This window comes from Astyanax mexicanus, chromosome 17, assembly GCF_023375975.1.
Source record: "Astyanax mexicanus isolate ESR-SI-001 chromosome 17, AstMex3_surface, whole genome shotgun sequence".
Classification (NCBI taxonomy): domain Eukaryota; kingdom Metazoa; phylum Chordata; class Actinopteri; order Characiformes; family Acestrorhamphidae; genus Astyanax; species Astyanax mexicanus.
In genome coordinates this window covers 26,613,352-26,673,425 of record NC_064424.1, presented here as the reverse complement: position 1 = coordinate 26,673,425, position 60,074 = coordinate 26,613,352, and the positions used below count along the sequence as shown (strand labels likewise).

General features: G+C 39.2%; 2 protein-coding genes across 8 annotated transcripts; both read right to left on the bottom strand.

Moving 5' to 3' along the window:
* Window positions 1-1,455: 1,455 nt before the first annotated feature.
* kcnt1a (potassium sodium-activated channel subfamily T member 1a) lies at window positions 1,456-47,516 on the bottom strand. 7 transcript variants are annotated; one of them, XM_049466583.1, is made up of 31 exons: window positions 47,258-47,516; window positions 45,068-45,214; window positions 35,085-35,164; window positions 34,081-34,183; window positions 33,649-33,690; window positions 33,456-33,504; window positions 32,396-32,455; window positions 32,232-32,306; window positions 32,068-32,151; window positions 31,861-31,955; window positions 28,673-28,856; window positions 27,072-27,236; window positions 24,811-24,947; window positions 19,393-19,456; window positions 18,247-18,355; window positions 18,040-18,172; window positions 17,649-17,798; window positions 16,964-17,199; window positions 15,915-16,122; window positions 15,690-15,795; window positions 13,206-13,378; window positions 9,419-9,490; window positions 8,524-8,658; window positions 8,018-8,129; window positions 7,203-7,304; window positions 7,016-7,099; window positions 6,772-6,900; window positions 5,553-5,841; window positions 5,057-5,119; window positions 4,799-4,883; window positions 1,456-4,168 (listed from the first exon to the last, which is right to left on the bottom strand). In XM_049466583.1, exons 1-31 carry the CDS (start codon window positions 47,329-47,331, stop codon window positions 4,063-4,065), a joined length of 3,651 nt encoding a protein of 1,216 aa, XP_049322540.1. In that variant the 5' UTR covers window positions 47,332-47,516; the 3' UTR covers window positions 1,456-4,062. The 7 variants fall into 7 exon arrangements, with proteins under 7 accessions (XP_049322540.1, XP_049322541.1, XP_049322538.1 ...); XM_049466584.1 differs by having other exon boundaries at window positions 18,040-18,148; XM_049466581.1 differs by having other exon boundaries at window positions 15,915-16,128; window positions 47,258-47,515.
* Window positions 47,517-48,516: 1,000 nt separating this feature from the next.
* On the bottom strand, window positions 48,517-57,789 carry si:ch73-29c22.1 (kelch-like protein diablo). The gene is made up of 8 exons (XM_022676407.2): window positions 57,611-57,789; window positions 54,921-54,994; window positions 54,436-54,619; window positions 53,546-53,689; window positions 51,505-51,638; window positions 51,174-51,385; window positions 49,578-49,684; window positions 48,517-48,729 (listed from the first exon to the last, which is right to left on the bottom strand). The coding sequence occupies exons 1-8, from the start codon at window positions 57,622-57,624 to the stop codon at window positions 48,666-48,668; spliced, it is 933 nt and encodes a 310-aa protein (XP_022532128.2). The 5' UTR covers window positions 57,625-57,789; the 3' UTR covers window positions 48,517-48,665.
* Between the last annotated feature and the right edge of the window lie 2,285 nt (window positions 57,790-60,074).

Below are 60,074 nucleotides of genomic sequence, written 5' to 3'. Positions count from 1 at the left end.
AACAATAATAAAACAAATAGAATCTGAAAAGAGCTACATGTAAGATTTGTGAGGCTGAATTTCATGGAATGGCCACTGTGAGATCTTTGAAAACCAATTACAAGTGCTGACTAAGCATTATTATTAACTCATTTCCAGTACAATGGCAGTAAAATAGTGTGTATAGTGTGTAACCTTACATGTAGCTCATTTAAATCATACATTAGCACAATTTCCTACATTAACTTAACAATGAACGTTGTTATTAGCACTATACTGCACAAATCAAAAACTACTCTGTGCGCTTATCAGCTAACATCGCTAACATATGACTAAAAGCCATGCAATAAAAAACCCATGAAGAAGTATTCATATAATGAACATACATTCAGATTAGGAAAATACATGAACATTTACCACGTGTCTGAAAAACATGTTCTACTTTTATCAATACGAGTAATATTCCACCCCTCAGTGTGTGGAACTGAATGTGCGTAGCTTTCCACTGGACTGGACTGGATGAGGACTAAGATCAGTCTCCAGCCTCAGCACACGGTAATGATAGTCACTATAAGTATACACTCACTGTCCACTTTATTACAAACCTAGCTGATACCTAATACAAAACAATGGACAAAATATAAGAGAACTAATGTATACTGGGCAGTTGGTTATGTTTCTTCTGCCTCAGGTAGTCTACAAGCTGGATTTACACTTCATGTCCAAACATTGGCGGACACTTCTTCTAATAAACAAGGTATCTTGACGGTTCACATTCAAAAATGTAAGTGAGCTGTATCTGTGTGTAATGTAAAGAAATCTGTCCCTGAAACATTTTACATGTGCACATTGATATGAGTATAAACTTAGTCTTTTTAGCAACAACAAGAAACTCATATTTGAGAGACGACTTGTAGCTTTATAAAGGGAAATGGATGAGTTAGCAGCTCATATGTGGAGCATCTCTTGCTGGAGTGAAAAATAAACAGCTGGTCTGAAGTACATGCTCAGGTCGCAGAGGTGAAAAAAGGACAGGCGGTTTGCTTTTGCTGTTTTTGCAGCTAAAGCTGCACAGCTGCACCAAGAGATGTGTGGGTACGAGAGAGAAGCATGATGTAGCTCATGCGTAAAAGCAAAAAGACGCATGAATTCCGTGGATTGAATTCATATCAGATTTAGGACCACATATCCTAAAAAGTGACTCATGGCACGTTCACACAGCCATGAAAAAAATAAGAAAATCAGATCTGAGTCACTTCAGCTTGGTAATGTGAACGTAGCCTAAGTTTATTTAAACAGTACCTGATCAAATAGAGCAAACTCTGTTAAGTGCTGGGAGCAGGACGCTGCAGTAAAGTGAGGTAATAAAGAGGGCTATAAAGACCCCAGAATTAGTCCGTAGAGCAGTGAAGAGCTGTGATCTCTGGAGTGATGAACTAATCACCCAACATCAGCACCTCAATAATAATCTCACTCTCAGGACTGAATGCAATTAAATCCTCCTCACACCAATGTTCCAAAATCACACTGCAGTGAAGGTGTTGGTGGTGAAGGGTCAGGCTATCTATTAATACCTCTGATTTCATAAAAAATACTGGATGAGAAAAGCTTGGGGACGTGTACAGTGGACATATGTGTCCAGAGGGTGAAAGTAGAAGGCAGCTGTTTCTATTAAAGTGGACAGTGAGTGTATATAAACATTATCAGATCTGAGATCAGCGAGAAAACAACAATATCTGTTAAGTGCTAGATGCAGGATGCTGCAGTAAAGTGAGGTAATAAAACTATTCTCTGTAATTAGTTCTTTACTGATTTCTAGGGGTTTCTAAAAGTGGCCAGTGGGTGGAACTATGAGTTAAGTGTTCAAAAGTGGCCAGTGTGTGGAGATAGAAGGAAGGGGTTTCTCATAAAGTGGCCGGTGAGTGGAAGTAGAAGGTATCCTAATAAAATGGCCAGTGTGTGGAAGTAGAAGGTAGGGGTTTCTAATAAAGTGGCCAGTGTGTGGAAGTAGAAGGAAGGGGTTTCTAATAAAATGGCCAGTGTGTGGAAGTATAAGGAAGGGGTTTTTAATAAAATAGTCAGTGTGTGGAAGTAGAAGGTAGGGGTTTCTAATAAAGTGGCCAGTGAGTGGAAGTAAAAAGTAGGTGTTTTTAATCAAATGGCCAGTGTGTGGAAGTAGAAGGTATGGGTTTCTAATAAAGTGGCCAGTGTGTGGAACTAGGAGGTAAGTGTTTCTAATAAAGTGACCATTGTGTGGAAGTGGAAGGAAGAGGTTTCTTATAAAGTGGCCAGTGAGTGGAAGTAGAAGGTAGGGGTTTCTAATAAAGTGGCCAGTGTGTGGAAGTAGAAGGCAGGGGTTTCTAAAAAAGTGGCAAGTGAGTGGAAGTAGAAAGTAGGGGTTTCTAATAAAGTGGCCAGTGTTTGAAAGGAGAAGGAAGGGAGTTCTAATGAAGTGGCAAGTGTGTGGAAGTATAAGGAATGGGTTTCTAATAAAATGGCCAGTGTGTGGAAGTGGAAGGAAGAGGTTTCTTATAAAGTGGCCAGTGAGTGGAAGTAGAAGGTATTCTAATAAAATGGCCAGTGAGTGGAAGTAGAAGGTAGGGGTTTCTAATAAAGTGGCCAGTGTGTGGAAGTAGAAGGCAGGGTTTCTAATAAAATGGCCAGTGAGTGGAAGTAGAAGGTAGGGGTTTCTAATAAAGTGGCCAGTGTGTGGAAGTAGAAGGCAGGGTTTCTAATAAAATGGCCAGTGAGTGGAAGTAGATGGTAGGGGTTTCTAATAAAGTGGCCAGTGAGTGGAAGTAGAAAGTAGGGGTTTCTAATAAAGTGGCCAGTGTTCGAAGTAGAAGGAAGCGTTTCTAATATAGTGGCCAGTGTGTGGAAGTAGAAGGAAGGGGTTTCTAATAAAGTGGCCAGTGAGTGGAAGTAGAAGGTATTCTAATAAAGTGGCCAGTGAGTGGAAGTAGAAGGAAGGGGTTTCTAATAAAATGGCCAGTGTGTGGAAGTATAAAGAAGGGGTTTCTAATAAAATGGCCAGTGTGTGGAAGTGGAAGGAAAAGGTTTCTTATAAAGTGGCCAGTGAGTGGAAGTAGAAGGTATTCTAATAAAATGGCCAGTGAGTGGAAGTAGAAGGTAGGGGTTTCTAATAAAGTGGCCAGTGTGTGGAAGTAGAAGGCAGGGGTTTCTAAAAAAGTGGCAAGTGAGTGGAAGTAGAAGGTATTCTAATAAAATGGCCAGTGAGTGGAAGTAGAAGGTAGGGGTTTCTAATAAAGTGGCCAGTGTGTGGAAGTAGAAGGCAGGGTTTCTAATAAAATGGCCAGTGAGTGGAAGTAGATGGTAGGGGTTTCTAATAAAGTGGCCAGTGAGTGGAAGTAGAAAGTAGGGGTTTCTAATAAAGTGGCCAGTGTTCGAAGTAGAAGGAAGCGTTTCTAATATAGTGGCCAGTGTGTGGAAGTAGAAGGAAGGGGTTTCTAATAAAGTGGCCAGTGAGTGGAAGGAGAAGGTATTCTAATAAAGTGGCCAGTGAGTGGAAGTAGAAGGAAGGAGTTTCTAATAAAGTGGCCAGTGTGTGGAAGTAGAAGGTATGTGTTTCTAATAAAGTTGCCTGTGTGTGGAAGTAGAAGGTTGGGGTTTTTAGTAAAGTGGCCATTAAATATTCCTCACACCAATGTTCCAACATCATACTGCAGTGGCTCTGGTGATGGAAGGAGCTCTATATATTTAAATAATATTGTTGACTTTAGAAGAAATGTAGGATGAGCAAATGTTTGGACATGTGTTCAGTAAGGGTCTAATAAAGTGGACAGTGATAGGATCAACCTAAATAGAGCAGTTTCTGGTGAGTAAAAGTGAGGTAAAGTAGTTGTGCTCTGATATCAAGTTCACTGGCGCCCCCTTCTGATTAAAAAGCAGCACCTGTAATTTTAAACTGTAGTTAAATAAACTCTGCCTCCACCTGCTGGTCATGATGCAGCACTGCAGAGTCAGGGGGATTGTGGACCAGCAGGTGTGGACTTTTCACATGATCATTAGAGGGCAGGGATTGATGTGCTGTGCTTTAGGTCGGTTCAGTCAAGTCTATGCTGATTAAACCCGGTTCAGCTCCGGTGTGTCTGGTCTGGACTCTTTGCACTGGCCACGTGTGGTGGGCTCTGCTGGAACATGAGCCAGAGGGTCCGGCCGGATCAGAAAGCTATAGAAAAAAAGACCAAAAAAATCATGTACAGCTCCCTCCGGAATTATTGGCACTCCTAGTTAAATGTGTTAAAAATGTGTTAAAACCTTAAAATAAATTTCGTTTTTATTGCAGAAGCATAATCTGAAAAAATAAATAAGACCTCAACTCAATAGAAAAGCTGTGGAGTGAGCTGAAGAGGAGAGTGCATAGGAGAAGATCCAGGACTCTAGAGGATTTAGAGAGGTTGTGTAAAAAATGAATGGTTGAAGATCCTTATTTCTGTATTATCTTGTGAAGAGTTTTTTTTGCATTGTTGTACTATATTATATTTAAAAGAAAAAGTTTTTTTGAAGCCAAAGAACACTTCTTAACCAGGAGTGCCAATGATTATGGAGGGTGCTGTATATATATATATATATATATATACACACAGCTCCACTTAAAACAATTTCTTTAAAACTACACAAAATCACTCCACAGTTATTCCTGTCAGACTGTACAAACCATGCACGCTGCAAATTCCTACTGGATTAAAAACAATCCACATTTTTTAAATGTCTCCCCTAAAGGAAGCTCTCTGCAATTTCTTTACACCTCATTAAGGGGATCTGCTCCACACTTTAAATAAATGCATGTTATACATACACTACATCATTGAGCTGGAGATGTGTATCCGGTGCTGGGTTGACGAGCACGTAGGAGAGAGAGTTCTGCTGGTCATTCAGCTCACCTGCAACACCAGCACGACATTACACAGAAATCACAGAAATCATTATTTCCTATTGAAAAACGTAAACACTATTAAGTTTTGGTTTTACCAAAACAGCAGCAGAGTATAATTTTAATAACTATAAAAACAATCACTGAGTTAAACCATGCATAAAGAACATTAAAGCATATTACCTTGCAAATAGCCTAAATTCACTCTGTTCATCACATCACTGGCCGTCAGATTAGTGACATCTTCTAGAAGAAAGAGTGAAGACAGTTATAGAGAAACTGGTCATGAAATGAGAGTCTGTCTGGAGCTTTGTCAGTCTGTTAAAAATGTAATTTTAAAAGTTTCAAGAAATGTACATTTAGATTTAGCATTTACCACTATTCTGCTTTCACAGTGTAAATTCATACTGGTTGTTAGAGTATAAGTAATCTAACTAGAGTTAGACCGAACAGGACAACTATTAATAAGACCTCAATCAACTACACAATTACAGCTGTTACTATTATAAACCCTGTAAACACTACACACCCCAGATTCATACTGGATTAAAATAATTCCATAGTTATTACTGTCAACCTTTAAAGACTACACACGCTGCAGATTAATACTGGACAAAACAAATGTAACTGTTAATAAAAGATAATAAATGATGTGTATTAATATTGTAGTAGTGATTACTGAATCCTGTGTGCAGGCCCAGGTGCTGCATGCGGTTTCTGACGAGTTCCGTTAGCTCCTCCCTCTCGGAGCGGCGCGAGGCGCTAAGTTTCGGCAGGGAGGAGAAAAAGGAGGAGTCACTCCTCTTCATGGCCCGCCTACTCAGACGCCTCGTCCAGTGCATGCTCTTCCTTCTCAGGAGCGGGTTCTCTGATTGGTCACTGCTCGAGGAGCTCCGGGTGAGAATTTTCGGCTCCTCCCCCTTTTCCTTGGTGTCTGACCACCCCTCTGAGCTGACTGAATACTGAGACTGTCAAATTCAGACACAAAACACATTTTAATTAGAACTTTACATTACTAGTATTAGCTTATTTGTTACTGATATAGTGATTTATTGTTTATTATATGCTAGTCATTACCCAATATCTTGCATTTAGTAATTAGTTTTCTAAAACTCATCACGTTTTGTTGTTTTGAGTCGGCTGCTGCCTCTGTAGATCTGTATCTGTCTCCCAGCGTCAGAATAAAGCTCTGACTCTGCTCTTCCTCCTGTGTTCTCTATATGAGTGTAGAGAAATGATGTACAGCTGAGGATGTTCACTAATGATTAATATCAGTCACTTGTCCGGGCTTTTTGTTGGTTGGGCTACAGTTTTCTTTGGTCGCGTGAGTTCACGTGATGTGTTTTCTGCCGCGGTAGTTTTATATATAGTGGTTGCACGACTAGTATTTTTTACTAGTCTATTAGCCTCAGGAGATCGCTAAATACATTTATTTATTTGATTTAGGCCAGATTAAAAATGTTTTAGTACAGGTCGATTTAGGATTTTGGAAAAAGAGATTAATTCAAGTATTAAAAAAAAAATCTAAAATTTTATTAAATGAAATGAATTCTTCTTCTTCTTCTTCTTCTTCTCATTATTATTATTAATATTAGCAATAGTATCAGTATTATTACTGTATTATTACTATTTGTAATAGTAATACTATTATTAATCTTACTGATTGATTGATTGTTTTATTCTGTTCATTTTGCATGGAAATCATTGTGTGATTAATATAATTTTCTAGACTGTTTATTAATTTGCAGGATTTTTGTACATGTATATGTGGTCCTGCTCCTGCATGTCTGGATTGATTAAACTCCACTCCTGTAATATATAACTGTTCTAATTTATATATATAACAAGAAAAAAAGACATGTTTAAAAAAACAAAAAAAGTGTCAGTATGTGTTTTACGTCAGATGGCAGGAACATGTGGGATTCGGTGCGGTAGATCCCGATTGGAATTTCTGAACTTGTGGAGCAGAGCTTCTGGAACAGCCTTCCATACGTCCGGATCCACAGATCACTTTCACACACTCGCATCTGAGTGAACACACACACACACACACACACGTCATTTGGACACCCGCAGCAAGCTCTTAATCTGATCACACCAACACGTTTTCTGAACACATACACACACTAAGAACCGACTTACTGCACACAGGTATCCTGATCCGGGAGTGGTGTCCAGCCCCAGCAGCAGCCTGGTGATCAGGATCATGTAGTCCTTCACGAAACTCTAACAAACAAACAAACAATCAACAAATCACATGCAGTATCTCTAATCCCCTTTCAGACTCTCTAAACACCAGAAACACACACACACACACACTCTGAACTACCTGGTAGAGGAGTGTATCCAGCATGCTGATGCTGAAAACTCGGCCAGCAGCGAACGGCAGGCGGAACATAAAGGCCAGGTTGGAACCTTTATCACGCTCCTTCTAAAGATAAAACACACATCAGCACACATTAGAGCTCAAATTGGGCCCAAGAGAATCCAGCCGACCACATACATATTCTGTCTGAGCCTTACCTTACCTAAGCCCCATAATCTGTCATTATGAACCCAAGCCCAATTAAACCTGATATTGTTTTTTGTAAGTACACCGATTACTGATCAGCCTGATTACTATCAGACCTGTTGAATCAAAGAATCATTTACAAGCTGCAGAACCTGTCTTACAACAGGAAGCAGAATAAAAGATCTTAAAAAACAGCAACACATTATGAAGAATCAGAGAAATTTCAAGAAGATATATGTTAGCAATGTTGGTTTGTTATTATCAGTACAGATAAACAAACATCAAAGTAGGAAAAACTTTAAAATTGAAGAGAACACAGTCACCTTCAAAAGGTGTAGATGACGGTGCACCTTACGGGTTTACCAGGTGGTCAATAGGGTCCATTAAAGTGTTTTTAAGATGTTTTAAGGTGTTATGCTGTGTCCAAGTGGTCACTATGGTATCGCAGGTGGACTATATGGGGTTGCTAGGCTGTTCCAAGTTGTTTCTGTGGCATTTTAGGTTGCTAGGGTGTTGCTGCTCTGTTGCAAGGATGCTGCTAGCCGAGGTGGTCTCATAAACACCCCACTTTCAACACCACCAGCACTGACATCAGCAGCCAGACCCTCTGCAGACCCTCTGAACTTTCTCACCTTCTCCAGTCGGGACAGAGCGAGAGAGTAGCTGTCCTTCGCTCTGAACTGCATGAAGCGCATATTAGAGGGATGAGTCAACTCTGTAATGATACTGAGACTGGGAAACAACCTGCACAGAGAGAGATGAGAGAGGAAAAGAAAGAGAAAGACAGAAAGAGAGAGGGAGAGAGGGAGGAAAAGAAGTATGTAGAGCAAAATAGGGAGGGAGAGAAAAAAAGAAAGAGAGAGGTAGACCAAAAGAGAAAAAATGGTGCAGGAAAAAAGGGAAGAGGGAGTAAAGAATAAGAAAGAAGGAAGGAGAGTGGGAGAGAATAGTGAAGAAAATGGGGGAGAAAGAGACGCAAAGCGAAAGAGTAGATGGTAATAAAGAGAGAAAGAGTGTGTTATATACAAAGAGAGGAAAAGAAAATAGAGCTGATTAAAATAGTAAATTAAAAAGGGAGAGAAAGAGAAGTATGAGATTGAGCACATTTACAGAATAGAAGATAGATATGTGTATAGACCTGAACATGGTCTGAACGTTTACAATGGTTTTAGCATCAGCCATGTAGTCCTCCTCAGCACTCATAGTGCTCTCCTTATCCACCACCACCAGATTATCTGCATACAGGACCCCGCACTGCAACAGACTGTCCAAACTGACACACACACACACACACACACACACACACACGTTCAGTCAGGATTTCCACAGATAATATCAACATAAAATGTGAATAAACTGAGGACTAAGGACCCCCTGAATGAAGAAAATTCAACAAAATAAATAATATAAATATAAAACCACTAATCTAATACTGTGTTGCCAAAACAGCCCTAAACATCTGAAGCATGGTCTTTAAATAACGTCTGAAGCTGTTCTGTGGAATCTTGCACCAAGATAGATCTTGCACCAGCATAATCATTAGTGCTATTTGTTTCACCTGGCAGTGGTTTTAATGTTATGGCTGTTTAGCATTGCATGTAGCCAAAACGACAACATCTAAGCTAAACTAAACATATATCTAAACAAATTAAAGTTATAAATTATTTTTTAAATATTTTTTATTTTATTTTATCCCGCTTTTCTCCCCAATTATAGCTATGTTGATTATCCATCCAAGTCAGCCACTGCCTCTTATTGAACTGCTGCTGATGTAGCATCACTGAGCATCCAGTTCTTAGAGAAAAGCACCGAGACTTAGTTCCAATACATCAGCTAACAGATGCCCTTTGCTGATCAACATCACCTCTACCCACCCAGAGAGAGCCAGGCCAATTGAGCTGTCTCAGACTCCGGCAGCTGTTGGCAAGCGGCATAACCACTATTTGAACCAGCGATCTCCTGATCATAGTTGGAGCACATTTTTCCACTACACCACTCTGAGCCCGTAGTTATATTTTATTATAATCTCTTACTTGTCGATGCTTCCGAGCATGTAGTAAACCATTGGGAAGCAGGAAATGGCTTCGAGGAAGTGTTCATCAGGGCTGCACAAAACAGAAAGAACACAGAATGCAGATGGTAACTAGCATTGCTTAAAGTATGTAATATGCAATAGTGGCCAATTAGTAAGCCAATGTTGACATGAAATTAATGTGAATTCCAATATTTTACACAGTTTAAACATTTAAAAAAAATTATTTATAGAAAAACAAAAAGTAATCTGAAAAAGAGGTATTTCACACCAAATAATACAGCTGTGATAGAGATCAAGCAGAATTATCATGTCTATATATGTAGCCAGATAAATGTTTGGTTATAATGATTTGAATCTTGTTTTGCTTAGTTTTGGTTTTGAGATGTAGCCTACAACACATTGTTCATTGTAACACTGCAAACAAACCTGCAAGTACATTGAACTGTAAGGCCCCACAGACTGTTTACATTCTTCTTTGGAATTATTTATATGGTAACATTTTTTATATAGTAAGAAACTGTAAATCTCAGCATTTGTGAGAAATCTTTTGTGAAAACACCAAAAATATGTGCTTCTTGATCTGCGCCCTGTTGATTATTACATCTCAAATGAAGACAAAGTAGTCTAGAATCTTCTGGAAATAACAATATCTGACATATGTGACTGTCTCCTATACATAACTTAAAGGTATTATATCTATTACAGATCACTTGAATCACTTTGCATCACTTATATCAAGCCAACCTTTTAAAAATAAGATATTGTAAATTTGATTCATCAAACCAATGACTGACCATAGACTAATCTAAAACTGGCATAGGCCTCTCTGCTGTTAAAAAAAGAAAAAAGAAAATCGAGAATCTAATCAAATCGAATTGTGACCCTAAAATCAGAAATAAAATCGAATCAAGGATTTAGAGAATCGTGACACCCCTAGTGAACTTCACTGTAAATGAATGCATTTACACACCCAACACCCAGGTTTACTTCGCTTGGGTTGTATCCGTCCTGTGGAATGTCTCTGTCTGTGATCACCTACACATTAAGGACCTCAATCATGCTCTTTTATGTGCATGAATAGAACAATAATTAATAAATAAATAAATTCTCATCAGGAAAAAAAGAGAAAAGCTTTGGAATCGCTGTTCTTTTTCTACACGCAATTATAAATGAGTCATGCAAGGAAATGGGTGCCATTTACATCCATGACTTTTGATGAGAAGCATTTAGCATGAAAATGTGTCGAAGGGTTTCCAAAGGTTAAAGCTATTAGTTCAAGTGTTTCCTTTACCAGGATATGAGGAATACTATTTCATAAATACTATTTACAATCATTAGTATAATTAGTACATTAGGCCCTTTCAACATCACATTTGCATCTAAATTATCACCAAATAAGTGTTATTTTTTATCAAACACTATTATTATAATTAATAATATTACTTTTAAGATTATATATGTCTATCCCTGAGTACATATGATATGTTTAATCTAAATAAAAAACTAATTTAATGTACAAATGTAACTATCTCTATGCATTTCTTTTACTTACCACCCTGTCACACTAATCTGTCTTGTGTATTAATAGAGCACTGTTGTTTTAAAAAATGCCATTACAAAGAGGAAATTACATCATTTGAGGCACAGGAGTAGCAAGGACTTATTTAAGGACTTATATAAAAATAATGTCATTTAGAGCATTTATTTGCAGAAAATTGGGCAATGGCTGAAATAACAAAAAAGATGCAGAGCTTTCAGACCTCAAATAATGCAAAGAAAACAAGTTCATATTCATGAAGATTTTTAAAATCAATATTTGGTGGAATAACCCTGGTTTTTAATCACAGTTTTCATGCATGTCATGTTCTCCTCCACCAGTTTTACACACTGCTTTTGGATGGATAACTTATGCCACTCCTGGTGCAAAAATTCAAGCAGTTCAGCTTGGTTTGATGGCTTGTGATCATCCATCTTCCTCTTGATTATATTCCAGAGGTTTTCATTTTGGTAAAATAAAATAAAATTTAAAGAAACTTATCCTTTTTAAGTGTTGTGGATTAAAAAAACATATTTGCTTTTGTTGAGAATTTTAAAGCTTGCCATGTGGAAATGGCACCTTTTCCATAGAATGTCTCAAATCCATTTAATCCAAAACATTAATAGGTGGATGCCTTTTGTGTTTTAGAAGCTTTGATCAACTGCTTATAACACTTATATAAAAACAAACACTACCCATTAAGAGCCCATCCTAAGTGCCTGTTTACACATTAAAAAATTCACTCTAAATCCCCCTCAACAATTCAAAGTAAAGGCTACTTTCTGTCTTTCTCTCTCCTGCTTTGTTAACTCTCTCAAGGTGCACCGTGGGTCATATTCCTGTTTCTATGCCAACCAATAGACCCGCAGATGGATGATGGCGTGTCTTTATTTGTTAATTTTAGATCAGATTTTCTGTAGAATAAAACTAAATGACTGAATAAGAGATGTTTGACTTGAAAACACACCATCACACACCAGCACATACACACACACACTCTGAAAGGGACATGTTCACGATGGTCAAGGCCATAGAAAGTTTCTGGAGGTGGTGTGAATCATTCTCTTTCGAGTAATACATCTGGATACACAGTTTATGATAAAATATTAAAATAATAAACAGTATTGGTTTTGCACTATAAGGTCCACTTCAAATCCTTTTGATTTTCCCAAAAATCCCAAAAAAAGCCTTATAATCTGGTGCATTTTATGTATGAATTTTATCAGTCAGGTTGTAAGGAGCAGTAAAGCCACTCGACTGAAGGGCAGCGTTATACAGGAGTTTCAGTTTAGTTCTGCAGCACTAAGATTAGAGCAGTAAAAGCATTTGCCGCTAACCGTGCTAAGCGCTAGCTCTTTTGCCGTTCTGAGGTGAGTATTATCAGCCTATAGCCTGCTGCTAGCACTGCTGGAGGAGCATTAGCATTGGCCACTTACCGCACTAAAGGCCATTCAGAGGTGACTACTATCAGACTAGCTTACTAGAACACTCAGGGTTCCTCAGTGTAGCGCTGTCAGGTGGTATTAGCATGTTCCCTAGGCTTGCGCTAGCTGCTAATGTTAGCTGCTAATGCTAATATTGCTCCACCCAGCCTTACTGGAAACCTGGAAATCTAAGCTTACTGTAAATAAATGGAAGCGCTTTACTCACCCAAATAAAAGGATTTTAGGAGAGAAATCTGTGTAGATTAATATCCAGCACTCGTATGACTTAAAAATAACTGTTTTTTAAGAATCAAAGTTTTGTTTTACTTAACTTAGCTTTACAGGTTTCTCAAGACGCGGTGAGACCTGGGTTTCTTTGGTCATTTGCTCTGCCATCAAGCCCTATCCCTTCCCCCTACCCCTCCAGCCTAACAAGAATTGGGACACCACTACCCCTTGGCGTGCACGCGCAAAACAGAGGGGTAGGGCTAAGTGGTAGGGCCAAGGGGTGAAATGGGATTGGGCTTCAGTCTTAAGGAAGAAAAAGTGTGATTAATAGTGATTAATCACAGAATTCTATTATAATTAATTTGATACTATTTGATTTTTTAATTGATTGACACCACTAGAATAAACACATGGTATCGAATTCAAAATGAGACAGTGTCTAAAAAGAAGTGGTGGGTTTGAATCAGAGTCTGTGTGTGTGTGTGTGTGTGTGTGTGTGTGTGTGTGTGTGTGTGTGTGTGTGTGTGTGTGTGTGTGTGTGTGTATGTGTGTGTGTGTGTGTGTATGTGTGTGTGTGTGTGTGTGTGTGTACTCACAGGTTGTCCAGCAGCAGCACTACAGGGTTGAGTTCTCTCCTGGGTCTGTAATATGCTCTCAGAGGAACTATGAAGTTGTAGAGGCCATTTCCCGCTGTCTCCGCTGAGACGATGATGAGCTTGTTTTTGAAGCCGTAAGCTTTAGCATCCTCGTGGCTGACGTGCTCACAACCCTGCAGCAGGCAAAGGAGAGGTATTAGTATAAACAATACTACAGGAAATACAACATTTATACACCAATAAACACAACAGTTCTAAGTTTTTCTTTGTATTTGAAAAACTGTTTAACCACATGATGTTCATTGTAAAAACCTTCTAGTTGTCTTTCCAAATTTTTAACTCTGAAATATAAAATCTCTACATTTCTAGAAAGACTGCTAGTTAAAAATGTAGCACACAGGAAGTGATAAGAACTGTAATTGTTTTGCAAAATTGGGTCTGCTAACACTGAGCCCAGATCAGCCCAGTGGACATTTAAGCAATAATATACTCAAGGTTTGTGCTATAACATGTAATATTTGCACTGCGATCATTGCAATTATACCACAGTTCCATTATCGCTGAGTTAAAGAGGACGAGAAAATATTAATCATTTGGTTTTAAATACTCCGCAAGTTAAAATAGTTCCATTGCTGCTCTGTTTGTAGCTGCGCTGTTTGTTTGTAAGCGCTGCATTGTTGCTAAATTACCTGTATATGATGGAGTAATACATGAAGAGCTTCGGTTACAGTGCATAACCGGCTGATAATTGCAGGGTCGGAACTAACTGTGGTATAATTTGACAATATTTTTTTGCCACATAATCCATCATGTATGCAACCCAAGCATAAAATACATTATTTATTAAACAAAAATGCAAGGGCTTCGAGTGGTCCAGGGGTCTAAAGCGCTGCCACTATGATCGGGAGATTGCTGGTTCAAATCCCGTGCTTGCCATCAGCTGCCGGAGCCCTGAGAGAGCACAACAAGGCTTGCCCTCTCTGGGTGGGTAGATAGAGCTCTCTCCCACACTGTAATGCTACTCGGCAATGATGCTTTAGCAGCAGTTAGAAAAGAGGCAGTGGCTGACTTCACATGTATCAGAGGAGGCATGTGCTAGTCTTTACCCTGCTTGTGTTGGGGCATTACCCATAACGGGGTAAATGCAGCTGACTGGGTGGGACAATTGGCCTAGCTTAATTGGGAGAAAATGGGAAAAAATAAGAAATAAATGTATAAAAAAATGCAAGTGATATAATAAGTGGTCACTTCAGAAATTACCTTTTGATCTTGCACCTGAAAAAATAACTAAATCTGGTTTGGTTTAATAATTTAATGTTTCCATATCAGTAAATCTGACATATTGGAAGAGATTCTCTGTGCATGCCTCAAAGGGTTAACAAAGCAAATACCTCTTGAAGCATCCAATGGTTCTTTGAGTGGTAATTGGTTCTGTTCAGGAGAAGCAGTGTATGTGTTACAGACCTTTTTTCCCCAGAGTTATCCTTAGCTAATTTAAGTTCTTTATAAAAGCTGTAAGCATGTGTGTAATAGAGTTAAATCCAATGTGAGCAACTTAGCGCACGTTTAAATATTGCTTAATTACACGGGGTACCCACAATCCGACCAGGGGAGAGCTGCATGTGATGGGAAGCCAATGAAACAAGCAAGGTGCAAGCTGGGTGCCGGCTAAAGCGTTAATCTTTCTAGACCAGAAAACTTCTAGGAAGGAAAACACCCACTTGAGAAAGTTTTCTGGCTTGCTCAGACCCTGAAGAGTGCTCCAGAAAAAGTTCAAAATAATTGGGTTCATATGAAGTATTTGAGCAAAATCATAGTATAATCATTGTATAATCATACTGTAAATTCTTACTTCCTCAAAACAGAACAATATCAAATGTTTCAGCATGGCAGACATCTTTTTGAAAGTTTTTAAAGCTTTTTTAAGCCTTTAACCTCCTGAGACCTAGGCTTAGTGTGGATTTATGGTATGTCCTATCTATTTGAGATAAGTAGGACATAACAAGTGTAAAATCTAAACTTTGTAAACTTTTCACAATATATATGTATGAGTACAGTAATTTAATTTAACATTTAATTATTTTTTTTGCCATTTGTGATCAGCAGGACCCAATTAGTCTAAAAACAAAATTTTAGCTTTCTACAAGTAAATCAACTAGATTTAAACATAAAACTGAATTATTTTTACCCGGTCCATGTTTCTATCTGTACTGGCTTGACTGGGATTCCCAACATCTTGTTTTCAATCAATTGAATGTAATGTTGTCATGTGACCACTAGATGGTACAGGCAGTGTCTCCATATGAGGCCAAAGGGTCAACGTTAAAAAAAATAAAGTATCATGGTGTTTCTTCTCTTGATTAAACCATTCTTTATATACTAGCATAACCTGTTAAACCTTTTAAAAATGTGTTTCATTATTGTCCAAGAACTTTTATTCATGACAATACAGAAGCCTTTTTGCTTTGAGTTTTAGAGGCTAACCTGGTCGAGTCGCAGGCAGCAGAAGTGGGCTTTGTGTAGAAGAAGGTGGCAGAGTGTGGGTGAGCTACCGATGTAGGGTGAGTTGGGAGGATAACCCTTCATGCACCTGCAGAGATAAAAAAAACACTGTATTAGACTAATGTTCAGATTTACAGAGTTTAAACAGCTGCCTCTTTATCAAGGCCTGAAGGGGGCTGCTTACGGCTAAGAAAGTCTGAGACATACTCGGAGGCCGAGGGCACATCCTCATCAGAGTGAGCTGCTTCATCTTCAGACTGGTCGCTGAGCAGGTCACACGGCAGTAAGGAGGCGGAGTCTGCTATCTCCAGAACCGGGGCGATGCTGGGCCGGCGACTTCCTAACCCGTTCTGTGTGGGCGGGGCTAATGTTGCTGTGTCTCCAGTAGGGCTAGTGTTCTGGAAATCCATTGCAACTGTTCCTAGAGGAAACACGCCAGCATGTAAACACAAAACACCCACTTTTTATGTCTATTAAAATTATCATGGACACAAAATCCTATAGTGGCTATTAACAACATTTTACATAACAAGAAAATTTTATGTTTAAGATTTATTTAACTAAAAAAACTCGCTCTAAACACATTACTAATGATTTTCCTTAACTATATTGCATCATTGTATTTTATTATTAATGTCGGCATACATTCTCCCTCACGTTTACACTGTTGAATTGATGCTAAATTCTTTGCTTGCAATGGTAGCTACTGTATGTCCAACAGGTCAAAACTAGTCCAAAACTACTGTATTTTTCGCACTACAAGGTGCACTGGATTATAAGGTGCTATTTTCATACATAAACTGCATTATGCAACACTACTGAGGACACTAGGAGGGGTTTTGCCATGTTTTCCTTCTAATCCACTGGGTGGCAATTCCTGTAAAGCTAAGCAAGGTTAAGTAAAGAAAACAGTAATTCTTAAAAAAAACAGCACTGGTGTTCATCTACTCAGATTTCTCTCCGGAAAACTGTTTATTTGAGTGAGTTAAGCTAAAGCTGGAGCATTAGCTAGTGGTCAGTCGCTAATGCCGCCCGACAGCACTGTTAAAGAGTGTTCTTGTAAGCCAGCGTGATATTAGCTAGAAGTTGGTCCCACATAGTTTGTTTTAACACCTAAATGTGCAGACTACAGTCCGATGTTCTCACCTCTGAATGGCAAAAGAGCTAGCGCTTAGCGCAATTAGTGGGTAATGCTAATGCTGCTCCAGCAGTGCTACAGGATCTGTAAGGTTCCAAAACTCATTCTGCATTCTCACCCATGCTGGCGATGATACTGTGGACGGGTAATCCAGAGGGGCTGTTCAGGATGTCGCAGTGGCTGCGGTTCTTGCCCTGACGAGCCTCCTGTCGGACGGTGAAGGCGGAGTTCTCCTCCTTGGTGATGTTGATGTAGTAGCAGGTATCAGCAGCAGCCATGATGTGTCGAGGTCCGGGGTTCAGCAGAATGCTCTTATTTTCCTCTCTCTTTATCCCTATCAGACATACCCCATACCTACAAACACACACACTTTTACAGTCTTGGCCACTGTTGTCATTATTTACACTTTAAATTTAAATTTTGTTCCACTTGAAAAAACTAAATGTAAAATGTATGCCATGCTATGATAATGTAAATGACATTAGGGCTGTCAATCCTGGACATTCAAGACCATGCCTGGACAATTCTGTCTGATAGGTGAATTTTAGGGATATTTAAGGAGCATTTGATTTTATTTCTGCTTTGTGTTTTCTATTTATACTTTGCTAAGTACCTAAATATGCTAAGTTTAGTGATATACAAAAAGAATAAAATTTTAAAATGTGAAAAAGTAAAGCCCAAGCAGGGGCTTTATGGTGGACTAGAAAATAGAAATTTTACAAACAGGTGCTCTCCATTGCAATCATGTTATTTACATAATTTAAAGAATAAATTGTTTATGGGCTATAGCATAGCATACTTACTTCTTGTGTGCGTGGAACGCAGCGTAGGTAAAGCTCTTGTTCTCGTACTCCCTAAAGAACATGCTGTCACTCACACGGATGTGGTACACTTCATTTCCAGAACAGCGTCCATACATCCTCTGCCACTGCTCTGGAGACTGCTGACCCTCTCTGTGGCCATTAAAATGGTATTGTAAAATGGTAAAACGATGCACAGTATATAAATGATAAATGTTAAAGGATAGATAATGACCAAACATGGTATACTATATAAGAAAGGATATTTCAATCAATAAACAGTAATGAACAGTAACTGATCAGTATTAACATTAATAAAGAGAGAAATGGATTAGAAGAAGAGTGAAAGAATATGTGGGTGTATAATAGAGAAGGACATCCACAGGCTACTCACTGCCCACGGGACGTGTGGACCAGCAGAGTGACCAGCGTGGACGTGGCCGGACACAGGCAGTTCAGAGCCAACAAGGCATATTTAAACTCCTCCTCACACACCACGTGGTCTGCAGTGGGAAACGAGCCCACCACTTAGAGCCAACATGAGCCAAATTAACTAGAGTGAGAAAAAGTAGTGAAGACTGAGAGTTCAGTAAAAAGTCACCTGCAAATTTAACGTGGAACTTGTTTTCGGGTTTGAGGATCTGGACATAGAGAGGGCAGTTGGGGGCGAAATCCTTCACGGCCCACGCTCGCAGTATCGTCTGATGATCCTGCAGAGGATGATCGATACTGTTAATTACTACATACACTAAGAAATGATCACAGATACTAACTACTGGTAAAAGTCAAGATGATCAATAATATTAAACTTGACTTTAGGCTACTTTCACATTACAAGACACATTGCTCAAATCCGATTTTTTTGCTTTTTTGATTGGATTTGGCTATCTTGATGGTTCACATTTAAAACTGTAAGTGACCTGTATCTGTGTGTAATGTGAATTCATCTGTCTCTGAAACGCTTCACATGCACACATTGATACATGTATAAACGTCACCTTCTTCACCAAGAACAAAAAACTTCATATTTGAGAGACGACTCGTAGCTTTATAAAGGGAAATTGATGCGTTAGCAGCTCATGTGTGGAGCATCTTTTGCTGGAGTGGAGAGAAAACCGCTGGTCTGAAGTACATGCTCAGGTTGAGGTGAAGAAAAAAGGTCAGGTGGTTTGTTTTTGCTGTTTTTGAAGCTAGAGATGTGTGGGTATGAGAGAGAAGAATAATTCCGATTAGACCGTTTACATTCATGTCGCATGTCCATGGATCGGATACATATACATTTTAGGACCACATATAAAGTGACTCAAATCTATCTGAAAAAATCTGATTTGGCACATTCACACAGCCATGAAAAAAATCTGATCTGAGCCACATTAAGCAAAAAAAAAACAGATTTAAGTCACTTCAGCCTAGTAATGTGAACATAGCCTTAAAGTCATGAATCTTAGCCTAAAATTTACAATGATCATTTTTACCAAACACTTACTGATTATCTTGGTTAGCCAAACCAGTTATTGGTCAGTAAATGGGATTGACAACTGAACAAGTCAGTGGTCAGTCAAAATTATAAATAAATTATCAGATATCAAGATAATTAGAAGGTCAGTCAAAGTGTACAATATTTTTTTATCAAATTAAAAATATGTAACTAGTTAGGCTGAGTGGTAAGTCATCATTAAAAGTGACTAGTGTACTGTGTGACTTCTGATCAGTAAGATGATCACTCTGATCAGCAGTGATTACTTACTGCAGCCATTCGATCAGCCTCGTTTCTGCTGCTCAGAATGAAACAAGCCTCTGCGTCATCCATCCTACACCACAGAAACGACCAAAGACAAAATACCAAGAGGCATTAACACAGGATGTTATTTTCGTTGGCATGACTCAAGATCAGAATAAGAGAAATTAAATACTGAATAAAGAGCACAAATTTAATTTCATTTTGTCACATTTTCATCATTTAATACATTAAGTAGCCTAAATGTTCTGTATTTTCTCAAAGAAAAAGCAATTACTAAACTACCATATAATAATTGAACTCTTCAACTTTTTAACATCCCAACAGCAAACCAACACATACATTTACCTCAGCAGTGCAATTCTAATTATTATTTTTCTTCAGCAATGTTATCCTAAGTACAACTTTGTTACAACTATACAACTATTAAAACTATCTCAGTGCTGCTATTCTAATTACAAATGTACCTCAGAGGTGCTATTCTGAGGCCCAATTCCACTTTTTTTTGTACCCCTATCCATTTTTTTGAGTGTAAATCTCTTTGGGTCTCCATCTAACCATTAGATGACTATGTATGGGCAAAGCTAAAAGTTGGACTCATCCGAGAAGATGACCTTACTCCAGTCCTCTATGGTCAAATTCTTTGCAATCTTTAGCCTGACTCTCCTTTGCTTCTCACTGACGAAAGGCTTTTTTTCTAGCTTTACATGAGTCCTTGAGTCCTGCCTCTAGGAGCCTGTTATGAACTGTTCTTGCCATGCACTTCACCCCTCTGCCCGTCTGTAGCTTTGTTGTCCCCAATGTCTGCCGCTTGACCTTTTTGTAATTGAACTGCCATCTTGGAAATTTTAAGGATGGAAGCAACATGATGCTAACTGTATCCCTCTGTCAGTAAAGCTAGAATTTCTGTTCATTACTCAAGATTTTTTTTTGGTTATTTTTTTTTTATTCCAATAACGTTTGTGCTATTCCTAGATGATTGTGATGGCCACAGCAGTGTATTTTATACTTTTCCTCTAGGTGATCACCTATCAGAAGCACATTAAGTAGAATGAGGTGTACTTGGGTTGGGATTCATCTGACAATGGAATGGATGTCATACACGTAGAGATGCTGATTTTTAGAAAACTTTGCAGTGGTCTCTTACTCTTAATTTTTTACAAAGCTGTATATAACAATTTTAACAAGGAAAATTTCTGGGTTTGTTTGGTCACTTTTTTCCGCTATCTTTGTAGTGATTCTCATAGCCCTCTGTTTTGACTGTTGAGTGTTTCTCACTCTCCCCTCAAGCCTAACAAGAATCGTGACACCCTACCCCTAAGGGTGCACATGCAAAACAGAGGGATAGGGCTAAGTGGTAGGACCAAGGTTTGAAAGGAGATTGGGCCTTTACATACATTTACCTCAACAGTGTTCTTATAGCAGGGATGGGCAACTGGCGGCCCGGGGGCCGCACACGGCCCTCGTCATCACTCAGTGCGGCCCGCGAATAGATCAAAAATAATTTCATAATTAAAAAAAAAAAAAAAAAAAAAAAAAAACAAAAAAACGCAATTCTACTTTTGACCGCTAGAGGGCGCTGCCAAACAACCACGAAAATTGACATTGACATCCAGTCCATTGTGAGCCAGCAGGCCAAACCACAGCTCTCTCATAGCTTCAATAAATGTTGGGCCTCTGTGGTCTAGTTTTCTGCTATTATTGAATGAGCTATTTGCAATCAGTTTTTAAATCTTTTTTGTTCTTTGTTATAAATGAGTTCAAATGCCTTTTGCACTTTTATAAGCAAATGTTTTGTCCTTGTTGCTTATGAAGGACTTGTTATAATGAACTTATTTTACACAGAGGAACTACTGTATTTGCAATCAGTTTTTTAAGCAAACTTTTTGTTCTTTGATATGAAGGACTTCCTTTTTGCACTTTTTTTAAGCAAATGGTTTGTCTTTTGCCGTATTAAAATGCATTAATATGCAGAAAATAGTTGTTAATAAATGTTGGTGCTGTAAACATACAGATATAAATTCATATAAAATTTGTTCTTATTGAAAATCATTTGTAGCGTTTTTCATATTCAATTATTTGAAGTGCGAGGTCATGTGGCCCTCCAATGGTCATGCTGAAAAAAATGTGGCCCTCTCCATCATGGAAGTTGCCCATCCCTGTCTTATAGTTACATGTAGCTTGACATTTACACAGAGCTCAAAGCTTTTGCAAAACAAAGCAACTAAGTTACCTCAACTAACCTTACTATCCTAACCCTGTACAGCTAAGACAGTACTATACAGTATATTTCATATAGAAAACAGTGTGTGAAGAGGTAGTAAACTGATAATAATATGGATATAATAATGATAATTACAGGAAAAACTGCAATAAGACTCCAAATAAAAAAGTCTAAATTATTAAGTGCCACTAACTGAGTAAGCACTTTTTATGCCATTGAATCTTTAATAACAAGCTGTCCCATAGTATGCAAAACGTTTGGCACCCCAAATGACCACCATGTTTCTGTATAATCCACTATCCTCTATCCAAATTCCTCACTGATGCTGAATGAAAGCCTCACACGTCTGTTACATAACAAAAACATGATATAAACATTTTCTTCACACAATGAGATCCAGTCAGTGGGAGCCCACATTCTATTCATCCCATTATTACACCAGAACACGAGGCTGTTAGCATAACCACAATAGCAGTGACATTCAGTATACACTGATCAGCCAAAACATGTCACTCACAGATGATGGGAATGATGTTGATTATCTATAACCAGATTTTCTATAACAAGGACATGTGAAGGTCTGGGATCTATGTTAGACAAGACTGAACAGTTAGTTCTCAGATGGATGTGTTGGAGATAGAGAACTGGGCAGTGTGGAGACCTAAGTCACCTCAGCGCAGACATCTCAAGTTGTAAAAATTTATTTCAGGGAGGTGCCCCCGGACCTAGACCTTTTGCCATCATTTAGTCTCCTCAGGGGAATGCTGCTAAAATCACCATTACAAACTGTACAGCGGACAAGACATTCTTTTTTTTTTTTACTTTTACCAGACATGGATATACTTTAGAGTAGTCAGAGGAGAAATGAGTTTTGATGGGAGCCATGATGCTCCTGAACGCATCCCGTCCAGTAGCGGAAAAAAACACTGCCAACTGCCCACCGGAGGAGAAAGTTGAACCGGTATGCATTTCTCTTATACCACCATACCGCTAGAGGCGCTGCGGAGCACCATGCGAAACAGCACCACTGAAGAAGCACACGCAGGCGTGTGGAGGCAAACCTTAGTCTAGAGCTATCCTGACTGGAGAGAAATCAGGACACCTTCTGCTGCCGTTTCTACTGTATTAGTGTTTAAACCCGAGTAAAATATAAAGTACTTATAGCCATGTTTTTATATATTAAAATATTATATTAAGGATGATTTGAATGTATTTGTTAACTGGAAAAATAAGGGAATTGTGGCTGATTTTAATTCTGTAATGCCTCTATTGGCTTTAATAATAACATAATGTAATTTAATATTAAACTTGCATCTTACTTGTTAAAAAGAGCTTTTGAAAAATATCTCTTTGAATACTTACATTTTGAGTGTTTTAGGTCCATTTAGTGTTCATGGAACTATTTAAAATATTTAGTTTTGTAAAAGAAGATGTGTTAAAGTCTAAGTTTAAGGTCTATTGTTTACATTCTTCAGCTGTTTACCAATTGTTTTGCTGTGTCTTATCAATTCTTCAACTGTTTATTCTGCTAATGAAGTCGGATTAATTTAAAGCCTTAGTATTATTATATTATATGTACTCCTAACAGTACAGTAACTCACAAACCTATATTAAAGCCCAGTCATGCAAAAAATAAAATCTAATAAATAATAATTAAAAATACTCTGATGTACCGTGAAACCGTCAGAATCTTAAAAAATACAGTGATATGTACTTTTGGCCATACAGCCCAGGACTACTGCCCACCCACACTAAAAATGATTGGCTGACTCACAGACTCTTTGTAGAGAACAGGCCAATCAGAAGCCTCTATGTTTTGCATGCGCTTAATGAATATGCACATGAAAGGAGCGCTTATCTCTCCCTCTCCTTCCCACACACATTTGGGAAAAAATATCGGTGTCGCCAGTGTGCAAGTTTGTGTTTACTCTTGAGCCACTCGTTCTAGATTAGTTATCGAAGTCAAAATTCTGATATCGTGATAACCCTAGCATGTACTAGTCTTGACACTTCTATTGCTGGGAGCTTTGCTAGTGATAGGGGAGCCTAATGAGAGGTAAAATATGTGATGTTAAAGCCACCAAAGAAAATTAAGAAATCACATTCTGGAACTGGTCAGGAATGCACTGCTTATAAGAGGAAGGCAGAGGTAATTATGATTTTGTTAGCGGGAGAAGTGAGAGAGATTCACAGCCCCCATGACATAGGTCCTGCTTTCAAATGCATACCTTACATACCCAGACGCTACAGAGTCCATGCGAGCTGAGAAAAAGCGGACCCAATCAGAATGCAGCCCCCCAGTCTGGCCCAGTGACTCAGCGCCAAACTTTGACTTTGATTGAAATGGCAAACACACTCCCACACAAAGCACATGCACACACATACACACACCGAGCATTCTATTATATAGAGAGCCCTCAGATGCTAAAAATGCCTCCCTGTTATTAGCCTTTTATGCTTCTGAGAGCTCAACACCATGGCAACAGATGAAAGAGAGAGAGAGAGAGACCGTAGGAATGTGGAGAGAGAGGAAGGAAAGAAAGGGGAAAAGAAAGAGTGGAGAACATGTGATTTCTTCAGGATACAGTTTCATGGTGAAAACTGAAGAGAAAAAAAAACATCACATAAGTTTTATGTGATGCTGTGATTGGCTGATCTTACCGTAACTGATCATATGTAATGGTAACTGATGCTCTCACATGATTGGCTGATCTTGCTGTAACTGATTAATGCTGTGATGCTGTGATAAGAACTGTGATATTTAAATGTCTGTTCTAGCTGTAACTGATTAATTTGATGCTGTGATCGGCTGATCTAACTATAACTGATTATATGTGATGGTAACTGATGCTGTAATTTGATTGGTTGATCTTGCTATAACTGATTGAATGTGATGCTGTGATGGAAACTGTGACACTTGATTGGCTGTTCTACCTGTAACAGCTTGTATGTGATACTGTGACTGGCTATGGATAGTCTATCATGATGTAATTGGCTGGTTTAGCTATAAGAGTTTATTTAATGCTGTGAGTGACTGATCCAGCTGTATGTGACTGAATGCGATGCTGTGATTGGCTCATCTAACAGTTCCTGATTTTATGTGATGGTGTGACTGGCTGATCTAGCTGTAACTGACTGTATATGATGCTGTGATTGGTTGATCTAGGTGTAACCGAACGTATGTGATGAAACTTGTCACTCACTTTGCTCTAAGAAGGTCCTGGTTTTTGAGGACGGAGCCCTGCAGGTAGATGACTCGCTGTGACCACAGTGGAATCTGTAGAACTCTCCTCACCTGACTGTCAGCTTCACATGGACACAAGATCACCACATAATAATCCTGCAGAGAGAAACACAAATTTAACTGTAACAATTACAGTATTTAAAACTCTTATAGTCATTTAAAATATTTACTTACCAATTATAAAGGGTTAAAGTTGGGTTAATAAGAAATCATTGATCAATGTTTTAGTGTTCCTGTTATTGTGTTACTGTATGTAATGTGACAAAGCATATAATAGCAGATAATAGCAGAAAGAGAGAATCAGACCTAAGATTGTGTGTTTAAAAAAAGTACTAAAATAACTGCTGGATTAACTTTATTGAACACTGTATTTGTACAGGTTTGTACCATTTTTACAGTTTTAAAATTAACTTAAAGGTGTTGTATGCGATTCTGGAGAATGACTGGTGTTATTTTAATAATAATAATAAAAAAACACTCCCTTCACTATTACTTCAGAAGCTGCACCCCTTTAAATTCATGCATACACACTGAGAAGGTAGCAACACTGGGCTTGCAGACCAAAAGAAATATGGCATGAGCTAAGATGCAGACTAGCCGTCTGTTGCTTTGAATACTGCTGCTAAACAAACAAGTTGTGATGGTATGTTGCAAACATTTAAAAAAAAGGTCAAAGCAATATTGATCATTTATTTCTGTAAAACAGCAGGTAAAAAAACACTGCCCGTCCACACTAAAAACTGATTGGCTGACTCACAGACTCTTTGCAGAGAACAATCCAACACTCTTTTTTTTGCATGTGCTTCATAAATATTAGGGGTGGGAATCGTTTACTATCTCACGATTCGATTCGATTCCGATTTTGGGGGCCACGATTCGATTCAAAATCGATTTTTGATTCAAAACGATTTGAATTATAAAAATTTCTGCTTCTGGCTTATGAATCTTATTGAAAAAAAACCATTATATACACTGGTCCTGGAGCAGGTAATGTGTTACAAAAACAATAAAATGTGCAGGAATGTGGGTCCTCAGTGACAGAGGAATCACTGGGATATCACAATGACGTTAATGAACAATAAATAAATAATAAATAACACTGCTTTATTACCAGGCTACTAGCGGTGGTGTGTAGGTGACGCTGCTGGGCTGATGTGATGATAGCAGTGGAGCGCTAAAGTTCAGGAGCAGCTGCTGATTAACTAGTTAATTTAAGGTCGTTGTATTTCTTCAGAAAGGGGGCAGGAGGTGGAGAAATTAATTCATATGGTCCATTCCTTAATTCCTCTGTGATGAGGAGCTGAAATTAGCTCTGATTAGCTTATTGTATTTTTCCGTTCCGCCTTAAATGCTGCAGCCCGCTGCCACCTGTAGCGTTATTTAAGGTGGAACTGGAAAGTTAGCTAGTTAGCTAGCTAACAGTTACTGAAACTAACTACTAGCGATCTTTTTTATGCTTGTTATGAAGCATTCTGCAATAAAACATTGAAACTACACGTTAATCTAATGTAATATAGTGCTTGTTCTGCCATCTTACCGGTGATTCTCAAACACCTACGCTCTGTGTGTGTCTGGAAGATCTCCGTTTGAAAGGACAAGCGCTATCCCCAGGGTTGCCAGGTCCAACAAAAATACCCAGCCCAAAATCAGTCTAAAACCCGCCCCTCAGAATCGATTTTGGGACATTTTAAATCGATTCTGAATCGTAGTAAATGAGAATCAAGATTCTTATGTGAATCGATTTTTTGGCACACCTCTAATAAATATGAACACAACGGGAGCGCCTTTATCTTCCTCTTCCCCTCTTTCCCTCACACGATTGGGGGATAAAAGTCTGTGTTGTCTGCGTGCAAATTTGCGTTCACTCTTGGGCCACTTGTTCTAGATTCTAGGCATCAGGGAGCCGTTATTGATATGCAGTAGACTCCCCCAACTCCCCCAAAGTCTGAGCTATCTTACCAGCATAAGGTATGTTTTTTCTGGGCAGCTTTTCAAACAGCTTGACTATCAAAGACCAGCTCAGACTACCTAAAACCAGCCACCAGCAAAAGCTAGTCTGATCTGGATTTTTCAGCAGGGAAAACATGTCTTGGCTGATTGACTACAAGTTATTTTCACTTTATTTTGTGAATAGTTTCAACCATAATAACCTCCCACAGCTAAAAATAACTAACTTTATAGCACACGCACACACACACAAGCACACACACACCGTCAGACCTGTGTGTGTGGGTGGGCGTAGAACTCGTTGAGGAAGTCCATGAGCAGGTCAATTTTAAGGGAGCTGACGCAGAGCACGGCGTGTTTCTCTGTCTGAGCTCGGTGACGGCTGTAGTTGCCCCCAGACTTCTGCCTCTCCATCCACAGATAGATCAACTCCTCAAACTACAGCACAAAGAGAGAGAGATTGAATAAAAAAGCAGTTAAATATGAATACAGTGACTAAACAGTGACAGATTAGTCACGCGGGGCTCAGTGGAGCAGAATAAAATGTTTAATTATTATTATATTAACATTAACACAGTTTTTTACAAATCCTGATTTCACATATAGATGTCTAGACTATAGTCCAAACCAAGCTTCATGCATTACTTCCATTTATATATATACATATAATCTAATTAGTTTTGATTTAAAGAATTTTACTACATCCTGTCATCATCACCTACTTGGCCTGAGTCTCCTTATACTATACACTGATCAGTTTGTTATCAGTTTGGCGAGTTTTCTTTCCAGGTGTTGTGCCGTTTATATCTTTTCATGTGAATGTGTGTCACAGAGCACAATGAATGTAACAGGTAATCATCAGACTCCTTTAAATTTTGTTCATAAATAAGGGGTTACAGTTACAGTAGGTACAGAACATTTACAGTAGATAGAGAAATCACAAACTAATCAGTTGTACCCATTCTGATAAATATATGCAGGGTGGGACAACACTGGTTCATTTTCTTCTTTTATTGTTTAATGAATGATAATAACCTGCTACAACTTCCTGTAAATTGTCCAAAAGTCCAAAGTCACACTGCAGATGAATAAAGACCATGGTTTATTTGAACCAAATTGAGAACAATTTTGTTTTACTGGTTCAGCACCATGGTTTGCAGCACCTATTAAGCTTAAGCTATTTTGGTTTGGACCAAACAAAGTAGGTATGGAAGCACCTATAGCCAAGTATGTTAGTTCTAAGATAACATTGGTGCATATTTACATTTTTGGACATTAAATATACATTTATTTTTTTTTAAAGTTGCTTTATGTGTTTTAATTTAAGTTAAAATATATAATATATAAAGTCTAAAAAATATTCACAGATACGTGAGCATGTGTGTATCAGTTTCAAAGTGTTTAAGTAAAAAGCCAGTGGTGCACCTGTGTTTTCCGTTGCTGAAATAGCAATTTTTACCTAAACTAAAATTACCTAAACACACCTAATTTCCAGATCACAAATGCTATTTAATTGATGCAGGCAGAAAGCATGAAAATAGACAGTTGGCAGGGTGCAAGAAATAAGCATCGTGAGATTCCTTGCGCAGGATGTGCGATAGAGTCCATAATGCTTCTCCTGTGATATGATTCAAAAATCAACTTGAATCACCTTTATTTTTAGGAGTTTACTGCTCACATTCACAGTTTATCATAAAAGTGGTCCCAGCTATTAGGAAATCAGAACCTGATAGGTTGATTTATGTCCATTGATTGATGTGTCCACACTGGCGTTAGTTTAGTGTACCACTGTTTACACACTATAAATATTGCTTAAAAGGCCACGAAGCACACAGACATATGTGTTTGTGAGTTGTGTAATTGAGTCCTCCCACCTGCAGAGGCAGCACCACCAGGGCCACACATATCATCACCACAACCAGCAGCTGTGAGGGCCAGATCTGTGGGGTGACGTCCCCGAAGCCCACGGTGGAGAAAGTGACAATGCAGAAATACAGAGAGTTAAAGAGAGAGAGGCTGTTTCTCCCTGCTCGCTCCAGATGCTGGATACCACACGTACTGAGAAAGAGAGAAAGAGAGAGAGAGAGAGAGAGAGTTGAAATTTGCAGGTATGCTTTCTTTGCTTTTTTTGTATCATACAATATTCTACTTGCTAAAAAGTAAAAGTCAGAACAAGCAGTCAATTAATATATTTAATTTAGTTTTTAGTTGTTTTGCTTCATTTAACTCCATTCACTCGCAATCTCAGTTCCTGATATAACATGGGGAATAAAAAGGTCAGGCTCATCATAAACAGCTCTGACCATGGAGAAGATGCAGTTATCTGTCTCTATTTGATCCTATTGAGTAGGTATAGCCATTGCTCTTGACTCCCAGTCGCTGACTGAGTCAGATATAAAGCATGATTTGTTGACAGTCTTATAGCAGTTCACACAACACGCCTGTAATTAAGTGATTTACTTCCAAGCAGTTACTACCAAGTTATTCTCAGTGATCAACAAAAAACAGTCAGTGACTGGCTTTGATGGTCAACATATGCTGCCTTCAAGATCATTGAAAGTGATGCCCATAATTTTATATATATAGTGTAACTTTACAATGTGGTAAATTCTTTACTGACCCAACTTTTTTTGGAATGTGTTGCAGATCTATAATGTCATATTTAATTCAATTTAATACTATGTAATATCTAAAGCATTATACATTTAGCAGACAAAAAAGTACATTACATTTTATTATCAATAAAATAAAGTGTTTTAACATCACACTTCTGAACATTGAATAAACTTGCTTCCTGTTCTTTCTACACTGTACCATCAACACGCAAAAAACATTTGCAGCTGAAAAGCTTCTTCAGACTAAAGAAAATAAATTGGTTGCAAGGTAAATGTAACATTTCCACACTAAAGGTTAGTCATGTGCCAGCTGGATTACCACCACTGTGAAGAGTCAGTCACTCAATCATCTTCCTCCTCACTCATTTTAAAGCAGCTCTGTCTGTGTGAATGTAACTCAGATGTAAATCTAATGCAGTGTGTCATCGTCATCATCTTAAAACCCCTTTACAGCGTCTGCAAGTCATTAATATTCACGTTCAGTTTTCAGTCACCCGCTAGCAGGCTTCTTAGCATTGTCTCGGGATTAGCCTTCCCTGACAGTGCAGAGAGAGAGAGGAATAAACGATGCTGTCAAACCGCAGAAGCTGCATCCGGAGAATCGCAGTGATGCTTTAATTGGAGCCTTTCAGACTGAATTACTATCACAATCACAAGAGCTTAGCTTTAACAGCTTAGAGCATACACCTATCAGCCACAACATTAAAACCAACTGCCCATACTAATATACTAAATCCCTCTCGAGGTATCAAACAACTGTGACTCCGCAAGACCTCTGAAGATGTACTGTGATGTCTGGCACCAACATTGACATTAGCATCAGCCAGTAATTTGTGAGGTGGGACGTTCCTGAGCATCAATGAGCCGCTTGGCCATTTCCTGCTTCAACACATACACTTCAAGAACTGTGCAACGCCACAGCAACCACCTGGTATAACGTAACAACTCCCTAACAACACCATAGTAACCATCTACAACACTACTAGCAATATCCTTGTCACTATCTAGAACAAACACGGTTACTAGGTATTGCTCTACATCAGAACTCCCTAGCAACTTTCCAATACACCATAGCAAAACTGTAGCAACTACCAGGTAATCGTTTAAATACTACAGCCAAATATTGGCTATAGCATATTATAACAACCACCTAGTATAACATAGTAGCTACCTAACAAACCCAAGTATCAACTCAATCACAGTCTCCCCAACAACACTTTATTAACCAACCATCAAATACACCAACATTCTGTCTTTTTTGTCATCTAAAACACCATATCAACCACCTACCAAATACCTAGCAACCTAATATCTAATAACTGCCCTGCGGTTCTCTATTAACCATTAAATACGCCACAGTAACTTACATCACCATAATAACCATATATAACATTACTAGCAATATCCTAGTCTCTAACTAGTAACCAACAAATACAACAATACAGCAACAATACAGCAACACCCTAGCAACTATCCTAAAAAACAATAGCAATCAGCTAGGAATTTCATAGCAACTACCAAGCAACTTTCTAAATACCATCGTCAAATATAACAACATTATATATACCTAGTATAACATAGTAGCTTCCTAACCCAGTATCAACTTAAACACAGTATCACCGGTCAGAAGTATCCTAGCAACAGAACAACCAACAAACAAACAAATAACATAAAAAATATACCATAGCAACCACCGAAAACCTGAATAAGCACCTAGCAATATCCTAGCAACCAACAAATACACCATATACCAACAACATAGCAACGATCTAAATGACTCATTGTAATACCTCAATAGCAACTATAGCAACTACCTTACAACCACCAAATAAATCACAGAAATAACATAGCAACAGGCTAGCAACCATCTTCAGCACTGTAGTAACCACATTTACAATATCCTAGCAACTACCTAACAAACACCAAATACACCATAGCAACAAGCAACCATCTAGAATACCATATTAACAACCTAGCAACCATCTAGCAATATATCAACTAACAACTACCCTAACAACTACCCCTCATTCCATCATCTTTTTCCTTCATTTTAAAATGTCTAGTTGTGGTCTCTAGTATGAATGGATGCTACGTGAGACACTTTTTGCGGAAAAAAAAGCTCAGGTGTAGGCCCTGCTTTATTTCACTGAATTAGGGGTCTCTGAAGAAAGACAGGATCTGGCTCTTGCTCACGAATATTTATACATGCAAATATATCACTTCAGACTGGCTAACAGCACTGCAGCAGAGAATGCGACCTGCCTACCCCCACAGTCAATTTTGCAGCTCTAAAACTCAAAGGACAAAGTGTTTTGGAGATACAGCCTTAGTTAAATATATAGCACTAGATAAAGTTAACTGGCAGTGGTTTTAATATTATGGCTGATTGGTGTATACATGTGATTATATATGAACAGTAAAGCAAAACCACAGAGAGACAGACTCACCCAGTGAAGACAAGGCAGAGCAGTGTGCAGATGAGAATCAGCACCTGGTTAAACATGGCGGAGTGTGTTCTCTGGATTGCTCTGTGCAGGTCGTTCTGAAACACACACACACAAGCTAACACTTGTAACACACACATGAACACAAACGCAACAAAAACAAGAAGGACCCCAGCCAGTCAGAAAGGTAAAAACATGCTCCAGACTCACGATCATGCTCTCCAGAGCGTGCTTGGCCAGCCAGCAGTTGAGGAAGACGGGGATGAAGAGGTTTCTCAGGGTTGGCCAAAAGATCTGGGACAGCAGGAGGGTCAGTAAAGGTCAGTGGGTTGTGGACAGAGCTGCACATGTAAGAGTGTTGTAAAGGTGTTTACCGTGATGATGAAGGGAACTGTGTTCAACATCTCCAGCAGAAACGATACCTGGAACATCTGCTCCCAGATATTGCCCTGAAAAACATACAAATTTATTTTATACTATGTAGACAAAGTTATTGGAAAACCTACTAATTCACACACATACAATCACACATGCCTACCTTGTAGCTAAGGTACATTAGCAGCATGGCCTCCAAGAAACTGATGGATGCAACTATGACCTAAAGCACACACACAGTGACACATATATTACATTACATTACATTACATTACATTACATTTGGCAGACGCTTTTGTCCAAAGCGACTTACAATAGTCAAGTACAATGTAAAATAAGTTTAAAGGTAAAACATCTTTGGATAGGGATAAAAGGAGGTCAAAGGGGAATAATAGGATAGAGGAGTGAAGGAGGGGAAGAAGGAAATGAGGTTAGAAGTAGTTAGTGTGTTAGAGGTGTTAGGAGAGTAAGTGCTCTTTGAAGAGCTCTGTCTTCAGGAGTTTCTTAAAGATAGCGAGAGATTCTCCTGATCTGGTAGTGGAAGGTAGTTTGTTCCACCATTGGGGAACTCTGTATGAGAACAGTCTGGATTGCTTTGTGTGAATGTTTGGCAAAGCGAGGCGACGTTCATTGGAGGAGCGCAGCGGCCGGGAGGTAGCGTAAGCCTTCAGGAGCGAGTGCAGGTAGGAAGGAGCCTGTTCTGTCATCACCTTGTAGGCGATTGTAAGAGCTTTGAATTTGATGCGAGCATCAACTGGTAGCCAATAGAGCTCAATGAGCAGCGGGGTGACATGTGCCGGTTTTGGTTGGTTGAAGACCAGACGTGCTGCTGCGTTCTGGATCATCTGGAGTGGTTTTACTACACAGGCCGGGAGGCCAGTTAGCAGGGCATTGCAGTAGTCGAGGCATGAGATGACGACCGCTTGCACCAGGAGTTGGGTGGCCTGTTGCGTCAAGAACGATCTAATTTTTCGGATGTTATAGAGCGCAAAGCGGTAGGACCGAGCAACTGAGGCCACATGGTGCGTGAAGGAGAGTTGGTCATCAACCAGAACACCCAGGTTCCTAGCAACACAGGTTCCTATATGACACAGTGTTTGTGCAGAAACCCACACAATGATCATCATAAACCATATCAAGCTTGAACAAGCATTTCAATTATAATTCTTCTTCTTATTATTATAATTATTAATATTATTATTAAATTACATTATCTGTCTCACCTGAATGGCCCACACAGGAGTCTTCCTATCCACCCAGAATATCAACTCCCTGAGAGAGAGAGAGCGAAAGAGAGAGAGAGAGAGAGATAGAGAGACAGCATGCGTGGAATAAACAGTATTAAACAGTATTACATTATAATTTATATTATCTGTATGAGTGGACGAGGTGAGGGGTGAAGCTGAGCTCTCTCACCAGTTAATTTCATTATTCTGAGTAGAGCTGTTGCACTTTATACTGCAGAGAGATATAATGAAAGAAAGACAGAGAGAGGAAGAGGGAGAGAGACTGAGAAGTATTCCTTTGTATGAGGCCTTTACAACACTTATGGGTGGATATCTGTTAGAACATTTAAGCAGTGTGGTGCAGTAAACCCTGTGAATTCTGGGAACAAGCATCTCCACAAAATGTGATTAGTACTGTTAATGAAACTCTACAACTCTCTGACTGAACCTGGTGATACATAACAGCTCACTTACAAGCTAATCTGCAAGCAGTTTGATTGGCTGTCTGAAGCAAATATAACTTTTTTAAAAACAAAACTGTATGAACAAAAATGAGATACACAGCTTATCTCAACAACTGCCGTCATAATCCAGTATAATTTCAGTAACACAATGTCCTGACCACGTGTTCCGGAGCTGAGTCGGGTTGTCAGTCATGACTCTTATGATGTAGAGCACGCATGTCAAAACCTTCAGACAGAAGTTAAAGATACGGATCCGCAAACCTGCAGGATAAAGAAAAAATAAAACAGTAGTTTACACACTGCTGTTGGGTGAACATGTAATGAATAACTTAAAAAACACTCTTACACAAGTTACAGTTTGTTGCTAAGGTGTTTCAGGTGGTTAGTAGGGTGTGCTTACATGCTTGTGGCTAGGTGGTTCCTATGTTATCACTATGTTATCCTACATATGTAATTCTATGGGTCTAAAAAGTTTCAAACAACAGCCATGGTATTGCTAAATAGTTGGTAGGTTACTCCACATGGAGGCTAAAGTGTTTACCATACAGCTCTGGAAAAAAATGAGTCCACTTAAAAATGATGAGTTTCTTTAATTTTACCAAATTGAAAACCTCTGGAATATAATCAAGAGGAAGATGGATGATCACAAGCCATCAAACCAAACTGAAATGCTAAAATTTTTGCACCAGGAATGTGCCAAGATGCATGAAAACAGTGATTAAAAAACAGGGTTTTTCCACCAAATATTGATTTCTGAACTTCTGAACGTTTCCTTTGCATTATTTGAGGTCTGAAAGCTCTTTTTTGGTTAGTTTGACCATTTCTCAATTTCTGCAAATAAATTTTAAAAGGTTAAAGGCGGAGGCCAAATTTCATCTGTGCCCAGTATATGGTTGTCTTATTTTAGTAAGGTGTTACAGAAGTTTCTATTGTACCCATAGCGGTTGCTATGGGCTTCGAAAGCTACCAATAGTCTTCATGTTGCATAATGGTTTCTATGGTATCTCTGGTGGTTGCTACAATAGCATAAACCTGCTTTAAAATGCATACTACTGTACGGTATTAAAAAGCCTTTGTTGTAGCAGCAATACTAAGATCAGCTAGATTTAATAAAGTTCTGATGATTTAAAGTTGATTTAAAGTTCTGATGATGAAGACCTACTGGAGCGCTGGTTCTTTATGAAGAAGAGTTTGAGCCTCTCCTTGAATGTGTTTTCGTTCACGTAGAACTCCACGTGCACCCTGCAGACACAAAACACACTGCTTACAACCTCACAGTGCTCTCTCTTAACCCTAGAACGCTCATGCTCAACGCCAGGTGAAATTTCACCCACAAAATTTGTTCATGTGATTTTCAAAGTGTTGCTGCTGTCTGAGTGGCACGGGACTTTGGGAAGCTTCAGGACGCTCATTGATCTCATTATTGTTATGGATGATTTCCTTCTCCCATCTATGTTTTTTTTTCAAGAGGAATGCTTTCGGGTGATTTTCATACGATGTTAGTGATAGAGAGTAACATATTTTATGGGTGTTATTTACCTGATGTTAGTGTTTGTGTTTAAATCAGGTGCTCACATGTCCCAGGAGGACATGGGTGGACCAAAGACCAAGTTCCGAGCAGCATTATTTGTTTGTTTTACAGCATTATTGATTCCCTGATAGGGGCGCCAAGTGATCCAGCGGTCTAAAGCGCTGCCACTATGAGCGGGAGATCACAGGTTCGAACCCCCGCTCATGCAGCTTTGCCATCAAGCTGCCGGTGTTCAGAGGGAGCACAATTGGCCCTGCTCCCTCCGGGTGGGTAGATGGCGCTCTCTCCCCACATCACTCCTAGGGTGATGTCTGCAGCACAGGGCGTCTATGAGCTGATGTACCGGAACCGAGTCATCAGCAGCAGCTTGAAAAGAAGCGGTGGCTGACTTCACATGTATCGGATGGGGCATGTGCTAGTCTTCACCCTCCTGGTGTGTTGGGGCATTACTAGTGATAGGGGGAGTCATAATGAGTGGGTTGGGTAATTAGCTGTGTAAATTGGTGAGAAAATGGGAAAAATTATATTTTTCAATAATTTTTCTGTTTTTTTATAGTATCAGCCATGGTACCTTTTTTATTTTATGTGATGATGTAGGCTGTAAAATTAAAGGAGGGTTCCAAAACTTGTCATACAGTGTATACCCAATGTTAGTGATGATGTTACTAATTATAACATTAGTGTTCTAGAGTTAAGATATAAGTAACACCCGAATCAGTTTATTATTAACACCGATATTTGCATTGATTCTGCAATGTCAGTTTGTGAGACCAAATGCAAGAAACACTCAACTGTGAGTAAATCGTCGCTGTCCAATGAAAAACACTTATCTCCAAAACACCAACTTTACAGGAGAGAGAAAAAAACTTGTAAATTTTCAATGGAAGTCAATGTAAAAAGAGTTTGTTTCAGGTCATTTTGAAGAGGTTCTATTGGTCCGTTCATCAAGAAATTTTGCAACAGTGTAAGGGACAATTTGTCTGTTCAAATTATGTAGTAAACTAAAAATCGACAAAAATGGAGATAAGTGTTTTTCATAGGACAGCGACGAAATGGAAGCTGCTCAGGACCACCCAGGCACTGCCAACACTGTCAAACACTCATCAACATACTCAGAGCAAAAACAGGACTCGTGAGAAATCCAAAAAAAGAAGCCAACAATCACTCTGAAGGAGTTTCAGAGTTCAGTGGATTAGACTGGAGTGGTGGATCAAAAAATGCAATTACAGAGGGATAAGTAGCTAATTATGAAAGTGTCAGACAGTCTCTTCTTATATATGATAAGGCTGTTTTGTGGTCAAAGGAGACACAATGGAGACGTTAGTGTAGAACTAAAAAACACAGACCATTTCTCAACAAACTCTATCCAGCATGAGGAATGAGAAGGATTAAACTTGGTGGTGGCAGCATCATTTTGTAAAAGATGCTTTTCCTCAGTGGACATCTTGTTAAAACTGAAGTACAAGCAGATGGTACAAATGGCCTAAAAATACTGGAACATACTGCAGGACAATCTGCTTCAAAAACTACACTTTAGGAGAAACTTTACCTTTTATGAGGACAGTGACCTCAAACACAAGCTCAAACTACCATAAAAAAACAGAAAAGTGTCCTACAATAGCCTGGTCAAAGTCCAGGTCCAAATCAAATCCAGAACATATGCTCTAGTTGAAAATTGCATCCAATTGTCCTGAAGAATCTGGAGCAGATCTATAGAAAGAACAGGTGAAGACATGTTCTGTTCTGTATTTTAGTTTAAAACAATAAGTAAGTTCAAAACAATGGAAGATTAGATTTTAGATACACACATATGTATACTTTATGGACAAAAATATTTGCACACCTGCTCATTCATTGTTCTTTCAGAAGTCAAAGGTTTTGAGACAAAGTTTATCCTGCTTTTGTTGGAGTAACTCTACAGTCCTACTGCCTAGAAAAGCTTTTTTACTAGATTTCGTAGCATTGCTTTGAAGATTTGATTGCATTCAGTGAAATGAGCATTAGTGAGGTCAGAATGGTGGATGATCTGGATGATCAGCATTCAACCTCATCCCCAACTCCACAACTCAATCCAAAAGTATTGGATGGAGCACCATATTTCCTGAAAACACAGCTCTACTGCTCTACAGCTTAATACTTAATTTTCTAGCACACCCTGGCATTTGGCATTGACCATAATACTATATGTAATAGCATTATGTTTATCTGCTCCAGAAGAGTGTTCTATTCTGTTGTATTATTTGGCAATACTTCTCCACAGTGAATAGACAATCTGTGTTGGTGTGCATTTGCACATCTGTGTCAGCAGTAAGTGCAACTTACTCTACATTAGAAGAAACACACTCATAAGAAGGGGTGTCCAAAACATTGTCATGCAAAATAATTGTATCTACAAGTACAGAAGAAGATAAACCTTCTTAACTTTGAATGGAAGACAATGAAAAAAGATTCAATTAAAAGTCATTTTGAAGCACTTCGATTGGCTCACTCATCATTGGAATTTGGATGCATGGTAACAAAACACTGCTAGATTCATATTAAATCATAAAATGAAAAACACAAATAATGAATCTACAAGGTTTAGTGTATTAACTTCTAAATGAATAGCACTGCATAGCAAAACAATTACTATAGACAACTACAGGGTTTCTATAGGGTTAATGGCTGGGAGAGAGAGGGAGAGAAAAAAAGAGAGAGAAAAAAGAGAGAGAGAGAGGTTATAAAGACAGAGAAATACCTCTGTCCAGCATCGCTACCGAATGAGTCCAGTCTCCAGGTGACCACAGCTGGGCTGACCCAGGACGGCACTGTGCTCTTTGGCTCCATGCTGGAGAAAACGCTGGGCTGAATGCAGCAGCCCGCAGAGAACACGCAGACACACTCACGCTCACTCACGCTCACACACTCCTGCTCAGGCTGCTGTGGAGGGTTTCAAACCAGCCCGCCTACACACACGCGCTACAGCCTCATGCGGGGACACACACACACACTGCTCACAAAAACAGATGCAGCATCAGGACTTTTTTAAAAATCACTAAAAACTCCTGATTTTAACTGAATAACTGAGTGGCCAGGTAAACAAAACTAAAAGTGAGTATGTACTTTCGCCCACTCTAAACACTGTCCACACACACACACACACACACCTGATACACACACACCTGGCACAAACTGATACAGTAGCTTGTTCTGCCTCACTCTTAAAGAGCTTTCCAAAAAGCTTCAGCTTCCCCAACTTCAGTCTCTCCAAAAGAATACACTCTATAGGATAAACACACTCTCTCTCTCTCTCTCTCTCTCTCTCTCTCTCTCTCTTTCTCCATCTCTCCCGCTCATTCGGTGGTCCACAGTGGTTGCCACAGCAACACGGCTCATGCTCTACAAAAATAAACAGTAATGCTGTTGGACTGTTCGTCACAGCTCATTATCGCTGTCAAACTGTATGTATATAAGTGTGTGAGTGTGATAAAGTATACAGTCAAAATAAGGACACTCTGTGAAATGACCCCCTGTGCCTTTTTGAACACACTACATAATATGGACGTTTGATCTCTATTTGATCAACATTGAGAGATGAAGGTAAAGAACTTAATAAAGAAAGATTTAATTCCAAGTCATTTTGGAGCATTTCTATTGGTTCACTCATCATGGAATTTGGAGGCAATGTAACAAAACACTGCTAAATTCATATTAAGTCATAAAATAAGTAACACAGAAAATGGACCTACAAAGTTTATGTGTATTTACCTCTAAATGAATAGCACTGCATAGCAAAACAATGTCTATAGACTATTATAGGGTTTATATTAATGACTGGGGAAGAGAGAGAGAGAGAGAGGTTATAAAGACAGATAAATACTTTTAAACATCATTTATAAAATGGAATTAATAGGAATAGGAATAGGAAAAAGTTAGGACACCACCATTCACATCTACTACTACTAAGGTGCATCATTACATCAGCTTTAAATAATGAGACATCATTACAGAGGATTGTGGAGAAGCCAATCTCATTTAAACCTCAGACTTTTTGTTTGGTTTGAACTTAATTGTTGAAGTGGGTGGATCATAATGGAAGGAAAGATTTCAGAACAATTAGAAATCAGTTGTTCCACTGTCCAATAAACCAGTTATAGGTAGGGATGTCCACGATTCGATCATGTGATCAGAAATCAGGGCCGATCAGGGCCGATAATTTTCAAATGATCGTAATCGGGTAAAAAAATAACTGATCACTGATTTATCAAAACAGTAACGTTACATTGTTACTCCACGAGTTCACTATAGACTCTGCTGAACTTGCACAATGAGAGCGCACATGCTGTGCTCACACTGGCAGTGACAAGTCCCTCATGCTGTGAGTGTGTTGTTGGCTGCTTAGCACAGAGGCTAATCCAGCACGCTACCTACCGAGCCCCCTGCTACTTTCATCCACTCTTCATTTTCCTCCAAACTGTCAACAAACTCTCAACCTCTTCCTCCCTCTTTTTCTCTGTCTCTCTCTCTCTCTCTCAAACACACACACACACACTCCGTTTCCTCTTTCGAAGTTGAAAAATGCCAAAACAAAATGCAGTTTACACAGATGTGCAAATGCACAAACAGCTTGTCCAGTCCCTGTAGCGCGCTACTGTCAATAGAGGTATATAAAGCTCCCAGTACTGAGCTAGGAAACAAAGAAACCCTGTTTTCTGGAATGGTGGTCCTTCAGACATTTTTTTGGGGATGAGTTGGGTAGTAGAGGATGAGGTGGGATGGTGATCATCCAACATCCTGACCTCAGTAACAATCTTGTTACTAAATGCAATCAAATTCTCACAGCAAGGATCTAGTAAGAAACCTTTCCTTCTCATTTCCTTCAAGGTCTCATTCCGCTAAAATTCACTTTTTCTTGTTCTTTGTGAAATACTATACGTCTCTTTGAGTTGTAAATGCATGCTGCACACAAAGCTGTTCTTCAGCCCCATTGTCTGCAGTAGCTAGTAAAAGAAAATATCCAGGAAAGCGAGTCGATCAGAGAGATGTTAGATGTCTACGTCAACTTGTGAGTTCATGGCCTCGCCCACCTCGGCTTAGGACCGCCCACAGGCAGCGCCAAAGTTGGGCTGCAGCAGAGCTGACACTGAAAAGCTTACAGTTCTTTTTACACCAGCTAGTTAAAATAAGCTATCTTGTGTAAGTAACTGTAAGTTTAAATCGGATCTCCAGTTGATTCAGCATTTTAATGAGACCTTAAATATACACTAGGGAAGCACGGTTTGACAGGGTAGCACAACTCGACAGAACAAAGGTCAAAGTAGGTGCCATTGGCATCGGATTTTATAATGTAGAGCAGACTCTGGGGCTTCAATGTGGTAAAGGTTGAGGTAAGAGTTTAGTAGCATTTTTAACTGTAAGAAGCATTATCAGTGCCGCGGGGGGGTGGGCTTTGGTGTGGTGTCGGAGAGCTGCTCGACCTCTGTTTAAGGGTTAACTTTACCTACCACTCAATGCTATATCTTCATAACTAAGGCTGTATCTCTGAAATCATTTTGTCCTTTGAGTTTTAGAGCTGTAAAATTGACTGTGGGGGGAGGCAGGTAGCATTCTCTGCTGCAGTGCTGCAAAACGTTTGCATGTATGATTATTTATGAGCAAGAGCCGAAATCCTGTCTTTCTTCAGAGACCACTAATTCAGTGAACTAAAGCAGGACTATACAGAAACACCGATTTTTTTTTTTTTTTTTACAAAATCCAGCTCACATGGCATTCATTCATAGAGACCACAACTATATTTTGTAAAATGAATAAAAAATTATAGAATGAGACCTTTCAACAAAAGCAGGATAAACTCTTTTTTTAAATGCACTGATTTAAGAAGAAACTTGAGAGATGTCCCAATACTTCTGTACATAAAGTGTGTCTGTCTGTCTGTTTAACATTGTTCCATCTGTTATTCTTCCTTCTTTCTATATCAATATTCCTCTGTGCCACAAAAACAAGCACACATACACACACACTCTCTCTCTCTCTGTCTCTTCCTCCTAAGCTAGCAGTATTCCTTCATAAAACATTTCCAAGGTGTGCCTCTGAACTCTGCAGTGTTCCCTAATGTTGTTACAGTGAGTAGACAGCGGCTGTAATATGAGTGTTATGCTGCTCTCTGTAAGCGTGAACATTGCTCCTGCAAGTATTCTGCAGTACAGCTTACAGCTGTAACTTGGCAGTTGACAACACGCTGCACTAATGACCACTAATGAACACTCCAGTCCTGCAGAATACTTGCATAAAAGAGTTTACTAATGCCGATCTTACACATAACACATAAAGTTTCATGTCATCTTGATCGTTCAGTGTGAGGTGGTTGAGATTAAAGGTTTTAGTCCGTCTTTTTCTCATCCTGGAGTTCAAATAAAATAGACCGTGTTTAACATTATTGTAAGTCTTGAGACTTGGCTCCTGCAAATAGTGACGTGAACAATGTCAACAACCAATAGGAGAGCTACGGGAAGCCGCAAGGCAAGAATGTTTTCCGTGACTCTTTACACATGATTTGAAAAAGAACACATTTTGCAGTTTATATGCCTTATATGCTTCTTACTTTATTTTTGTACAGTATTTTAAACACAGGCAGCACTTTAAAGTCATTATATTTAAAGTTATTTTATTTTGCGCTACTTTGTCTTATTGTGCAGTGTTATTTTTAGAGTGTTAACATGTTTAATATAAAATAAATACACATTTTGCAAGAATGATGTTTTTAATCTAAATCAAATCCAAATGTACAGCAGTGAAATTGTGATTCTTTGCTTCATAAGGTTGTAACAGAAAAAGGAGGGAGAAGAAGCTTATAGGCAGAGTTAAACACAAATAACTCACAGTGTTGATATACACATTATTTGTAACTTAATATGTAATATGTATTGTATGTAAACTCCACCAGAAGCATGATGGGAAATAATCTCTAGTTGCAGTCTTTGTAAAATCTTGGCCTGTGATTAAAAAAATCACACAGGGATTATACTTCAGAACGCGGGTCTTTGACTGAAAATTCAGAAATAAACGCACTAAACATGTCACAGAAGAAACTTTGAAGGAGAGAGTATTATTGTTTTTCACAATTAATTACGGATCCTCATCAGAGAGCTGCAGTTTTTAGAAACAGTAAGGTTTATTTCTAGTTAAATATAACTTATGCTTATGTTATTGCCTCAGAGCGCTATGTTTTGAAAAATATGCTCGTGTTAAGTCTGTGGGAGGTGTCGGTAACCAGGTAAGATGGATAACCACTTTAGAAATCAGTAGCGTTTTCAGATATTTTAGATTAAAAAGGGATAGGGGAGTGGCCACCGTGACCTGGTGTTGTGCAGAATTCACCGGTCCCAGCGGGCTGAACAATCAGTCCTAATTTAGACCAGTTGGGACTGGCACGGTTCCCCCGACTCTGCACGTTATGTAAAATTGCGATTACTCCATTTTAAAACCCCATTAAAACTGGAATTCGAATTAATCAAATTAATTGTGAAAATTGCCTAGCACTAACTCATGTATTTTTACATTTTTCAACATAATTAAATTACCATTAAACTAACATTTAAAGGAAACTCTCCTCTTTGTTGCTCCTCTTTGATGCTTTGTTTCTTTCCATTTTCTCCTAATGTTTATGGTGCTGTTTATCTTTTTTTCCTTCTTTGCAATGTACTGTATGTGCAGAGAGAATAGTGGGTGACCAAGAACCATGAAGGATACCTCCTTTGCATTTTTTGTCTTTCTATTACATATTGGTTGAGAAATGCAGCCACCATGACTGCAGCTGTGATTTTGGAATGCAAAGAAACAGTCTTCACAGGACACTCCTTCCAAGGACTCATCTTCTGAGGACCTGTCCAAGCTCCTCTCAAGGTGCTGGTCAGTCTCTTCCCCACAATATATTTCAGTGTGCTCCCAGGCAGGCATGAAGTTCTCCAGCATATAGGTATATTTGTGCCTGCCCTGCTGTGAGCGCTGAAGTTGCCATTGCCATACAAGCAGCCAAAAAGGTCCCACTTTGCTTCAGTATTGATTTCCCAATTGCTCCCTGCTTAGCCATTTCCCCAGTTCCTTGCAACACATGTTTCCAAGCCTCCTGCTCAGCCCAGTCTGTTTCCCAGTTTCTTTCTTAACCAATCTCCTGATTCATTACATGGTCAGTTTCCTATTTTTGTGTATGGTTGTTTATTTTTATGCTTGTTTTGTTTTCTTTATCCCTGAGTGACCAATTTACCAGTTCCCTGTGGTTTTCAGTTGGTTTCTTAGTTCCCTGATAAGCTGGTTTCTCTGTTTGTGCAATTTCCTTGTTCCCTGCTTGGTCATTTCCCAGTTCCTTGCTTATCCGGTTACCAATTATCAAACTTATTTATGCAAGTATACTGCACTGCAGGCCCATTATTCTACTGATGACAGCACACTGCAGTAATGACCTCTTGCTTGGTAACTTTACTATTTTCCTGTTTAGTTGATTTTCAGTTTCTCGCTTGACTATTTTTGTAGTTTGCTACTTTTCTGACCTGTCATTTCCAAATATCTGTTCAGATTTTACAGTTTTTACAGTTGCCATGTTTCCTTGCTTCACAGTTCCATTTTCATCCAGTTTCCTAGTTTTCTGCTAAAATATTTTCTGGTTCCTTGCTTGGTAAGTTTCTGTGTACACTCCTGCAAACAATTTTGGGTCAGAAGAAATTCTGAATCTTACAGTTAATGTTCCTAAAACATTTAATCTGTTGAGTTTTATGATTGTTCTTAAAGAGTTTTTATTTAATGTTTTATATATTCTGGACACATTGCTAAAACATAACTTGAGTCAATGATTTAATAAATTTATTGGAATTGTCACCTTAAATGTTTTATGTTAGTATCTGTCTAGCTGGGAATGTCATGTAAGAAACATACAAATGATATTTCACATTTTTTTATAACATTCCTGGAAAATTATTTCTGTAACATTACAGGCTAACCTTCCTTGAACTTTTCCAAACCTTGCTAAATGTTCTTCTAGTGTTCTCTGTTAGTCACATTCTTGTCCATACTCCACCAGTTATCCACCAGTTTACCGGATCCATGTTAGGTCATTTTTCTAGTTCTATGTAGTCCAGACTATTGTTTTGTTCCTGTGCATGCTAGTGTGGGGCATAAACATGGAAGAGTACCTTCATTAAAAATTTGTAATTAGTTTTTTACATGCAGACAGCCAGAAACAGGCTAAATGGATGATCATATAAATTGGCTGTTTTTGTAGTTTAGTTCGAAAACATTTCATACAGCACAGGCTGTGGTCGTTTTTATTTAACAGAAAAAATATGTCAATATTGTACGGCTACTGTTTAAAGGATTTTGGCTCCATTATATTCTGGAAATAATAACTATGTGCTCTCCTAATTATGAATTTTAATGATTTCCCTGCTCTAGCTCTCTTGACTCGGCTCTTGACCTGATTGATAACGGGCTGTTGAGCAGAGACAGCTCTGAAGTGTTGGAGTGTAGGAGCTTCTCTTCTTGGCCTTGAACACTTGCAATAAGTAGGACCACTGTGCACTTACTGCACAGATGCCAAGCATTGCTGCGATTTGTCATCGCTGTGAACAATTTGAGGGCCATACCTGTCTTCGCTCTGGCATGGCTGGTCTCCTAGCAACAGCTCTCGGAATCGGGCGCGACACTGAAGAGGAGGGATGTCGGATTCGCCGACGGCAGTCCTGAGGCCCTGGACATTCAGCACCACGCCGTTGGCTGCACAAGGGTTCAGTCTAAAAGCAGAAAAACACTGAGGTCAGAGATCCAACTCAATGTCCGGTAAACACAGGCATTGTCTTACTTATTTACTTCTTTTATTATTTGACTAAGTTTTGTCTAAAAGTCCCAGAAAGTATTCCAACATCATTTGAAATGCCCTCTTAGAGGTATAATATATAAAAACGCATGCTATGAGCGAAAATACAGCCTCTAAACTTGGTGGAGGTAGTTTCACCCCCATTCATTAAAACTCCCTTTTAAAATATTTATTTAACACTTAATATTTTAATAACCCAGCAGACAAACCAACAAAGCACCATATATTTACTCAAGTCACATGAAAGTGAAATTTACGCAGAGACAGGCACACACACGTTTTTGGCAAACATGCAAATTCTAGGGCTAAGTTAGCTTAGTGAATGTTACTATCCTAGACCTGTACTTTCAGCTTGTATATTTCAGCTGAAAAACAGCAAGTTTGTAAAAATGAACAAAAACCTGCTGTCTATTAGCTCAACCTGCCAGCTCTCTCCCTGTCTTGTATACAGCAAAACTCTGACACTGTAATAAGAATTCAAATATATCAGTTAAATTGTCTATAAATTATTCTGTCTTTTTACTTTTCACTTGACATTTTTGCAGTTTTCAGTCAAATAATTCTGGTTGTCCAAAATTCAGTTTATCATTAATTTGTACAACTTGTACCACTTTATATAATCTTTCCTTTCTTTGAGGGTATCAACTGTTTTCCTGGGCACCCAAAGAAATTACAGTTCTTGTTTTTGCATGATGTTTTTTTATTTTTTTATCCAGAACTGTATAACACAACAACAATACACTAGTTGTGTTTAAAATTCAGAAGATAATGTTTCATCTTTAACTTTGTCTTTCGGAGGAGTTCATCTTCTGCTGATAAAACCTTTCAAACTAACAGACCAGAGATGCCTAAACTTTTGCACGTCTCTGTTTCTGTTCCACCTAAAATGCTCTATAAATTCCACTGTTCTTCAGTGTTTCTACTGAACAGGCTTGATAAACCTTTTATAGTGGAACTGACATTGAATTTAAACAAAAAAAATGTTTTTGTTTGATATTAAACTAAAAAAATGAAAAGGAACACCGTGCAAATTTGAGTTTTCGTCTCTGGGTGGCAATGAAATCATGTAACAACCTCAAAGCAGGAGAATACAATAAGCATCAGTTTTGTCTTTGACTTTAACAGGATTTGGATCTCTGTAAAGCTGCTTTGTGAAAATAAGCGTTAAAAAAACACTGAACTGAATTAAATAAGTGTGCAAATAAGAAGCTTAGAAAAATGCTTATTTATGGACTAATTACAACTAAAACAAATTTTGTTATTTTGAATTATTTTTAAGAATAATAGGACTTTAGGACTCTAAGCTGCTTTGTGAGAATAATCGAAGGAAAAAAAATCACTGAAAAAAATAAGTGTGCAAATAAAAACCTTAGAAAAATGGTAATTTATGAACTAATTACAACTACAACAAATTGCATTGGCCACTAATTGTGAATTGATTGGTTCCACTGATTGGAAGATTAGGAGTTAAATAATTTTCTTCTATTGATGTACTGCTGATGAATTGCCCACACACACAGACACACAGACACACAGACACACACACACACACTGCAGTAAGTCTCCAAATAAACCTGCAAGGTCGTGAATGAATCACCCAACCTGCGCTCCAACACACACACACACACACACACAATCTAGATTTTAAATTAGAAATAATCATAAGAATATCATGACTCAGTGGGACATGTGGGAGAGGAAACACTGATATGAATTAATAAAACTGTAAACAACAACTCATTTACATGAAGCTGCAGTAGTCTCTGAGTGTTTTTAATTCAATAATTTGCAATAATTAATAATTATAGTGAATAATACGTCACTTTTAATACGATCATTTTTGTTGTTTTTATACAACTTCTTACACACATTGTTTTTTTCCTCGTGCAGGGTTACTTAACCTTATTCTCTCACTATGTGTTTTTTTGTGTATTGTGTGTGTGTGTGTGTGTGTGTGTACCTCCTCGCGCTGGCCCTCGCGCTCCCCTCATCATCCACAAAACTCTGGTTGGTGTAGCACGCGCCCAAATCCATCCGTCCCGCTCGCGCTCCACCCGACCAGCGTAAAGAGGCGCGAGCTGAGCCGCTAACAGACTGAGTGAGAGACTAGCCGCACTTTTACTCTGTGAACTGTGTAATCAGAGTCGCTGAGCTGCAGCCGGATCTTTATCAACTTTATTCCGCTCTGAATTCTCAGCTTCTTTCCCCCATACTTTTTTACAGTGTTACCAACAGCAACCGCTCAGCCAATCAGCGAGGCCTAATTAAACAGCGGCATGCTGCGCCCTCTGGTGGGCCACCTGGAGCAACGCTGACTCTACTGCCTCCATGTGATGGAGAAGTTCCACAGAGAAGTGCTTCTTTTCTTGCCCTTTTCTGTACTCGTTTGTGTTTCCCTGCTCCCATCATATCTGATCCAGCCAATCAGCTTATTGAGTAAATGCTGCTCCCAGCCTTAGTGGAAATCTAACATTCTAAGCTTACTAAGACCATAAAATAGATGTTAATTGATAGTGCATAAAACAGTGCGCCTTAGAGTAAAAAAACATTTGAATATAGTAACAAGTGAATAACAAGTGAATAAAAGTAAGGACAAATGGACATGTGTAAGAATCTGGGACACGTTGATTGCCAGACGACTGCGTCAGAACATCTTCAAAACATCAGGCAGGTCTTGTGGGGTGGTCCCAGTATACAGTGAACAGAGAAAGGACAACTGGTGAACCAAGTAACGAAGCTAACAACTTCGTAACTTTTTTTATTTATAGCGTAACATTTTGATGGCGCTCTCATTCAGAGTGGCTTACTTAGTCATATTACAAAGGAGGGCCAATGTAGTGTCAGGAGTCTTGCCCAAGGACTCTTATTGGTGTACCACAGCAAAGTCACCCAAACTGGGAATTAAACCCCAGTCTCCCACATGATGTGGTTGCGTACTAGCAGGTAGTGGTTTTATTCACTGCACCACACCAACCACTTACAAAACTTGTATCCGCTCATATTGTCTGAAGGTGATCCAAATACAACAGAACACATTCAGAGGTCTGGAGGAGTTCATGCCTCAATGGGTCAGGGATGTTTTACTGGCACAAGATGGACTTACACAATATTCATATTCATTCATGTTTGGGTAATGTATATATACTATTCATTCATGTTCTCAAAGACCAGAAAATTCAAAGTATGAGCTCCGAACCAAAGAACAGTCAGGACATTACACAGGGGTACTTTTCACATTTATTTAGTAAATATTCTGCTTTGCTACATTCCAAAATTATTGCCTAGATTCTATATACTGAATTTGAAAACAATAGTTCTACAATGTTTTTATTTAGCACATGTGACTGATGCAGTCTGTGACACTATTCTTACAAAGCCTTGACAAGTGCAACGTGACCACCAGGGTGTTTGGACTTCATACTGCCAAAGTGCCTACACAAAGAGAGAGAGAGAGAAAGAGAGATGTATCACCATCATTCCAGAGAACACAGTTCCACTGCTCCACAGCTCAATACTGGAAGGCTTTATACCCCTCTAGCCCACTCTTGGCACTAGACACGGTGCCATTACGTTCATGTTTAGAGAGTCCAGAGAGTCCTATTTATTTGACAAAATTTATAGACAAGCTGTGTGTGTGCATCTGCTGAATGCATTCATTAGAAAGCTCTGGAAAAAAAATAAGAGACCACTTAAAATGATGAGTTTCGAAGGAGTTGAAAACCTCTGGAATATAATCACGAAGAGGATGGTTGATCACAAGCCATCAAACCAAGCTGAACTGCTTGAATTTTTGCACCAGGAGTGGCATAAAGTTTTCCAAAAGCGGTGTATAAGACTGGTGGAGGAGAACATGCAAGATGCATGAAAGCTGTGATTAAAAATCAGGGTTATTCCACCAAATATTGATTTCTGAACCATTAAAACCTTATGAATATGAACTTGTTTTCTTTGCATTATTTAAGGTCTGAAAGCTCTGCATCTTTTTGTTATTTCAGCCATTTCTCATTTTCTGCAAATAAATGCTCTAAATGACAATTTTTTTTTTAACTTTGGGAGAAATTGTCTGTAGTTTATAGAATAAAACTACAATGTTCATTTTACTCAAACAAATACCTATTAATAGCAAAATCAGAGAAACTGATTCATAAACTAAAGAAGTCTCTTAATTGTTTTCCAGAGCTGTATGGTGTACTATTAATGTAGAAGGTAAATTAAATGTTTTGATAGATGATGTCAGCATGTGTGTAAATATGAACACACAAATGCACACACTCACATACCTCCAGGAATTGGCTTCAGGGTCGTAGGCCTCCATAGTCTTCAAGTCACTGACTCCATCAGATCCTCCAATAGCCAGCAGGAGTCCATCAAACACCACCAGAGATACCTGTGAAGAGACAGGACAAGGCTAATAAAGTGGTCCATGTCTGGGGTGAATAGGGTGGACACCTGTTGCTCACCCCATCCACCTATAACATCTCCCCCATCACACTGGGTGCTAGGACTATTTGGGTAACACAATATGACTGAAACTCTACACGCTTGCAGGAGAATGCTAACTGCTAATTTTGTAACATCAATTAACAGATGCCTGCACCAAATGATGTTTCTAGAATGTATCTGGTGACATCACAAGCTCCACAACTCAGGCTTTACATCATGAGAGCAGCGACACAATAACAATAGAAACTGCTGAAGGGATCATGTTAAAGATTCTTGGTTTGTGGCATTTTGCATCACATAGCATGACAATTTTCCATGGCAAATCAGCACATGTAGAACTACACTGCCTGGCCAAAAAAAGTCTCCACCTGGATTTAACTAATAAGTAAATGATGTTTTGCTGCAGTTGGTCAGGTCTAGGTTCAGCAACAGTATGTGCTGAAAGAATGGATTTTTTTCTTCCCTGATGGCACGAGCATATTCCAAGATAACAATGTCAGGATTCATGGGACGTGAATTGTGAAAAAGTGGTTCAGGGAGCATGAGATCATCATTTTCACACATGGACCTTAACCTCATTGAGAATCTTTGGGATGTGCTGGAGAAGGCTTTGTGCAGCGGACTCTACCATCATCAATGCAGCAAGATCTTGGTGAAAAACGAACAACTGTAACACTGGATTGAAATAAATCTTGTAAAATTGCAGAAGCTTATACAAACAATGCCACAGTGAACGTGTGCTGCAATTAAAGCTAAAAGGCGGTTTATCAAAATGTTAGAAGGTATGACCTTTTTTTTTGGTGGCCAGGCAGTGTATGTATAACCAAATGTGAACATGTATTAAAAGCACCCAGGTCCAGGTACCAGTTAAAAGCAAATAAGCATAGATAAGTATAAGATACCGACAAGATAAGTATAGATACCAGAAATTAAGGGTAAGAAATTACCCTTAAAGTTCTCCTTCCGCTAAAATGCACTTTTTCATGTTCATTGTGAAATACAATAGGTCTCTAGCATGCTGCATATGAAACTGTTCTTCAACCTCCATTTTCTCCAGTAGCGAGTAAAATAAAATATTCAGAAAACCTACTTTACCTAGCACTCAGTGCTATATCTTTACAACTAAGGCAGTATCTCTGAAAAAAATTGTCCTTTGAGTTTTAGAGCTGCAAAAATGACTGTGGGGCCAAGGCAGTGCTGTTAGCCAATCACAGGCGATATGTTTGCATGTATAAATATTTATGAGCAATAGCCAAAATCCTGTCTTTCTTCAGATACCACTATTTCAGTAACCTAAAGCAGGATTATACAGAAACACCAGAGCACTTTTTTCACAAGCACTTAATGTTCTCCTCCAAGCATGTTGAATTACAGGGCATTATTAATCAACCATATACTGAGCCATTATGACACATTATAACACACACACACACCTGATATCTTTTGTTCCTCATGGCCCTGGCTGGACTCCAGCGGCCCGTGTGCGGATCATATTTCTCCACAGTGCAGAGAGGCAGCCCAAACTCATCTCTCCCACCCGCAACATACACACATCCCAAATACACACAGCACCCTGCACCCTCCCTTACACTCAGCATGGGGGGGCACAGGGACCAGACCCCCTCTATAGCACCGAACCTCTCCACTGAGAGAGAGAGAGAGAGAGAAAGAGAGAGAGAGAGAGCGAGAGCAATGACCAATGAGAGACTTGAAAACAAGTATGTGTGTGTGTGTGTGTGTGTGTGTGTGTGTGTGTGTGTGTACCTGAGTCAAGGGATGTATCTCCATCATTTCCCCCCACTACATAAATGTGTCCATCCAGCACAGCGGCCGCCGCTCCAGCACGCCTCCTTAGCATCGGAGCTAACTTACTCCAACAGTTCCCTTCAGGATCATACCTTACACACACACACACTCAAAGAGTAAGAGTATGAAGAGTGAGAAATTGTAATACATTTTGTTTTAATGCTTACGTGGTTATGATTACATTAGCTGATGCGTAAGACACTGTCATACTTTTTAAGCCACACCACAGTTTTTGGTATTAAAACATTTTAAAATATTAATTTCTGGTGGATGGATACATTGCAAGGTGCTGTACCACAAAATAGTACCCAAAAGCATAAACAGTTTATTCATCAACAATATTTTATATAAAACTTGACTTTTTATGTAAGATTTGTAGGTTCACTGGTGGGTTTGGATAGTAAAAACGTGTCAATAGTTTACATCACAACCACAGGTTTGATGCAGTCAGGTTTTTCTAATAATATTTTACATTTAATTTTTCAAGTCAGTGGACACCATGATTCCATTGTGTGCCATATTTTCAAACTTGCTACCTGAGTTTGCTCAGGTTTGAGCTAGACTTGTCTACTCATTTGCTAGGCCGTGTTTTCACAGACCAAGCAAGTCTCAGGCTGTCTTCATTGAGTTTTTATTGCAGCCTAAAGAAACAGAAGTGAAGTGTTTGTACAGACAGCATAATGTTTATTAGTTTATTAGTGTATAAGTTTTTTTATATTATCAAACTATTTACATTTACATCAAATTACAGAACTGGAGTTCAGCATTGTTTCATCTGTTTACTGCTGGGATGAACCAAAGCTTAACAATGCCTAATACACTATGTTAGCTGTTAGTTGGCTGTTAGCCAATAGTTAGATTACATAGGCCATTTGAGGCTAACATCAGACTGATAAAAAGTGCGAAGGACTTTGCACTATAAGGCGCACATAAAGTACTTTTAATTTTCCCATAAATCGTCAGTGCACCTTATAATCCAGTGAATTTTACCATTCAGGTTGTAAGGAGAAGTAAAGCCACTCTGCTGAAGTGCAGCATTATAGTTTAGTTCTATAGTTTAGTTCTCCAGCACCGAGACTCGAGACTGGAGCAGTATTAGCATTAGCTGCTGGCTGCGCTAAGTGTTAGCTCTTTTGCCATTCAGAGGTGAGTATTGTCACCCTGTATTAGCCTGCTCCTAACCCCAGCTAGCACTGCTGGATCAGCATTAGCATTAGCCGCTAACCGCGTTAAGCACTCTTTCACTATTCAGAGGTGAGTATATCGGACTTTAGCCTTTCCTGTTACAACAAGCTATGGCTTACTGGGACACTCAGGGTTCCTCAGTGTAGCGCTGTCTGGCTAGCCTTAGTGGAAATCTGGAAATCTAAGCTTACTGTAAATAAACAGAAACACTTTACTCAACCAAATATACCGTTTTCAGGAGAGAAATCTGTGTAGATTAACATCCAGTGCTCGTTTAACTTTAAAAATAATGTGCCTTATAATCCAGTGCACCTTGAAAATATGAAAATATACCAGAAAATAGACATTTATTGATAGAGCACTTTATAATCAGGTGCACCCTATAGTGCGAAAAACTTGGTATAGTGTCTGTTCATGACCAACAGCACAACAGCACATGATCAATAATAGTATGATTAACTAACTAGGTGTCTGACAGCTCCACTGCAACTCAGCTACTCTATGTAATGCAGATAGACTGTTCCAGCCAAGACTGCCAATCTCTTCCTAACCTTCTAATGATATAGCAGAATAAGGTTTTAAAAACTGAATCTTGGGGTAAACAAAATATATGCAAATATTAGCATGGGGAAAACTGTAACTGTTGGAATTAGACGCTGTAGACTTTTTACTCTGCCCCGACTACAAACTACATACTGTGTACTTACTGTACCTGCAAAACCCAAACTATTGAGTTTAGTCAGTAGTATATACTTAATAATGTATACTAGAGTGTAGAATGCAATTGGGACACAGCCTCTGTTTTCAGACTGACCTTTCTACAGCATTTGTGCAGGCGGTCCCATCGTAACCCCCCAGTGTGACGAGAAAGCCATCCATCTCCAGCACACACACTCTGGAGCGGGCTGAGGTGAGGGGGGCCACGTCACCACACCATGAATTACGCTCAGGATCATACCTAATACACACACACAAACACACACAGAGTCAATAAAGTTTTAGGTCTTCAATTCAGAGTCAGTAAATCTTTATGTTGTTATTGGTTGTTTGTGTGTGTGTTTGTGTCTATGTGTGTGTGTGAACTGTACATTGTATTAGCATAGTTCTAATGATAATGTCATCCGGCATCCATTTAATTAACACTTCTCACCCTCCATCCACCTTCGTCATGGCAACAAGCCATGCAAATAAAGGACTTTCGCTATCGCCACGGCAACAGAAAATACCTTTCATTTCTTCACGTTGGAGACGTGAAGGCTCTCACGGCTGGAGTGACCAGTGCTGACATCATTTGCAGGATGGCCACTGACCCATCATTACGCAGTCCAATCACTGTCACTCCGAAGCCCAGTCTGAATATACATACACATTCAGTCTCCTACAGATTTATTTCCAGAGAAAACAGCCTTTACGTACAGGTTCTCCAGTATCTAATATTCTAATATCTAAATATATGTAATATTAGGGAGACAGTTTTAGTTTTTCTGCAGAAATCTTTTCTCACCTCTTGCCCAAGATCTAAAGCATACCACTTCGTCTGTTAAACATGGTGTTGGGGGTGTCCTGCAATCTAAAGGAAAACTATTTCACACCTCCAAAATTCATTTTTAGGAGTTGGAGCATTTTATTTTTTTTAGATGCACCTGTTCATGTGTGTTTGTGTGTTGGTGTGGGTATATGGGTGTGTGTGCTAAAAACATTTACCTATCCACACTGGTTACGCAGGTGAAGTCATCAGCTCCGCCCACTATGTAAATGAGCCCACCCATCGCACACACACCAACGTCTTTGCGGGGGCGAAGCATGGGCTTGGTCATCTTCCACTCATTATTCTGACTGCAGAACTGCTCCACTTGACACGAAGGGTTGTCCTTACTCCATCCTCCAACTGCAGACAGACAGACAGACAGACAGATAGATAGATAGATAGATAGATAGATAGATAGATAGATAAACAGTTCACATGCATAACATTGATGACCCAAAACATGACTTGCAAGCTGCCAAATCAGATTCAGCCCACAAAGCATGATGAAAGGGTAAAAATGAAAGGAAGAATGATTTTGTAAAACCCTGATTCCAAATAAAACAATAAGCAGGTGTCCTAAAACACATTTATCTTTGTACTGTCTACTCATTGTTTATGTAGGTTTTTAAACGTTTGTGTTGTGTAATGGAAAGGGACTGACCTACATAAACAACGTCTGATGACTGTCTTTTAGGAGATCCTTTACACTGACCGTTCAGAGAGCGGTGATTCCTGCTATGAGAACAAAATACAAACACAAAGTCTGGGAGTTAGAAGAAGAACCTATATTAAAACCAGTTCATTCAATCCAACCAAGAGATGTCTTGCATTTATTGTCCTTAAACATTTTACAGTGAAAAATACTCATTTTCATAATTAATTATTGGTGTGTTTTGGATGCAATGTGCAATAAACCAATCGGTGTGTCACTTTGCTATTCCCTTTAAGAGCCAGGTGCGCTCTGACTTTGGTGCATTGCTATTTTAATGGCGCGGCTTCCCCGACGTGTCTAACACTTCTCAGCAGAGAACTGCTGCTTGTTTTTACGCTCTTCATTCTGTTTGTTGTTGATATAAAAGTTTGTGCACTGCTGCACTGTGTCCATGTGTGGGTAACAAGTGGGGGTGTACACTTGTTGGGGATGCATCTGTTGACAATTCACTGCCAAGATAGCAATGAATATGAATGAGTGTTGACAGCTGCTTAGGTTGTATTCTGTTGCACACATGTAATTATAGTGCACAACTAAAAAAAATCTGAATTAACTACAAATGTGCCTTTCCTGAAGGAAGCATAGAATGTGCGAGGAATGAGGAATTTGAAAATGAGAAACAGATAAATGTGGCTCTGTATGGCTATGGATTAAAGCTGAGTTACCTGCCCTGATAAAGTACATTAAGGGCATTTTCACACCAGCAGTATTTGTTTTGGTTAAAACGGACTCTGGTTCATTTATCCTCCTAGTGCGGTTCAATTGAGCGGGTGTGAAAACAGTAATCATACTCGGGTGCGGATCAGAACAACCGGACCGAGACCTGCTAGAGGAGGAGGTCTCAGTACGATTCCAAAAGAACTCTGGAGCGGTTTGCTTGTGTTGAGAACGTGATCCGGTCTTAATCTGTACTAGCTATCAAATATGCTCCTTTTATTTGTGCTAAACTGCTGATAAGGCAGAGTTTAATCTAAAATATATACGCCAGATAATAATCACTTTTGGTGCGTTTATGTTTATTTCTGTGTGAAACCAAACCAAACAGAGGGAGAAAACGCTCCATGTAAATGAACTCATTAACTGATTCGGACCATAAAAACCAACTACAGGTGTGAAAAAACCCTAAGTTTGATGACTGTCAGGCCACAGAAACTCTATGGCTTGTGTGTGTGTGTGTGTGTGTAAATGGGTGAAATGAAGGATTGAAAAATGTCATATTTTTTGTTCATAATTAATAAACACATTTAGACTGAAGCAGCAATAAAAGTACAGTCGCCCCTCTGACTGACCGCACACACTCATACACATACACACCCACACACACATACACACGCACACACACATACACACCCACACACTGTGTGACATTGAGTTTGGCAGCAGTGGAAGGTTCTCTCAGCAGCAGCTGTGTCTGTTAATCAAGCTGAGAACAGCAGAGGCGACACACTGCTGACAGAACCGGCACCTTCTCCTCTCCCCCAACATCAACAAGCTGCTAAACTAACCCATGTGACTGACTGACTGACTGCTGCTATCTGTCACCTTAAACCATTCACTGTAATCACTCCACACACACACACACTGTCACACACTATATTAAGACTTTATTGAGTAATAACTGACTGATTGACTAATTAATCATCTGAGAGAGTGAGTGAGAGACAGAAACATAAAATAAGAATAGGGAGAGAAGAGGAAAAAGAATACAGTGTACAGAAAGAGGAAAAAAGCTAATGAGGTTATTAAAGAGAAAAACAAAACGAGTAAAAAAAGAATGAACGAAAGAAAAAAAAGAAAGTGAAGGTAAACCAAAAAGTAATAATAATAATAATAAAAGTAGAGAGAAAAAGAACACAAAGTAGATGGAATAAAGAAGAAACAGAAATAGGCAAAGAAACAAAAAGAATGCGACACTTTAATGAGTGGTATTAAAATATGATATACAGTATATCTGGTTCAGTGGAGGGATAGTAGGATGACAGACCTCATAAATACTTGGGGTGGTATCTCTATTCAAACTAAATTAGATTATATCATAATCGTTTTGAAAGAAATAGCCAAACACAGCCAAAAGAGGAAGACAAAGATTAAAAAAACTAAAAAAGTGGGTGTGGCCAAATATTGTGCCCTTTTTCCAGCGATTTTGGACACATTCTCGCTGAAGTGCTCAGCTTTTAGTCACTACAACTCCCTGATAGATCCCTGACAGCTTCTTCTGCAGAAGATAAAACTGAAACTTCATGTGAAGCACTGCTCTTTTGTGCATGTCTGTCAGTTCAGGAGTGTGAAATATTTAGATAAATATTGGATGTAGGTCAAATTTGGTAAGTCCACTTTTACCTACTGTGTGAATATAGCCTTAGAGCCGACATCCTCTCTTCCACCCATCACACTCTTTTTCTCTTACTCTCTCTATGTATCTCTGTCTTTTTCTCTCTCACTATTGCTGTTTTTGTATCTCTCGCTCTCTTTCACCATCTACCTATATCAATTCCTCTCTCAATTCTTTCTCCCTTGCATGCAGATTAAAGATGTTAGTCATATTTGTTAGTGTGGGTGTATATTTGATTGACACACACACACACACACACACACACACACACACACACACACACACGTTCAGTAAGACATGTACTCACTGTTCTGTGGGCATTGTGCTGCTGATGTCCTTGAGATGCTTGTGTCATTTCTTACTTTATAGGCAGCACTGCTCTCTCACCCGCATTTCTCTCTTCCTCTCTCTCTCTCTCTCTCTCCACCCCTAATCCTTTCCTTTCTTCACCACACACACAGTACTCACTCTTAGCTCAACCTTGCATGTGTTAATGTGTGTGTGTGCTGTTTGTTGACAGTATGTGACAGATGGATGGAGGGAGCAAAGGTGAAAATCTTAAAGAAGAAAAATAACTGTGCATTCTGTTCTCTCTCCCTCTCTGCCCTTCTCTCTCTCTCTTTCACTCACTCTCTCCCTGTAGGCTTGTAAAAGTGCTCAACTCATTTAAACATGCACTAGCTTGAACCAGCTTTAGAGTGACAAGATTACTCAATAGCATTTGGAGTGATGAGACTGGTCTTTGGAATGACTAGATCACTTTCTTAGTTTTTGGGGTGATGATGTTGTTCCATTGCCTTGGAGTGACTAGATGCTCCTATGGTCTTTGTGGTAATGAGATTGGTCTTTGGGGCGAAAAAAAGACAAAATTACCCAATTGTCATTAGGGTAATATCTCCATGTCATTTGAACTGACTTCATTCCTTCATGCTCCATTCCTCTAATTTCGTCTTTTGGGTGATGAGACTGCTCCATGGCCTTTGTAGTGATGTGATTGCTCCATGGTATTTGGGGTGATGATATTGCTCCATGGTCTTTGAGGTGATGACATTGCTCCATGGTCTTTGGGGTGATGAGATTGCTCCATGGCCTTTGGGATGAGGAGGTTGCTCCACAGTATTTGGGGGTGATAACATTGCTCCATGGTCTTTGAGGTGATGAGCTTGCTCCATGGTCTTTGAGGTGATGAGATTGCTATATGGTCTTTGAACTGTTGAGATTGCTCCATGGTCTTTGGGGTGATGAGATTGCTATATGGTCTTTGAACTGTTAAGATTGCTCCGTGGTCTTTGAGGTGATGACATTGCTCCATGGTATATGGGGTGATGAGATTGCTCTATGGCATAGGTCGGCAATAGGCGGCCCGCGGGCCAGATGCGGCCCGCAAGCAAGAAACATCTGGCCCGTGAGGTTGAACTATAATGAAAAAAAAAATCGGACTGTCCGTCTCAAAAATGCTCTTTATTTAGAAACTTAATTTTCCAAAACAGAAAAATTTATTAAAGATTTTTTGATAGAGCCACGGGCTGTTAGATAACTGCTAGCTTCTTTATTCTGTTATTTTTTTTTATTCGTTACTTTTTTTTAATTTAACAAACAGGTATATCATTAATAGCGCCCCCAATGGTCAGTCCACAGATTTCACCCACATCAGCCCACTTGAATGTCTGCTTGTCATTTTAAGAGCGCCCTCCCGCCACCGCGCCCGCCAATCCCCCCCACCCCCCCCCCCCGCCAAGTGCTTGTGGCCCGCCATGTAATGGCTTGGAATAAATCTGGCCCGCGGCCAAACTTAATTGCCGACCCCTGCTCTATGGTCTTTAAACTGTTGAGATTGCTCCATGGTCTTTGGGGTGATGAGATTTCTCCATGGTCTTTGGGGTGATAAGATTTCTCCATGGCATTTTGGGTGAAGAAATTCCTCCATGGTATTTGGGGTGAAGAAATTTCTTCATGGTATTTGGGGTGACGACATTTCTCCATGGTATTTGGGGTGATAAGATTTCTCCATAGTGTTTGGGGTAATGGAATTGCTTAAGTGTTATTGAGGACTACTAGCTTGCTTCATGGACTTTGGGATGAGAAGGTTGCTCCATGGTATTTAGGGTGATGAGATTGCTCCAGGGTCTTTGAGGTGATGAGACTGCTATATGGTATTTGAACTGCTGAGATTGCTCCATGGTCTTTGGAATGATGAGATTGCTTCATGGTCTTTGAGGTGATGAGATTGCTTCATGGTCTTTGAGGTGATGAGATTGCTCCATGGTCTTTGGGGTGATGAGATTGCTCCATGGTCTTTGAACTGTTGAGATTGCTCTATAGTCTTTGGGGTGATGAGATTTCTCAATAGTGTTTGGGGTAATGGAATTGCTTAACTGTTATTGAGGACTAAAAGCTTGCTCCAGGGTCTTTGAGGTGATGAGATTGCTTCATGGTCTTTGAGGTGATGAGATTGCTTCATGGTCTTTGAGGTGATGAGATTGCTTCATGGTTTGTGGGGTAATGAGATTGCTTCATGGTTTGTGGGGTAATGAGATTGCTCCATGGTATTTGGGGTGATGACATTGCTCCAGTGTCTTTGGGGTGATGAGCTTGCTTCATGTTTTTTAGGGTGATGAGATTGCTTCATTGTCTTTGGGGTACCACTGCATTAATCAATTAGACAATGAAGAAAGTGTGACTGCAGCAGGCATTAGGGTATTTCCGTATTAAAAAGATGGAAACAACTCTTTCTAGAGGTGTGGATAGACTGAGTATTGCCTCATAAATTC

What these genes read in the sequence shown, in the direction of transcription:
- kcnt1a (XM_049466581.1), bottom strand. Translation starts at nt 47,331, where the DNA reads ATGGATTTGGGCGCGTGCTACACCAACCAGAGTTTTGTGGATGATGAG. An exon ending in CCATGCCAGAGCGAAGACAG is followed by an intron (nt 35,165 to 45,067) that starts GTATGGCCCTCA and finishes TTGTGTCTGCAG; the next exon opens with GGTGCACGTGGAGTTCTACG. An exon ending in GGGCCTGCACACAGGATTCA is followed by an intron (nt 5,120 to 5,552) that starts GTAATCACTACT and finishes TCTTTCTTCTAG; the next exon opens with AAGATGTCACTAATCTGACG.
- si:ch73-29c22.1 (XM_022676407.2), bottom strand. An exon ending in ATCAGACGTTGTTTATGTAG is followed by an intron (nt 54,620 to 54,920) that starts GTCAGTCCCTTT and finishes GTCTGTCTGCAG; the next exon opens with TTGGAGGATGGAGTAAGGAC. An exon ending in TGCGTAACCAGTGTGGATAG is followed by an intron (nt 53,690 to 54,435) that starts GTAAATGTTTTT and finishes TGTGTGTATTAG; the next exon opens with GTATGATCCTGAGCGTAATT.